Here is a 72,089-nt window from a genome sequence, read left to right as displayed (position 1 = left end):
ACTTGTGAGTTAATTTATGGAGGCTCCCAAGAAGTTACACTTAGATGTGTCTAGATAGATTCTTAGGTACACAAAATCCATAGTTAATTATGGACTTTTCTATGAGGTTGACACAAAGATACAACTACATGGGTACATAGATGCTAATTAGGTTGATAGTCTCGCGCAAATAGGAGATCTACCAGTAGCTTTATGTTTTCTTTTGGGAATGCTGTTGTGAGTTGGAGCAATAAGAAACAATCAACAATTACCTTATCGACATGTATAGAGGTAGAGTACATGAGTGCTCCTATGGTGACTTGTAAGGTAGCATGCTTTCAAAAGCTACTTGGCGATATGGGTAAGCTCGTGGATGGGACCGTTGTCATTTATTGTGACAACATGAGTAGCATGTAAGTAACCTAGTATACCAAGCTATGATGAAGCACATGAAGGGATTTTATCACTTTGTGAGGGAGAAGGTTCTAGCATGTGGTGTAGATTTGGTATATGTTAACATAAATGAACAAGTGGCTGATATCTTCATGAAGGAACTTGGTACAGATAAGTTCCCACTAGTTTAGGAGCTTACTTGAAGTGCAGTGTGTGGTGTTGAGCTTGAGGGGGAGTGTTGCGATATCGATCTCAACTAGTGTTATAGACATTAACCCGCCTGGGTGATAGCTTCTGCACTTATGCCATTAGCATGGGTGGTGAGATTATGGTTAATATGGATGACAAGCTGTGATAGCCATATTTGGATTACTCGTAGCATCCCATTAGCCACCTTGACAATGATGTCTGAGACTTCTAGATGTGGCTTGGCCATCTTCTCCCAACATTTCTTGGTGATTATATTGACTCCCACACCACCATCTAAGACTCCCATTACTGTGATGCCCTTGGCCGTAATTGGTAGTGTGGTGTTAGACTCATCACCTTCAAAATATTGTCCCAATTTGTCAAGTGGAATTTTAACCATATATTTGATATTTTCTTCTTCCACCACCGGGACTATTGATTCGAGTACAACCTGAGGTCTCTCCATTGTATATTAGGGATGTGCCTTATGCATGTCAGCAAATGGTGGTAATCCAACATTGAGTTCTCCATTAAGGAAAGCTCTCATCGCTTCAAACAATTCAGGATCTCCAATCAATCGAGCGGTTATAGTTGTACTGGTTTGTGAGGCCATAAAGTCTAACAATTTGGGGATATTTAGTGGTGCGTTCATGAACTCCTTTCCATAATTAGGTGCCAGTGAGATTGAAAAATCCATTTTCGAGATGGGCTCAGGGTTTTCATATCGCCCCTATCAAGGGATCAAAGTATGTGAGAGGTGGAGGCCTCAGTCTCTTCCATGATGACACTCGGCACATCCAGAGGTTTGCGAATCTCAATAGATGTTAAGGTACTAGGGTGAGACTCTCACTTGCTTGGGTTTTAGTTCAAGCTCCTCTTGGGTTTTCGTAACTAAATCACTAAATTCTTGGAATTGCTCAATCTCCTTTTGAGGGTCAAGATAAGAGCCAAGTTTTATCATGTGTGATCTAATTTAAGGAATCGAATGTTCCCATGGGGTCTTCTTCCCCATGATCTTGGTTTTGGAGGGTATTTCCCTACCCCTGTTCAGAATCAACCCTTGTGTCCAAGGAATCCAAGTCCTTATCTAGGTCCCTAATGAAGACTGGATCTTAAGGCTTCCCAGGATTTGTCTTTTTGGTGAAGACTCTACATCACAAAAGGGTATAAAACCATTATTGGCTATCCAAGCCCCAACCCCATTGGTCTCCCTAGAGTGTCCCATTATGCAAGTGTCAACTCCATTACTCATCTATAAGGGTGAACCCATAAGCTCCATTTGGTCTTATGAGAACCCTTTGCTGCCATTAAAGCTGGAGGTTGACCTGCCACAACAAGGAACAAAGAGTGGTCCTAGCCAGCAAACATTGACGGAGCAAAGTTGGAAGGGATGGTTACAAAAAACTTACAATACCTTCTGCCGCGAGGTCAAGGTATGATAGAAAGCAAGAAGGAGGGCTTATGCTAATATCATTACTTTTACCCTCCATGTTTTACTCCCCGACAAAGTTCATGTCCATATCAAGAGGGAGCCTGTTGGAAAAAATCTAACCCATGATAATATAGCTTGAACGGACAATGTACAGCAATATAGCAACTATACACATACTAAAAATCCGAGTAACCATACAATTTTCTTTTTTAAAAAGAGAAAAAGATTATGAGAAGGAGCACATATCAAATAGAAGAATGAAGTACAACTCTGCTGTGACTACAGGCCGTGAACATGGACTTTTTGTGGACCAACATGAGTGACCTTATCCTGGACCCATATTGCTAGGAATGGTATTATCGAGGGCATCTAATTATTCCTCATTTCTAGACCCACTCATGCTACTTTTATGCACCACTAGGGGAGAGATGTTGTGGAACCACCTTTGTGGACCTGTTCCATCCCCTTGCACCATGCCTTACGTGTAGGCATCACATGATGTAAGCAACATCCTACTTATGTTAGTAGTGTAGAAATTATTTTAGGCACTATGGGATAGGAGTATCGCAGTCCATGGTAAGAGAGACACCACAACATGTACGCTACCCAGTGAGAGAACCCTATCAAAATAGAACTGCATAGGAACAGCTTGTAGATCAGTGGAGGAGAACAAGAACTTATGGACAAACACCTTCATTTTTTAGAATAATATGTTTGACTCATTGTCCCTTTTGGAGCATGGTGGGTGATTTTCGAGATAGCTTAGCTCACGATAGCTACTTAGCTCACTTACTTATAGCACCCATGCCATTTCATCACAGTGAGGATGCACTTAGACCCTGGCCTGGTATACCAGAGGACACATATATATAAAGAGCACACCCCCAAGTGAGAAGGAAAATCAACCTAGTGAGGACGAAGAATCAGAGAATGCTTACACACTATGGTTATCTAACGATGAGCTTGCTAGATGAGTATTGAATTACAGGTTATTGAGGTGCTGTCGTGTAGACCATATTTAGAATTACAACATGCGGTGGACGTTCAACCTCGATATGGACATGATTTTCCTCATTGCCCAGGTGTATTCTAACCCATCCTCACCTTTTGCAATTGTTTAAATCTTTTTTTATGATTCTCCATTTAGTGTTTGTTTGAGTGCTTGCTTGCATTGTTATGATTCTCCATTTAGTGTTTGTTTGAGTGCTTGCTTGCATTGTTAGATAACTAGTCTATCAATTTTCTAATTATTACTTGGATAAACATTTAGGCTTTGGTCCTAGTTCAATCTTCCTTTCGACCTTAAAGTATGCCAAAGGAGTATGCCAAGTACTCCACAATCTAATCTATTATAACAAGTTGTGGCTAGCCTTAAGACCAACATGTTTGACGAACTTAGTTATCTCTAAACACCCAGATTCTAGTTGTGTAGGGGAAAAAAGGAAGGGGAATGGACAGAGACATATCCCTTTTGCTTTGTTGAAGAAAAGAAAGGGTGAGTTGCAGGTAAAAAATAATATGATTTTTCTACTACTATGATCTTCTTTGCAATGTTATTATCTCAGGTGCATTCCTTCTGTTGTGTATTCTCTTCGCCTTAATTTCCTTTCCTCTTGGTAGGGGTATGGCTAAGCCTTTATGTCCTCCTACTTGATGCCCTCTTAGTAGCCAAAGTAGAGGAAGAGGGAATAGCTCATTTTGGGAGTGAGCAAGTAGACGTTGTTGCCCCAGGATGGTGAAGGAGGTAATAATTTAGCTATTGTTACATGTGAAGTTTGTGCTAAGCTCCATAAAGTTGGAGTTAAAGTAGAGGAAGAGGGCATAGCCAAATTATGGGCTATTACACACCACCCCTCAAGGTCATCACTCATGTTACCAAAGAGACCTATAGCCTTACAGCCCTTTTACTTGACCTATTGCCACCAAAGAGACCTATAGCCTTGTAGCCCATTTACTTGACCTATTGCCAAAGATACCTATGCCGAGTGCAACCCACTCCACAACTCCTACTATTATCGTCCACAACTCATGTTGCCCTTTTTGGTTTTGCTTATCTAATACCCAACAAGACATCATTGTGGTTATCCAATACCCGATGATGCGCCCAACATAAAAAGAAGAGTTGGATCATCCAGCCAAGAGTGGGATTGCTTGAGACCATTCACCTAGAGTCGGATCATCTAGCCAAGAGTGGGATTGCTTGAGACCATTCACCTAGAGTCAGATCATCCAACCAAGAGTGGGATTGCTTGAGACGATTCACCTAGAGTCGGATCGTCTAGCGCCAAGATTCAACTCATCTATCCTTGGATTGAATTGAATCATCGATCAAAAAGAAGAATCGCCTTACATGAGATGAATCACTGGGCCAGAGTCTGATTGTCTAGCCAAGAGTCGAATCGTCTATTCTCGGATCGAATTGTCTAGCTTGTGATTGGATTGCCATGGCACAAAAAGAAGGATCGCCATGAGATGAGATAAATTCCCCACCATAGTTGGATCTTCTAGCCAAGAGTCAAATCGCAAGTCCTTGGATTAAATCATCTAACTTGTGATCAAATTGTCAGGCACAAAAAGAAGAATCACTACGACCAGACACCTAAGATGAATCTCCTAGAGTCTGATCGTCTAAATAAGAGTCAAATTATATGTCCCCAAGAGTTGAATCCTCTATCCTTGGATTGATTTGTCTATCCTTCAATCAAATCATCTATCCATGGATTGAATAGTCTAATTGTGATCGGATTGCTTAGCACAAAAAGAAGAATCACCTAAGGCCAATCACTTGATACTTGAGATGACTCGCGTTGAGTTAGATTAAGCCAAGAGTCTAATCGTCTATGCTTTGTCTATGTATGGCAACTCCTTACTTGTATGCGTGATATGGCTATGGCTCTATGGCGACCTATTTCCCTCTCATTGTGGATATGCTAAAGAGACCTATGTCGAGCTCAACCCTTGATGTGGCTATAGCTCTATGGCAAGACCTCTTGCCCTCATGTTATGGTTTTGTCTAAGACACCTACACCAAGAACATGCTTGAGACAACCCTTTATATGGCTTATGGCAACCTATTGCCATATTTATGGTATAGCCTAATAGATGTATACTACTGGGGCATATGCCCATGAGGGCAAGGTGCAAACCAACCTATGGAAGAATCGGATTGATATTGGAACCAATCACCTAGAGTCGGATCGTCTAACAACGTGAACATCTAAGCTAGGGAGGGGATTACAAGGAGTGTATGGAAAAAGGAGTAACGACACCCTGCCTAGTCTAGCTTTTGTCCTTGGCAGCGCTATTGTACAACAACGAGTGACGTGAGCAAGAAGTTACGAATAACATCATGTCAAACAAGATGGAGCTGCATCTGCTAAAGGAGTATTTGAAATCTAGATGGTGGCAATAAAATACATACCACATAGAACACGAGAGGGCTACCACATACCGCAAAAAGAGTTTTTTTCACAAGAGCACAATGGAAAACCAACCACTAGTGTGGAGGCTTATATGGGCTGCCAGAGGTCCCCAATACAAAAACACTTACACACAAGGCACCAACTCAGCACATTAGCGAATAGATTCACAATACATGCTAATTAACAAGATCCATTTGTGGGGGACTTACTTCGAGCGTAGCAAGCCACAACCCCATTTTTGATCAACTTTCCAAAGCTTCCCTCTCCCACTACTAGGTGTAGCAGTGGGATGCTTGAAATCATGAGCATGTTGATGGGTGAACACATAGATTCTGAGGATCTACACATCCAAGCCACACATTCAATTTGTCTCGAAGGTTTCAATGAAGTAAAGAGTATATTGGGGTGACACATATATCATGAAAGCGAAGTGCATAAATTAGCCTTCGATTTTGCCATATTGGCTTGAATCTAATATATATTTATGGATATTATGAGCGAGTTAGATACCTTCTATCCATCATTAAAGGACATTCAGAGAATGCTTCATGATCATATTTTTTCAATGTGGCATGTCGAAGATGTTTCAACCATTTTCTATCAACCCTCTACTTTCACATGACAACATCCACAACTTCTCGTTCACACACAAAAGCTAGATTAGGAAATGGGGGGTTGCTACTCCTTTGTCCATACACTCCTTGTAATCCCCGCCCTAGCTTAGATGTTCACATTGTATAAAGGCCCGTCGTTGGTATAATGAAAATGAAAGATGGCCATACAATGGTTTGATCCACTGTAGACAATGAAAGTTTTTTTGGGGATTTTTAAACCTTTTTAGGGTTTTGTGTGAACTTAGCTCGTGTCACATCTGGTGGCTTATGTCATGTCATCTTGATAGACTCACACTTGTTGGTTTCACATTTGTGTTTGGGTCATGTATGAGTGGTCTCACGGCTAGTGGCCTCACATATCACATTTAGATAATCTCACGCCTAGTGGCACACATCTCATGCCTAGTGGCTCATATCACGATGTCTGATGGTCTCATTCCTAGTGGCTTATATCACAACGTTTGATGGCTCATGTCATGTCTAATGGCTCATGCATGGTGTCTCATGTGTGATTGGTTCATGCCATTTTTGGTGGTGGACTTACACTTGGTCACTCACATCTCACTCATGCCTGGTTCATGTCATTTTTGGTGGTGGAATTACACTTGGTGACTCATATCTTGCTCGTGCCTGATGGGCTCATGTGTGGTGACATGCACTTTTTTGGATGAAATGGGCTCACATCTCACACATGGTGGCTCACATTTAGTGGCTCATGTAGCATGGGAGCTCAATTCTAGTGGCTACATGTGTTTTTTGATAAAATGGGCCCACATCTCATGTCTGGTAACTCATGTCTGGTGGCTTTCACATTTGGTGGCTCATTTTGGATAAAATTGGTGGCTCACATCTGGTGGGTCATCACATATGGGAGCTCATGGTTGGTGGGCCATGGCTCACTGGCGGCTAGTTGGGCTCATATATGTTTTAGATTTAATGGGCTCACATCTCATGCCTAATGGCTCTCACATATGAAAGCTGGCTCCCATCTCATGTTTGGTGGCTCACATGTTTTTTGGATGAAATGGGCTCACATTGTTTTTATGAAGTGGGGCCTAACGAGCCACGTGTGGTGAGAAGTAGGGCATAGTGCCTATGATAAGGTTGGTGGGAAATTATGAAGAAATAATTGATCTTTACCTTTATGCTACAATAATTGAAGAGAACAAGAATAAGCGGGCATAGTGCATATGATAGGGTTGGTGGGAAAGTATGAAGAAATAATTGATCTTTACCTTTATGCTGCAATAATTGAAGAGAATAAGAATAAGCGGACATATATTTTATCATAGGAAAATCTTTTGAGGACATGGATAGTATGACCTTACAAGTCTTTAAGAGGTGGTTCTGGTATAATATTAGGTGCAACTACCGCTAGGATCATGTCACATCTTGGACCACTCTCACGTTACGTGACTGATTTTCCTCACGTCACATGTGATTTTTCTCACATCACATTTATTTTTCTTACATCACATTGATTTTGCTCATGCCATGTCTGTTTTAGCTCACGCATCACATTTGATTTAGATCACGTCATCATATATGATGTATGCATGATTGTGTTCTCACATCTCTAACCCAAAAGCTGTTTAGGGTTGGGTCCTCTAGTTTTTATGGTTTCTTGGACTTTGGAGGTATTTACTATTCCTAATATTTAATAAGGGTGTTTATGCAAGTGAGTGTTCCTTGATTGTTTTTTGTTGCTTTTTGGTGCTTTAATGCTACCACAATTGAAAGCAATGTGTGAACAATAAAATAAACTAACTTCCACACCATAATCCACACAAATTGGAGCCTAAGAAACCTATATGATGTATATAGTCTTTTCGTATGTATAGTATGCCAATGATGTATAATGTCCATACATGCCATGTGGCATGCTAACTTGGACACCACACTGCCACATTAGCAACCCTTGGAACAAAAGCTTTAAAAAAAAGCCCACGGTCATATGCTTGCTAAAAAATAACCCTTACATATTAACATCTTTGTAAGAAGGATATTTTTTGGTATGGTGGATCAAAATTTTAAAAACTTTAACTTGTTTTTATTTTCAATAGATATGTCTTTCTTTAACACTTAACATATTTAAATATAGATTAGTTTTTTTGAAGTAGATGTTAAATTTTAAAAAAAGGTGCACATTTAAGACTTGCATAGTAGAATTACTTTTCTTTTCTTTTTTACTTTACCTAACATACTAGTATTTTTATTCTCATGTGACCATTTTAATAACCCTACTATTGAAAGTTGCTTCAATATATGGACGACCACAACTTTACTCTCTTGAACTCTATGGAAGCACTTTTAGTATTCGTCTTAAGACGTGCAATAATCAAAAACTCATTTATTACATTTTTTGCATCCATTTAGGTAATATATGGATATTATCTTTATTAATAGCAAAAAAAAGCTCAATGCCATGCTAAAATCAAAATGTTAAATGAATTTTTTGAGGCTATCTTCTTTTTGGGATACCTCGCCAAAGTGATCAACTCATGTTTCAAGAGTGTTTAGCTTTTGCTTCTTCCAAACCCTACAACCAAAGCATAAAGCTTAACAACAATAACAAGAGCATGTGTGTATAAGAAGATCTCATGCAATTTTACATGTTTTACCTTACTATTACTTACTCTTCTCTAAGTTGTTGATTCTCCTTTTAAGTCTTTAAGCTCTCCAACCATTGATCCATTAGTTATTGAATTTGTGAGAGAGACCTCTCTTAAGTTTTGGCATTAAAGTCTCCCAAACATTGAAAAACATTATAGAGATTCTCCTTGAGCTAATGGATTACCCTATTTTGTAAATTCCTTGCATTTAGTGAAAGCTAGCTTGGGACTTGAAGATATATGTTCTATGGAGTTGTGTGAAAGAGTAGCATAAATCGTAGATAGAAACTAGTAGGAGGATGTGTTAGTTTGAAGACTAGAGAAACTTCTTGCAACCCATGAGGAGAAGAATGGGAGTGCAACGAGAGAGGAACTCCAAAAGAATGGAAGACTTTTAGGAGTAAACTACCCACCTTGATAGTAAAAAAAATTAATGTTGGTGTTAATAACCCATACCACCATGAACTTAACCACATAGGGTATAACTTCCCATTTAAGAGAGGGTTTGAAGGTTGCAAAAAAGATGAATACTCATAAAGGAAGCATTAGTTTGCTAGTACCATGCTCATGGGGCCTATTTAACCTCATAGAGTGCCTTTTGTAACCTACATAACTTTCTTTTAAAATTGGGAACCACAAATATCAGTGGTTATAACACATATTCCTCCTCCTCAAGGCCATTCAGAAAAGCATATTTAACACCCATGTAACACACCTTCATTATTTATTAAAGCTATAGGGTGGTGGGAAAATAGGAGCAAAAGTCTCTTGGAAAGTTAAATCCTACAACTTGTGCAAAATCTTTGGCAGTGAAGCATGTCTTGTACTTATCCAAAGCACCATTAGATTTGTAATTTACCTTATTAGTGCCAATTACCTTGTGATTTAGAGGACGATCCACAAGATCGAAAGTGTGATTTTCCTTGTGCTCCAGTAAGGAGGTAGGCTTATGAATCTTGAATACATGTGATATAAATGCATAATTCATAAGATTCTCATGTTCTACTCCTCTATCCTTCTAGATTTGCAAACATCTTAAGTGACGAGTGGTAAAGTTTCTTTAAAAAACATATTTTTGAGATGTTTCACTAAATATGAACTTTTTTCAAAACCTTCGAGTACCTTTGAAAAATGAAGGAAATGTTAATGTATATTTTCATTTCTTGTTTTCCCCTAAAAGATTAACAAGGAAAGCTTATTCACACTAATGTTTATGCTATTTATCTATGTTGTCTATTCACACTGATGTCTATGATGCTCATCTATGTTGTCTATTCACACTAATGTCTATGCTATCAATGAATTAATATTGTGCTTCACACTAGATTAATTAATAATGTCAGGTTTGAACTTATATATTAAAAGTTTCAAACCTAATAAAAATGCATTTTCTTAAAAACAACAATGGGTACCTCACACTTGCATGCCCCCCTCCCTTATCACTTTCTCCGCCTAATCCGCCCAACCTCACTTAGAAACAATGAGAGAGAGAGAGAGAGAGAGAGAGAGAGAGAGAGAGAGAGAGAGAGAGAGAGAGAGAGAGAGAGAGAGAGAGAGAGAGAGAGAGAGAGAGAGAGAGAGATCATCACCCCACCATTTTGCCTATGAGATAGAGATGAGAGAGAGAGATAGACAAAATAAGACCCCCTTCGGCCCAAGTGGTAAATTCGTTGAATTCGATAGTGTAGTGCGTGTGCGGTAAAGAACATCTAAGAGCATCACATACATGTGATTGCCTCTAACTTCCATGGCCTAGATGGCCATAGTCCCTCTAAGAAGTTGGCCATGAGGAGGATCCTTTGTGTAACTAGTTAACAAGCTAAGATCTCATTCGTTAACAAAATTAACTAGAAAAATCACTCCACCAACTAAGAATGGCCATGCACCACCACCCATAGAATCAAGAAAGAGATCTTAATCTGTCAACCTTATTATGTGTGGACATGGTAAGTTTCCTTGTGTTGAGTCAAATTACATGGCAGGCTCCACTCTTGGTGGTGCCCTTCCATCCACACACACACACACACACACACACACACACTTACTCCATGTGTGCTCATATGGCATGTGTAATGGCATAAATTGCATGATAGCCTACTTTACTAGGGTTCTTTACTTCTACAACTCTTTCACATTGGACCTACTTGTTGCCTATGGGTTGCTACGACTTTGTACACAAGTGTTCATCACAATCTTACGAGGGATGGTGGTGGGAAGTAACATTTTTTTGGCACTTGCTACTACGATGAAGATGGAAGACTCCTCTGCTCTGCCTTAGTGATCATGACCCATATATTAGGATGGAGGTGGGTTCTTTAACTCACTTAGCCTATCTGCCTTCTTATTGAGCATTACACAAGGTCTCTCACCCTTGCCGCTGCAAGGGGTCCTTCTGTATAGGTACACAAGTATTGAAGAAAAACACTATTTTTTCATACCTGAATAAGGTGGGATTTTGCAAGTAATTAAACTAATCTATGGAACTATATTCATGGGCATCATTATGTGTTTTAGCTCTGAATATTGCTTGGTCAAAGCTTTGTTTTAATTGTTCTACATGATAAGTATTTGAGAAAAATGCAAGAGTGTTACTTTAAACTATGAATACACATGGTTATGAACATGGGTTCATTCTAGCCATGATCATCACTTTGTTTAGACTACATCTGCTCATACTAAAGATACGCTATAGATGGTTATGATTTGCCTAGCCCAAGGCATACAACAGATTTATAACTATCCTCTGAATCTATGAATCTCTGCTGATATAGTCCGACACCTTACCCTCCTTAACTTGAATCAGCTGATCCTCGAAAATGTCTTCTTAGGTCAGATATGACTCTGAACAACCATGTTCTTCAACCTTATCTCCTCGGCTAACCTTCTCTGACAACCTGCTGACCTAAACTGATCCCAACTGACTCTCAGCTGACCACTACCTCACTGTAATCTGATTCAATTAACTGCTGCTGACCTCTATCAGATTCTTGTCCTCCTGACCCTCAGATTTTCCTCCAAATCCAACAATCTTCAATCCTCAAATCTCTAGCTCTAGGACCCCATTGACTATGTCAGCTGTTATCCTCTACTGACTCTTATTTGACTCATGTATGACTAGACTAATTATGCTGACTTAGTTGATTCAGATCTACTTACCTCTGTGTCCTCTACTTAGCTGATTCATATCTACTTACCTGTATGTCCTTTGACACTCACAGACCCTTTAAACACTTCAGATCCTACAAAGATTGAACACTACAGTCTCTTACCTCACTTTAGTTGATCTTCAGCTATGATAATTGCCTAAGTCCTATCTGGTTCAGTTGATTGATCTGACTTAGATCTTTCCACTTATGTATCCTATGAGGCTTAGAAACCTTCCAAAACCTTGAATCTCACAAAGATTCAGCCTAATAACCCCTAAACCAACATGAGCTATCTTCCAGCTGTGACGCTGTTAGATATCCTTTAGCCCACAAACTGTTTAACTAACTTAGATTGACTTTTGATTGTCAAACTAGACCCAAAATAGCTTCCTCTCAACCCAAAAAGATTGACTCCATTCCACCCTCAACTGATGGGTTTTGACACTCACTTGACCTTGTCGAACATTGCTGACTCTCAGCAGACAACTGATGCTCTTTAACTCAAACCTGACTCAACATACTTTAGATCTTCACTCACAAGTGGGAGTGTTACTTTAAATTATAAATACACATGGTTATGAACATGGGTTCATTCTAGCCATGATCATCACTCTATTTAGACTACATCTACTCATACTAAAGATAAATTACAGATGGTTATGAGTTGCCCAGCCCAGGGCACATAACAGATTTACAACTATCTTCTGAATCTTTGCTGATACAGTCCACACCTTACCCTCCTCATCTTGAATCAATTTACAACTATCTTCTGAATCTTTGCTGATACAGTCCACACCTTACCCTCCTCATCTTGAATCAATTGATCTTCTAAAATATCTTCTTAGGTTAGATATGCCTATGAACAACCCTATTCTTCAACCCTATCTCCTTAGCGGACAACTTGCTGACCTAAACTGACCCCAACTGACTCTCAACTCACCACTACCTGACTATAATCTAATTCAGTTAACTGCTGTTGACCTTGATTAGATTCTTGTCCTCTAGACCCTTAGGTTTTCCTTCAGAACCAGCAATCTTCAATCCTCAAATCTCTAGCTCTAAGACCCTACTGAATATGCCGTTGTCCTCTATTGACTCTTATTTGACTCAAGTTCGACTACATTGATTTTGCTACCTCAGTTGATTCGGATCTCCTCACCTCTGTGTCCTTTGACACTCACAGACCCTTCAAACACTTCAGATTCTACAAAGATTGAACACTACAGTCTCTTACCTCACTTTCGCTGACCTTCAGTTATGATGACTGCCTAAGTCTTATCTAGTTCAACTGATTGATCTGACTCAGATCTTTCCACTTTTGTATCCTCTAAGGTTTAAAAAACTTCCAAAACCTTGAATCTCACAAAGATTCAGCTTATAACCCCTAAACCGACATCAACTATCTTCCATCTAACTCTATTAGATATCCTTCATCTCACAAACTATTTGACTGACTTAGACTGATTTTTGACTGTCAAACTAGACCCAAAATTGCTTCCTCTCAACCCAAAAAGATCGACTCTATTCTTCCACACCCTCAGCTAATGGGTTCTGACACGCACTTGACCATGTCGAGACACTGATGACTCTAAGTTACTATCTGACTCAAACCGGACTCAACATACTTCAGATCTTCACTCGCTAGTGTTTTTTACATTCTTACTGAGATTATTACAATCTTACTGAGTTTTGAGAGTTTGTTTCAAATTGTAACATCTTATTAAAACCTATAGGGTTTAGCTCTAGGGGTGCTTCTCCTTAGAAATTGTATGCAGGTTTGCTAGTTATAGTAATGAATACTTTGCTATCTTAAGCTCACTTGGTCTACACTTACTGAGAGGAAGTACACTCCCCTTTCACCTATTTGATCTAGTTCTATTAAGGTCCTCCTTCTATGTCTATAGCAGGATTTCAAGATTGATAGAGACACAGAGTGGCTCATAAAAAATTCATAAGATTTGTAAGATATTGATGAACTTGCTAAATGGAGGTTCTTTTAACATAAATTCAATGGTGAATGTTGGATAAACACATAACAACTGGATGTGTCAGTACATGCGGTGTTAAGTGTACTTACATAATTTAGCTTGGTTAGGCTTTTTTGTTTTTAACTTGCAGAGATAGGGTGACATCTATAACATGTGGATAGGTCCACTCACACCTATAATACGCATTCAAGCTAACAAATTGTTTTGTATGTTTGTATAGATATAGGTAACAGGACCTACCTTCTCTTCTCTTGCGGTGGTTAATTTCAAAAAAGCTTCCCTTGCTATTTTAAATTTATTCCACTAGATGCAATTTGTCATCATTGATCCTAAAATGTACAGTTGAACTGGTTTCGTGTATAAATGTATAACATTTCTAAATCAAGACGGTATGGCTTCTTGAATAGTTTAGTCTATTCATTTGTGGATATTGTATATGTTTTAAACTAGCAACACACACACACACACACACACACACGATTTGTGGCATGATCTGTTAACATATATCCTTCATTTTTTCCTAAAAAATCAACAAAGGGAGCTTATTCACACTAAGATCCATGCTAATCATCTATGCTGTTGTCAACGCACACTAATATCTATGTTTGTCAATTAATTAATTGAGTGCTTCACACTGTTTAATTAATAATCTAAGATTTGAGTTTATATATTAAAAGCTTCAAACCTCGTACAAACACCTTTTCCTTTTAAAAAATGGCTTTCCCACACTTGCATGCACTTTCCCTTATCACTTCCTCTATCTAATCCACCCATCTTATCCCTCGTGGTATTGAACCACTCACAAATGATCCACACAGAGAGAGAGAGAGAGAGAGAGAGAGAGAGAGAGAGAGAGAGAGAGAGAGAGAGAGAGAGAGAGAGAGAGAGAGAGAGAGAGAGAGAGAGAGAGAGAGAGAGAGAGAGAGAGAGAGGAGGGGAGAATTTGCGATCGTGACCGCATGTAGATTTTTAGCGTGCACAGTGTTTGTGTTTGCCCTAATTTCTATGTGTGTGAGCCTAAAGCGGTTCCACTAGTTGTGCTACTTTTTTACCCCCCTTTCGGAGCCATTCATCCGGACATATTTTTCATCCCGGGAGTGGAGAATTCATGATCACAACCGCCCCCCGCAGATTTTCAGCTTGCACAGTGTTTGTGTTTGCCCTAATTTCTTTATGGGTGAGCCTGAAGGCGGTTCCACCAACTGTGCTAGGGTTTACCCCCCTTTCAGAGCTATTCGTGTAGACATATTTTCCATCCAGGCAGTGGATCTCTCCTCTCTGTTTGCAGGGTTGAAATGTAACTTTTCTCCTTCTTCTGGTGGAAGCATTAATTTTCGGTGTGTTGAGTAGTAGAAATGAGTCAAGGAACCATAGATATGGATTTTGTAGAGGCAGACATCTCAACAGAAGATGCATAGAAGTTTGAGGGTGGAGGGTTAGAGCCTGAAGATCAGGCTAAAAGGCATAGATTGATCGAAGATGAATATGGAGGGAAGGAGGCTGGTCGGATGCTTCAGGATACCTTGCTTCTTGATGCACCTCGAGAAGAGAACCATGAGGTGGCTTTTGACTTTCAAGTTGCACAAGCTAATCAGATTTTGCAGCCATATGTGATGGCAAATCATGTTAGGGCTACCAAGGTTCCAATAGAGGAAGTGGTAGATGCCCGAGTGGAAACACAATGGTTTGTGGCACAAGTGGAATCCTTTCATATAACAAGGCAGCATTATCTTTTTTACTAGCCGAATTCCATTCTGCAAAAACAGGATTCCAGATTGGTTACATGATTTATTTGATGGTAATTTTGTGGAGAAGATCTTTGACGGTCCCAAAGGATTCTATGAGGTCCTATTCTCATCCAAAGAAGTTCGAGATTTGGTTATGCAGAAAGTTTTGTTATTTCTAGATGGATAGTTGGTGCATGTTGTACCCTAGCGCCCTATGGCAGAGTATAGAGATATGTTATGCCAGGCAAGCCCTATTTGGGTTAAGGTTGTAGACTTTCCATCAACTATGTGGGAATTGTTATCTTTGGCCATGCGTACTATTGGGGAGGTGTTGGTGGAGCCTTGAATGTCATCCAATAACAAAAACAGGGTTTGCATGCTATGGGATATTGGGAAGCTGGACCTCGACAATTGAGGTTATGCGTGGATGGATTTGATCCTTTGTATTTCGAACTAACGTGAGGATCGTTTGCAGGCCATTGCTTCCGTTGTAGGGAGATGGGTCGTCACTTCATTTTAGAGTGTCCAGAGGAGGTGACTTCTCAGCCACAATTGAATGTGTCCCAGGGTTCGACTCATAAGGATACATTAGCTCCTATTTTGTCATCTGGTTTGAATATAGAGAAAGGCAAACAAGTAACAAAACAAAGTGAACAAGTGGTAGATAAAGGTAAATAAGTTTTAGCAGATAAAGGTAAACCAATTTTGGTAGATATAGAAAATAGACATTGGCTTGTGGTGGTGAAGAGAGGCACTCGCCAGACAACTACTTCTAGTGGTAATCAAAATGTGGGTACTGGTCATGGTGCCTCTTTATCATTTTGTCCTGGTGCCACAAGATGGACTCAAGAGAAAAATAACCAAGGCAGAGTATCACACTCGGTATAATACGAGACCTCGAGTTACAAAAGAAAATCAGGTAAATTTTCCTCTTCTATTTGATAAAAAAGGGGCTATGGTCTCAGCCTTGGACAAGAAGTATCCAGATATCAAGTGGAGACAAGATACATCACCTAGTGATGTATCCTAAAGTACGGGCATCATCTAGTGATTCTCGTACTTTAGGTGAGAAGGAACGGGTGGATGTTTTGCTATAAAGAGTATGGGAATAGATGGAGAGAGAAGGCATTTGAGGATCCTGTGCAATATTTTAAGGAAATAGAGGCCGATGGTGGTACCTCTCATTGATTGGCTTTCTATTTTGATGGATTATGAAGATTTCTCTTTGGAATGTAAAAGGTGTGTGTTCACTGTCTAAGAATTATCGCATGTGGTGTACAGTGTTTCTTCAAGGTCAATGGGATATGTTTTGTGTTGTGGAGCATAAACAACATTCCATGGCTGGACAAGTGTATGATTACAAGGACTTTCATGTGTTTTATAGTGGGCACCACACTACACAATCAAGGGTCATGATTGCAATGAAATCTCAGTTCAAGCCATCATTGGTCATGCAGGATGTCCGGGGGCGGTTCATTGTTGTGGAAGTGGAGTTTATGGATGAAACATTATGGCTTGTGGGGTTGAATGAAAGATTATGGCTTGTGGAGCTGTATGCGCCTAATGGTGTTGCATAACATCAGGACGATTTATTGTGTTTGTGCAACGCTAAGCCTGGCTTTGTGTTGGGTGATTTTAATGTATGTGAATTGCCGGAGCATGCTTCTACACCTCACTCTATTATGGATGGGCCAGAGAGGCTCTGTTTGCTGATCAAGTTTTGAAATAAGATATGTGGTCATGGCTACACCCGCATGAGAGAGGATTTACGTATGTCTCTCAACAGTACGTGGGTACAAGAGCTCGTCTGGACCAAATGTATATTTGCCAACTTGATTTGTTTCTGTGAGAGATATTGTCCATGCAGGTGGAATATAATCATATTTTGTCATATCATTTCTCTTTGGTATTGGAGATGCATAGCCATTCTGTGGATGTTTATAGACCATTATTGGGAAAGGCTCCTCTTAAGGTTAGCCAGACTTTCTTGGAGCATACTGTTTTCCATTAGTTTATGTTGTAGGTGCTACAAAACTTTCAAGGCCATGTAATCTATGTGGGGTGTCAGCTTGGGAGTGTTGTATGTTCAATATTCAAAAGCTTGCTCTCTAGTATGGGATTCATAATGCATCATAGAGAGAGAGAGAGAGAGAGAGAGAGAGATCTGAGCTATATATTGGATGAGGGTACTCTCGAGCTACACCTATGGTTTGGAGCAATTATTGAGGGTAAGCTAGTACATCACATGGCAACCATTTGGCCATTTGTAAAGTATTTTTTGGTAATATGTCTTCTATTACGAAAAAAGAAAGAAAGAGAGAGGGAGAGAGATCTCATTCTCCAGTATGTGCCTCACCCCAACATTTTGCCTATGAGAGAGAGAGAGAGAGAGAGAGAGAGAGAGAGAGAGAGAGAGCTCATTCTCCACTGTGTCTCATGCCTTAGAGAGAGAAAGAGAGAGCGAGAGAGAGAGAGAGTCCTCTGCCTCCCCCCCCCAAACACACATACTTTGTGGCACGAATTGCTTGGAGTTATGCTCTCACGTGCACATGGGTGTGTGTGTGTGTGTGTGAGAGAGAGAGAGAGAGAGAGAGAGGCGAGCTGGCAAACTAGGTCCAAAAAAGTGGGGGCCTATTTAAGTTAACCATAAACCCTGACTACCAATCTCTGGGTTTTCTTCTGTGTAAACGAAACCTAGAACCGTGTAGTTTTACACAGAAGAAAAGCTCTGGTCGATCGCCATGGGAGGCATCATAAGCACCGCCGCAGCACCGCCGCCTCCGCTCTCCCTTCCTCCGCCCTCTCCTCCAACTAGTGAAGCTGCTGCCCCAGCGTCTGTAGCAGAAGATGAAGAGAAAGGCGAGGAGAAAACGGACTGGCTTAAGCTCCCTTGCCCCGTCGCCTACGATGAAATCCAGCGTGAAGCTTATAGTGAGTAAAATCCATGGATTTTCCTATGCTTATTTTCGCAGCTCTGCTTACAGAAAGCGCTTAATTCTAGCCACCAATTTGTACTTTATCTACAGCAATGTTTTCTGAAAATCATCAAATTCTGGTAAATAGCTGGGAATCCCTAATGCTATAAGCAACAAAACATCGAGAAACTTTGCTGCCCTCAGTGGTGGTTTTTGAGGGGGCTTTTCAACTGTTTTTTTCACTACGTTTTTTTGTGGTTAAAATTTTTATAAATTAATCAAGTGGGTAGTGTGCACCTTTGGTGTGGACTGCTGCACTTAGCTAAACAAGTGTTTCAAAAGACAAACCACTATAATTAGAGAATCAAAGTATGGGTCTGTCCTCAATAATTATTGCCTAAGAACCACATGCTACATTCAAGCAAATATGCCTAGCAAGGCCTTGTGACTAGCAGGGCCTGTAGTCATGCTTTATATATGCAAAGGGCCTTGTTATCCTACTTAGTGGAACTGATTCTTTGTTACTGTGTTTTTCAGTTTAAGGAAGAGCTGGTTAGTGCCACACACTTGCGATTATGTAAACAAATGCTTGCCATGTGGCTTTGATGCATAGTTGTGTCATGTAAACAACTGCTTGCCTTGCGGCTTTGATGCATAGTTGTGTCAACTCTCCATATTGTCAATCACAATCGCGTACTTGTTTGCTAGAGGTGTATAGTGACAAATGTTATTTTATACATATTGAAATTTTAACTCCTAACCTTGGTGAAGAGTTAGGTTTGACACTTATGTAAAGGTGTGGCATCATAATGCTGTTCTGATGATGTAGCTTTATGACATTATTTTGATGGCGTGGCATTGTGCACTATTTTGTTGATGTGGCATTGTAACAAGAACTATATGACAAGGCATTGTGGTGTTTTGATGATCTAGCATCGTGATGTTTTGTTGGGGTGGGGATCGGTACTTATCTCTGTTGTTCTATGCATTCATAAGTTTGCAATGATCCCGCATGGAATACATTGTGTGTTAATAAATGTGCTTTATTGTTATGCAAATTTCATGTGAAAGAATCTTGATTAGATGGAAAATACTTATGCGGCTATTTGTCCTCTCTAGTGTCCTTGAAGCCAGAGCTCTTTGAAGGTTTACGCTTTGATTTTACCAGGCCCCTTACTCCAAAGTTCTCATTGAGTCACAGGCAAGTGTTTACTTCCTTTAAGATCCACTTGGTAGACTTGTTGCTATGTAAGCTCTTGGTTTGTGTTTGGTCACAAATATATTTCAAATATTTACTACCACACATGCTTTATCTATGCAGTCTTTCTATGGGTGTTCTAGAAGTGCCTTCACAAACGAACGAAGTGTTCAAAGTCTCAACTTCGCATTATGAATTTGGGGCCAATTTTCTAGATTCGAGGGTATGGTTGGGTCTGTAGCTTTTGCCTTAACTTTTTCCAACATGTAGTTCATATGCTCTTTTGATTGCCCTTATTCAGTGCATGCTTATTGGGCGTTTGTTAACGGATGGAAGGATGAGTGCAAGGCTGAAGTATGATCTCACGGATAGCTTTTCGGTCAAAATGAATGCTCAGGTACTTCTTTTTTTCAAGTTCTATTGATGCTCTTATTTTTGAAACCCAATGTCATTATGTGAAAAATTCAAAAAGTTTGAACTTTGGATTCATAAATCTTTTTTTCATTGCACTTGCATCTTTTGACCTTGGATTAATCATCAAAAGTAATTATTGAGATGGATGTTTTCCAAGCTTTCTCATATGCATTCAAGTAAGAGCTTAGTTTAATTGTACATTGGACATCCCATGAGGATTCCCTTTTGTGTTTGCTTTGTTGAGTTGTAACTATTTGGCCCTCCTAGCTTTTTCACATAATGGAACTTATACCTGGACACATGGAGAGATTGATGAAAGCATGGAAGCAGGGTTCATGAAGTTGGCACAGGAAAAGGCACCAGTTTTGGTCTAAATCAAGGAAAAGCAAAAAGTCAAACTGAGTTGACCACGAGCCAAGGGCACCATTGGAAAGAGGAAACAGAGCTGGATCAAAAAGCTAAAAGCCGCTTTTTCTAAAAGCAGCTCCAAGGCTAAAAAGCAAGGCCCTAAGGCTAGAAAAGCATAAATTAAGAACTTTGGCCATATTATATTAAAATATTTAAAAGAGAAAAGGCAAAAGCAAAGCATGGCAAAAAGCAGGGGTCCCCTTCAAGTATAAAAGAAGCATGTATTCCTTTTGATGATATAGATCAATTTGGTGGAGATGAAATCGGTGGAGATTAACACTATGAAGATCAACTTTGTGGAGAGTAAAAAGATGACCTCCATCATTCTCTTCAACTACACCGCCACCATCACAACACCGCCTTGTGCGGCTAGCTATGCCTATAGTGCCATTGGCTTGAAATGCCACCCTAGTGGTACAGTCGTTGCCTTGAAACACCACCATTGCCCTGAAACACCACCTCTGCCCTGTAGCGCCACTGCTGTCCTGTAGCACCTCCATCGTCTGTTGCCTCGAAGTGTTGTGCCGCCTTGGAGCGCTGCTGCCTATTGCTTTGAAGCACCGCCGCCTGTGCCACTTTGAGCAGTGCCGCCCACCAACCGTGCCGCTTGCCGGCTTTGAGCATATCTCCGTCGCCGGTTGCTTTGCCTGTGCCGCCTTGCCCCGCAACATCTCCATCTGTGCAATTGCTCGCTGCCTCTGTGTAATCATCCGCTACGCCCTATTCCAGCGGCTCCGCACTGCGCCTGTAGCGCCTCCTCCTCTTGTCTACTCGCCTACTATACCGTCTGCCAGCGCAGCCATCTACCATTTGCTTTGGCCTTGGAATACTTCATAAAATTTGTTGGTTGCACACATTCTTTGTGTGACTTTCTTTAGAGCTTGGAGATCTCCTTGGAACTTGGAACTTGGAACTGGGATTTGGATTTGGAACTTGGTGGGATTTGGACTTGGAACTTGGACTTAGGATTTGGACTAGGAACTTGGACTTGGGATTTGGACTTGGATCTTGAACGTGGAACTTGGAACTTGGACTTGGGATTTCGTGTCAGAATGCACACCGAAAATGAAGACAACTGCTGTAGAGAGCAATACACGGATGCAAGAGAGAGAGAAGCTAGTGTAACTCTGCTATATACACCAATGAAATCGCGAAATATACAATGAATAGTGTGGGGGGGCAAGGGGCCATTTTATATGGCCATAGGCAGTATACTGGTCGGCCAGCACAAACACAGCCGATAGTAGCCCATGACTTGTTCTAGCCCAATCGGCAAGTAAATGGGTAGTCGGCTAGCATATCTTTAGTCGGCCAAGGCAAAACACCAAGTCGGGTCAGAGACCATCAGTCGGCCAGCAAATGGAGGTAGCCGTCAGCCCTCCCACACCCAGAAAGAAATGGAAAAAATACATGGAAGTGAGGAAAAAATGGGGACACACCAAAACTGGGCGGGCACACCCACAACAGAGGCCTTGACATAGTGTATAGACAAGAGATGACTGCTAACACCCCCTTTTAGCTCTTGGACGTGCAACCAACCCCAGTGAGCTGGAGTGCCGGCGGAGCATAGCCCGGGGTAGAGACGTTGTGAAGGGGTCCACCGCATGTCCTCCGTCGAACAATAAAGAAGCAAGATGTCAGCAGCCAAGATCTCACGAACAAAGTGATATTGTATCTCTATGTGCTTGGTCCGGGCATGGAAGACCGGGTTTCGAGCAATAGCGATACAGTACTGGTTATCGCACTGGATGATCGTGGCCTCCTTCTGTGGAAACCCAATCTTGCCAAGTAACCTCCGCAGCCACACAACCTCGCAAGCAGCACCATAAGCAGCCCGGTACTTTGCCTCTGCAGACGATAAGGCAATAGTTGGCTACCTCTTGCTGCTCCATGAAACCGCTCCTGAGCCGAGGGAAATACTGTAGCGTGATGGATCTCCTCGTGGTTGGATCTCCTCCCCAATCTGAGTCACATCCCAAGAAGCTCAAGGAGTTCAAGGCAGGGTACAAGTCCGTGAAATTTGATGCCTTTCATGGAGAGTATGATGCCTCTAAGGTGCTTGCTTTTGTGGCTCAGTTTGATATTGCATTTAGTGAAGAGGACTTCACTGAGAAGTCCAAAATCCGTCATGAGCATGTTTTTGAAGGGGACAGCTGCCCATTGGTGGATCACTGAAAAGACCACCAAAGACTCCATTTGCACTTGGAAAGAGTTCAAGGACAATTTTATGCCCAATTTTTGCCTCCAAATGCAGAGCATACACTCACCCAAAAGTGGGATAGACTTGACCAAAAGGATAATGAGAGTGTGCAACAATATGTGAGCAAATTTTGGAAAGTTTTTGTCATGTGCATGAAAATTGCCATGGACATTCTTAGATGCTGGTCCAGAAGAGGCAGCCAGATAAAGAGTATGAGAACTAGATATAACCAGGATTATGGAGCACAGAGTGCAGATTAGCTAGTGTGGACTTGGAGAAGGACTAGGATGCACTGCCGGCTGCATGACAGAGCTATCGGCTGAACCAGATAAGAATCCAGGAGTTGTCGGTTGAGGTGGCTGCAGGCGCATCTGCATTTATGGATTTTATGATTAATGTGTCCAGTAGGCTGGCCGACTGCTGGTCGGCCAGCACTCCAAGAAGTCCAAGAGCCTATATAAAAGCGTGAGTGCTCATAGTTATAATCATTCAACTCTTTAGGAGTTGGATCCAAGCATAGGACAGATTTTGGGTGTTTACCACCTTTTTATGAAGGCAGCCTATGGCTGTAGATTAGGTATCTTTTTGTACCATATGAATATACTCAATTTCTAGCATATCTCTCTCTCTCTCTCTCTCTCTCTCTACTCTCTCTTCATGTCTGCTTTTTGCATCATCATGTTTCTAGTAGTGTTTAGGGCTGAAAGAAGATCCCCAGAGCTTCTGCGTGTTACATTGGTATCAGAGCATCAGGCTCAGCAAAGCTAAACACTAAATCAGTCCCATATGATGGTGTACAGGTCCAAGGTAGAGGAAAGTACACGGATACGAAGCCTTAGGCAAGGAGCATAGAATTGGGAAGAGCTCCCAAGAGGTTTGTTGGTGGTGTTTCACAAAGTCAGAGGGGATGGCAGTCCTGTGAGCCAGATAGGTTCTCTGGCAACGGTCCCAAGGGAGGATGGGTGATGTGAGAGTGCCAGACTCATTTCTCAGGAATAAAGGCCAAGACAGTGTTTAGAGTCGGGGCAAGAATGGATTGGGGACTAGATGGAACAAATGCATAGATCTTATTCTGAGACAGAGTGGTTTTGGAGACCGGGCCCGGTTTTCAAAGAAAAGGGTTTGCCAGGGATGGATGGATGACAGAGGAACTTTGGGAAAAGATTGGGATGATGACAGTCATCCATGAAACAGGTTGGAACCTCGTCATCAAGTTTAGCAGAGGGGGATGTCATGTGCATGAAAAATGCCATGGACATTCTCAGATGCTGGTCTAGAAGAGGCAGCCAGATAAAGAGTATGAGAACTAGATAGAACTAGGATTATGGAGCACAGAGTGCAGATTAGCTAGTGTGGACTTGGAGAAGGACTAGGATGCACTGTCGGCTGCATGACAGAGCTATCGGTTGAACCAGATAAGAATCCAGGAGCTGTCGATTGAGGCGGTTGCAGGCGCATCTGCATTTATGGATTTTATGATTAATGTGTCCAGTAGGCTGGCCGACTGCTGGTCGGCCAGCACTCCAAGAAGTCCAAGAGCCTATATAAAAGCGTGAGTGCTCATAGTTGTAATCATTCAACTCTTTAGGAGTTGGGTCCAGGCATGGGACAGATTTTGGGTGTTTACCACCTTTTTATGAAGGCAACCTATGGCTGTAGATTAGATATCTTTTTGTACCCTACGAATATACTGAATTTCTAGCATATCTCTCTCTCTCTACTCTCTCTTCATGTCTGCGTTTTGCATCAGCATGTTTCCAGTAGTGTTTAGGGCTGAAAGAAGACCCCCCAGAGCTTCCGTGTCTTACAGTTTTACTTGAGGTTACTCCTTTCATGCAACTCTCCGAAGATGTAAAGAAAAGAAAGTTTCGTTTCGGGTTGCAACCAGCCTACCGTTCGGCATCGAATTGCACCCGAAACACACTTTATAGCAGCTTATAGCATCTACTCTTGCTACGGAGCAATTGGTGCTTAAAATCAAGCAAGATCAGGGTGGTTCCAAGGGCAAAGAGAGGGCTATCCCAAACCTGCAAAAAGGTGGACATCTACCTAAAAAGAGCTTTCGGGAGGCCCATAAGGGAGGTAAAGTTGAAAATACCTCATCCAAAGATAATGGGCCAAAGAAGAACAAATTTGGCTTGACTCTCGAGCAAAGGGAGCAATATGCAAAAGAGGGAATACATGCGCCTGTATATGCCTCAATGTCTTTACGCATGCTTGGCCAAAAGAAATATCTTTCGATCATGCGTGTCGTAGGTAAAATACCTCTATGACCAGCATAAGGTGGAGCGTGACATTCTCCTATAACCTTTGGACGCATATCCTTCACCACACATAAGCAGTTATCCTTCATAAGATAACCCTCTTTGATCACATAAGAGGCATGTGAGTGACCAGCCATCAAATCAGACCATATATAGCAAAAATCAATTCCCACATGCATCACATTCCACCGTGAATGGCTTTTGCAGGTCAGATACGGATCCACATATGATAGCATTCTTGAGTTGCAAAAAGGCATCTTGCTCCTTTGAGGTCCATTTATTAAAAGTAGCTTTCTTCTTCGTGAGATCATGTAAAGGCGTGGCAATCATAGCAAAATGCCTTATAGAGCGCCTGTAATATGAACATAACCCCAAAAAGCTACGTACCTCATGTACATTTTTGCAACTCTGGCCAATTCTGAATGGTTTCAATCTTGGCAGGATCCATTCTTACACCATCCTTGGATACAAGGCCCAAATAGTATATCTCTGAAAGAAAGAACTCACTTTTCTTGGCATTAATGAAGAGTTTATGCTTCCGCAACTCTTCAAACACTGTAGCCAAATGAGTCATATGCTCTTGCTCATTCTTGGAGAAAACCAAGATGTCATCAAAGAATACACTTGTGAATTTTCGATGGGGTCGGAATATCCTATCCATCATACGATTGAATGTGGTTGGGGCATTGGTGAGACCAAAAGGCATCACCAAAAACTCATACAATCCAAAAGCTGTCTTGAATGCAGTTTTGTGGACATACTCTGAAACCACTTGTATCTAGTGATAACCACTCTTCAAATCGATACGGCTAAAACAAGTCAAGCCATCAAGCTTATCCAAGATGTCATCAATGCGTAGGATTGGAAATCGGTTCTTGGTGGTGAGCTTATTTAGAGCTCTATAATCCACACATGCGGAATGACCCATCTTTCTTTTGTACAAGAAGCACGGGAGAACAAAAAGGTGACAAGCTTGGCTGAACCAAACCTTTTTCCAAAACCTCATTAACCTGCTTCATAATATCTTCTTCTTGTGCGACACACACGATATGCGGGTTTGCTAGGTGGAGAACTACCTGGCACAAGATTTATGCGATGATCCTCCAGCCTTTGAGGAGGTAGTTCACCTGGCAATGCATCAGCAAAACAATTTTTGTATGCATTAAGAAAATTCAGTCTATCCTGAGTCAAAACATCCACATTTTCATGACTTTGTTCAATGTTTTCATCACGAACAAAAACCAAATACGCGAAAAAGACTCTTTTTCGTTGCTTTATTAATCTGGATGTGAGGTACAACTGGAATAGAATCCCCTTCCTTGCCAGCATCAATAACATGCATGCGGCCTTTATGCATAAAGAAAATTCTCTGTCTTGTACTCTTTGCTGAGCTCAAGCCTATGATGCCATGGCTTGCCAAGCAATACATCACATCCATTAAGAGGTGCAACCAATAAATGCTCATGATCAAGATAACCCTGAATATGTATGCGCAACTCCCCAATAAGTGGGATAACCGGCACCTCTTTACCAACAAAGGTAGCTTCTGCTTCAATTTGAGGCCCCTTGTCCTCAACCTCAATGCCCAAGGTGACTGCCATCTGGGTAGAGATGAAGTTATGTGTTGCACAATCATCAAACATAAATAAAGCGGGCTGATCCTTGATTTGGTCCCATGCTTTGCATACCATCCTCTCTTTACCATCATGCTTCGTGTTTCCCTACACATCGCATGCACATTTGCCTTGGGTTGCTTGTCCTCATGCTTTTGTTTGCGGTTGGGACATTGCCTAAACATATGCTCTTTACTTCCACAAGAAAAGCATTTCACTTGCCAAAAGGTGAAATTTGATAGGCAAAAGCCTCTAGGTTTGCTTCAGCCATTGCCTATTCCCTTGCAGCCATGGGAAAGCATTACTCTGGACTTCATTATGGGTTTGCCTAGATCCCAGCATGGGAATGATGCTATTTGGACCGTTGTGGACAGGTTTAGCAAGCAAGCTTACTTCTTGCCTGTCAAGAAAACCATTAAAGTTGATCATATGGTGAAGCTTTTTCTTGCTCACATATTCAAGCATCATGGTATGCCTAAGTCCATCATTGGGGATAGAGATCCTAGGACTACAAGCCTCTTTTGGAGGGCTTTATTTGATAACATGGGCACAAAGCTTGAGTTTTCATCAGCTTATCACCCCCAAACGGATGGCCAAAGTGAAATTGCAAATTCAGCCGTGTTGGACTTGTTGAAGTGTTATGTGGCAGATCAAAAGAGTTTGTGGGAGAAGTATCTTCCACTTGTAGAGTTTGCCTACAACAACACAGTTCATGCCTCCACGGGAAAGGCCCCGTTTGAGATTATTTATGGCAGAGTGGTCTTGCCACCCATCCTTCGTACAAAGGATGAGATTTTTGGAGCTGATGAGTATATGCGTGACTTGGATGTAGCCTTTGCTCAGGTGCGGACAGCCATTGCAAGGTCACAAGACAAGCATAAGAGGGCTGCCAACAAGCATAGAAGGGACATGCAAGTCAAGGAAGGTGATTGGGTATTGCTGAAATTTGAGAAAGCTAGGCTTCGGAAGAGGCTAGGACACGAGAGATCATATCCAAAGCTTTCTACCCGATACTATGGACCCTTCAAAGTGGTTGACAAGATCAATGAAGTGTCCTTCAGGCTTGCTTTACCCAGCCATTGGAAGATTCACAATGCTTTTCATGTGTGTCTTTTGCAGAAGTATGTGGGGCCAGATCCAAAGGAGCCTGTCATAGAAGATCCGCCAGAAGTTGATGAGCTTGAGGAGATCCTTCAGCCAGAGCAGATTGTATTTCACAAGGAGAGAAAGTTGCTACATAGGAAGCTTTCCAGGAGATACCTTGTGAAATTTAAAAATTATTTGCCAATTGATGCAAAGTGGGTAGACGAGGATTATTTTGCTGACTACCCTCAGCTTTTGCAGGCATATCTTGAGGCTTTTAAGTTGAGGACAACTGGGTCCATCTCCATTTCTTTAGCCACTTCTATGGGACTGTTGAAAGAGTGCACAGAGCGGAAGCAAAGGGGCACTAGAATGTGCTGAACAGAGAGTGCAAGAGAGAGAGAGAGAGAGATATGGAGCAAACTATGTTGAATATACTGAAGCAAAACAATCCCAAGCAAGAGACACTACAAGTCTCATACGCAAATCTCCAGCAAGAACCCGTTCACGAACATAGTGATAGTGAATCTCAATGTGTTTTGTATGAGCATGAAACACAGGGTTTTTGGCGATGGCGATGCAACTCTGATTGTCACACCAAAGAAGAGTAGATCCGACGGGAGGACAACCAAGTTCCTCCAATAATCTCCGCAACCATATCGCCTCACATGCAGCATAACAAACTGCACGGTACTCCGCCTCGGTAGAGGAAAGCACCACAGTAGGTTGCTTTTTACTGCTCCAAGAAATGGCTCCAGACCCAAGTGTAAAAACACAACCAGTGGTCGAACGCCGAGTATCTGGATCTCCAGCCCAGTCTGAATCAGACCATCCAACAAGAGTGCATCCTTGGCCATAGAAGATGCCAAAGTCCAGAGTGCCACGCAAGTACCGAAGAACTCTGAGAGCACACCGCTAATGCTTAAAATATGGAAAAAATACCAGATAAATCCTAGTAAATTCCCTAAGGCGTTTGGGATGTTCTAAATGATGCACAAGCATATGAATGCATATTATGCAAGATGCAGAGTTCTTTCTGATGCAAACCTTAAGGCTTCTACTGACTCTACATGCATGAATGATTCTCTCCAAGTGGGTTAAGGGACTTGACTGACAGACTGACCTACTAAGGCTGAGGAATGACATACGTAGCTTGTGCCTGACTTATCATGGACTGAGGATGTACAATGGGGTCACGACATACGACAAATATCATCCTACTGGGTTCTAATAATGTACAAATGTTGCACTGTTGATGATGAGCCAGTTTGTCACCATGCACTGAGTGCAGAGTGCATGTGACATCTCCATTGTGTCTTGATTCCACTTTCTTCATTTCTCATACCTACTATGGATGTTAATGAATTAAGTGTGTTTGAAAGCAAAGAATTAAAGAAGATACTGTATTTGTTTCAAGATGTATTTCCTAAGGAACTGCCATCAGGCTTACCACCTGAAAGGGCAGTAGATTCATATTGACCTAGTCCCTGGTGCTCACCCTGTTAGTATTCCACCTTACAGGATGAGCCAAGCTGAGGAAGATGAGTTGGCCAAACAACTCGAAGATTATTTGAGGATGGGCCAGATCCGCCCAAGTAAATCACCTTGGGGTGCACCTGTGTTACTCAGAAGAAAGAAGGACAACACCTGGAGAATGTGTATAGATTACAGGAGATTGAACAAGCTGACAATTAAGAACCGTTATCCTCTCCCTAGATCAGATGACCTGATTGATCGGTTAGCCGGAGCGAAGTATTTCACGAAGATAGATTTACATACTGGCTATCACGAGATACATATTCATGAAAGGCATGTCGAAAGAACCACCTTTCGGACTAGGTATGGCCATTACGAGTTTCTCGTATTACCTTTTGGGTTAACCAATGCTCCAGCCACTTTCCAACAAATGATGAGTGATCTTTTTCGTGAACATTTGGGCAAATTTGTGGTTGTGTTTCTGGATGATATTTTGATATATAGTCGTACTCTTGAGGATCATGTTAGTCACCTCACGATTGTCTTAACTATTTTAAGACAGAATCGACTATACGCTAATTAAGTAAATGTGAGTTTTTCATGACAGACATCATTTACTTGGGACACAAGATCACTAGAGATGGATTGAGCATTGACTATGACCGAGTTCAGAAGGTTCTGGCCTGGCCTATACCGTAGACAGTGAAACTACTTCATTCTTTTCTCGGTTTTGTTGTTTTTCTTCGGAAATCTGTGCGGGAGTACTCTCAGCTCACACTACTGATGACCGACTTGTTGAAAGGTCGTGGACGTAAGTCGAATCAGCCTATCACTTGGAATAACGATCTGGATATGGTCTTTAGACTTTTGAAAGATAAAGTCAAGGAAGCACCTAGGTATCTTAGCATTACCCGATCCTAGTCGGCCTTATGTTCTTGAAACTGATGCCAGTGACTATGCAATCCGGGCTGCTCTATTTCAAGATGGTAGACCTGTTGCTTTCGAGAGTAAAAAGCTAGATGACACTCAATTTCGTTGGCCAACTCTTGAGAAGGAGCTTTATGTTGTGATTCACGCTCTCAAGGTTTGGAGACATTATTTATATGGCTCTAAGTTTGTGGTATTGACTGATGATCAGTCAATCAAGTATGTGTGATGTTGTGGTAGATCGCTTGACAAAAATGGCTAGATTTTTACCGACACGGAAGACCATTACGGCTACGCAATTAGCACGGCAGTTTATTGAGCAATTGTTTAGACTGTACGGGTTACCGCAGGACATAGTCAGTGATAGGGACTTTAAGTTTACCAGTGATTTTTGGAGACTTGTTTTTGAGAAGTTGGAAATAACTTTGAATCCGAGTTCCTCAAATCATCCTCAGTCTGAGGGCCAGACTGAAAGAGTGAATTAAATTTTGGAGGATATGCTTCGAGCATATGTATCCAAAAGATAGAGTTCATGGGAGGATTATCTTCCTATGTTAGAATTCGTATATAATAGTACTAAGCATACGAGTACAGGTTTTAGTCCTTTCATGCTTATATATGGTTTTCAACCTAGATTACCTGTTACAGTGGGATTCTCAGGACTTCAGCATGATGCAACACGTAATTTTTTGTAAGATATGCAAGAAATGTTACAAGTTGCGAAAGAATCTATTAGAAGTACTCAAGACAGAGACAGATCTTATTCTAATAGACATCGTTCACCCAGAAAGTTCTTTGAAGGAACAATGGTGTATTTGCGAGTTCCGAAAGATTCCGAGACTTTACGGACAGGTCGATCTCCGAAATTATCTCCTAAATACTGTGGACCATGTCATATTACACGACGGATTGATTCAGTCGCATATGAATTGGATTTGCCTTCTCGTGTGAAAGTTCATCGTGTATTTCATGTCAGTAGACTTAAGGAAGTACTGAGTGGAACAGACCAGTTAGTTACTTCTCAAGAAATTATAGATGTCCAGGACATGACATTTATTCCACACGAACCAGAAAAGATTCTTGGATTTCGTGAAAGAAGATTGCGTAATACACTTATCACGGAATACAGGATCAAGTGGAAGGATCGTGTTGAGGAGGACGCTACATGGGAGACATTGACTACCCTTCAGAGAGATTACCTTGGCTTTTTAGTGAGCTCTTAGAGGAAGGGGTGTATGTCATGTGCACAGTGTGTATCTACCGTGTGCTACACGCACACAAGACTAGTTTTGAGGTTTGGGGAAGCTTGGAGCTAGGCAGGCTGATTGGCGAGCTGAGATAGGGATAGACTAACAGGCGGGCACCCAAGTATGGACGGGCAGGTGCCCAAGTGTGGACGCCCGATGACCGGCCAAGAGTCTATAAAAGGGTGGCCAAGGTTAGTCATTAGCATATAGAGTCTCGCGTGTCTTTGTGAGAGCTCTATGGTCAGGAGTCTGGATTTAGTGCAGACGTGCACCTGCTTCATGCAGCCAAGGCCGACAGCAGTCTCGAGGCCCGCGAGGGTAGCTTCGTGGCGGTATGGGACGTCATGAGGTAGAGATTGTTCGGTACGTCCATCTAGTTAGCTCAGCTCGTGGCTCGGTGGGGACAACCAAGACTTGTGGGCTTGCCCACGACTGTCAAGGTTGGGAGGTGAGTCAGGCTTGCACCCCCTTCACGTTTGTTTGGTTTGTTTGCAGGTTTAGAGTCTTGTACCAGGAGCGTTCTACGAGGTGATCCTATGGGGATTTGACACTGCTTCAGACCATATAAAGGCTTCTTCAGCCGGTATACATGATCGTGTTTACGTGGAACAACAAATTCCGGCAGTTGATCAACATAAACCTCCTTTGTAAGCTCTCCATTCAGGAAAGTCGACTTGACTTCCATCTGGAAAATGGGCCATCTATGATGTCCTGCAAGTGCAAGAACGGTGCAAATGGTAGTCATCTGGGCCGTCGGAGCGAAGGTCTCATTGAAGTGGACTCTAGGGCGCTGAGCATAACCCTTGGCAACCAACCTCGCCTTGTGCTTGTCCAAGCTACCATCAGCTCGGAACTTCGATTTGAAGATTCAACGCACACCAATCACCTTATGCTGCAGTGGCCGAGGCACCAAAATCCAAGTGCCATTCCGTTCGATAGCATCCAGCTCTGCCTGCATAGCACGACGCCAAGGCTCTGTTGGAAGGTTGGCGATTTTGAGCTTGTGATCTATGGCTAGAAGGTGCCTTGGATTATCCCATAAGTGGAAGCATGGGAAGTTGAAGAGCCATATATAGGCTAGAGTGGCACCTTGTCATAATCATCTCCTCCGGCCGGTGTTTTGGGAGGCAGCTCACCGGGAGATGGGAGCCCGGTGGAGGGATGCTGCAGTGCCCATTGGGGGTGTTTGTGGAGCTCGATGGTGATGCGTCTCCTACGTGCGTTAGTCTTCCTCTGCGCATTCTCACATGGTATCAGAGCCCGGGCGCGTGTGGTCCTGGGCGACCCCCTCGCGCCTCGGTGGCTTGCGGAGCTCGAATCGAGGGAGGGTGTTGGAAGGTTGGCAATTTCGAGCGTGTGATCTATGGCTAGAAGGTGCCTTGGATTATCCCATAAGTGGAAGCATGGGAAGTTGAAGAGCCATATATAGGCTAGAGTGGCACCTTGTCATAATCATCTCCTCCGGCCAGTGTTTTGGGAGGCAGCTCACCGGGAGATGGGAGCCCGGTGGAGGATGCTGCAGTGCCCGTTGGGGGTGTTCGTGGTGCTCGATGGTGATGCGTCTCCTACGTGCGTTAGTCTTCCGCTGCGCATACTGACATGGTATCAGAGCTCAGGCGCGTGTGGTCCTGGGCGACCCCCTCGCGCCTCGATGGCTTGCGGAGCTCGAATCGAGGGAGGGTGTTGGAAGGTTGGCGATTTCGAGGTTGTGATCTATGGCTAGAAGGTGCCTTGGATTATCCCATAAGTGGAAGCATGGGAAGTCGAAGGCCATATATAGGCACCTTGTCATAATCATCTCCTCCGGCCAGTGTTTTGGGAGGCAGCTCACCGAGAGATGGGAGCCCGGTGGAGGGATGCTGCAGTGCCCGTTGGGGGTGTTCGTGGAGCTCGATGGTGATGCGTCTCCTACGTGCGTTAGTCTTCCGTTGCGCATTCTGGCAGGCTCATGTGAAAGAGCCTTGTCCACAGAAGTGGGATCAGAAGGACCATTAATGATGGTAGACATAAGAGCATAATGAACAAACATGTTGCTCTCATGAACTTGTTTCCCTGTGTAACTCTTTAAGAGCGCCGGAGAGAACCAGGCGGAGGAGCAGAAGGAAGCTCACGTAACCCAGAATCACGAACTGTCTGATAATACCATCCAGGCACAGATCCGCTCGAACTCGCCGCAGGAGGAGCAGGGTCATCATCATCTGACTGAGAATCCTCAGCTGGAGGTGTAACAAAAGCAGCGGGAGGAGGAGGAGGAGGCGGCGGCGGAGAAATGTAGGAGTCTCGTCGAACACCACATCACGACTCACAACAACTTTGCCGGCTAGAGGATCATAAAGACGATATGTCTTGGACACAATGTTGTATCCGAGAAAAGTCATGCGCTGAGACTTCGAGTCCAACTTGGAGCGATGCTCCTTAGGCACATGAACATACGCCGAACACCCAAATATCCGGAAATGAACAACGGAGGGCTTCTCACCATGGAAAGCCTCATATGGAGTTTTATCTGGAAGAGCAGCAGTAGGAGACGTGTTCTGAATGTAGACAGCAATGGAAGCCGCCTCAGCCCAGAAACGTCGAGGTAATGAAGAATGCTCAAGCATAGCACGGGCCATCTCCATAATGGTTCTATTCTTCCTCTCTGCAACTCCATTCTCTGATGGAGTATATGATGTAGTAAGCTGTCTCTGAATGCCATGGGTCTTGCAATATTGCTTAAACTCCTGGGATGTGAACTCACCCCCTCCGTCGGTCCTGAGAGCCTTAATCGAGTGACCGGTCTCTTTTTCCACCTCAGCTCTCCAATCACAGAAGTGCTGAAAAGTCTCATCCTTGGTCTTCAGAAAGAAAACCCAAGTATATCTGGTAAAATCATCCACCATCACGAGCATGTACAACGCCTTACTGAAAGACGCGGTACTCATAGGACCACGTAAGTCTGCATGAATGAGAGCAAGTGATGTCGAAGATCTGTGTGTCGCCTCCTTCGGAAAGGCGGCTCGGTGTTGCTTCCCCTGTAAACAAGAGGAACAAGCAGAAGACAGAGCCTTGATGGTCGGTAATCCCTCAACCAACCCATCCTTCGAAGCTCGCTGCAGAAGCTGATAACTCCAATGGCCAAACCGAGCATGCCAAAGAGCAGAAGAAGCACTAGAAGAAAGCAGAGTGGTCAACTTGTAGAGACCACTATCTTGGACTCCTTGAGCCAAGATGCTACCAGTCGTCTTATCACGAATGGTAATCTCATCACGAGAAAAGATCACCTCCGCACCCTGAGCTGTAAGAGCACTCGCCGACAAAAGGTTAAAAGCCAAATCTGGAATATACAGAACGTCAGAGAAGTACCTCTTGTCCTCAGAAGAGCGGAAGATGGGTATAGTGCCATGTCCATGCACGGGGCACGGAAGAAGGATCACCCAGAGTGATCTCGCCAGACCAGGCAGTGAAGTCCTCGAACCAATCTCGATGGGGTGTCATATGAGCAGTAGCACCGCTATCAACAATCCAAGACCATGACTGAGAAGTCACAAGAGCAAGTATACGTCGAGTACTTGCTAAGAGAAGGATGCCATCATCCTTCTTGGGTTGAGACACCGCCGTAGAGGAAGAGTTCTTTGTTGCTTCATCACGCTTCTTCTTGTGACATTGGGGTGACTTATGACCCTTCTTGCCACAATAATGACATTCAATGTCCTTATTCTTTGAAGATTTGTTGTCTTTATCCTTGTCGGAATCCTTGGAGTTCTTGTCAGAATCCCCTTTCCCTTTCTTTTGCTAATTCTTCCCTTTATCTCGCGCTGCCAAAACTCCATCAGGGCCACCAGAGGTGCTAGTCCGCTCCTCAAAGCGAGACTCAATCTGCATAACGGAGGGGAGAACTTCCTCCCAAGTAACTGGAACAGGACCAGGAGAAGAAACAAGAGGTTGAAAGTATGCATCAAACCTCTTTGGAAGTTTGGAGAGCAGCCGAATAGCCATGTCCTCTGTGGAGATGTCTTTGCTACAAACAGCAAGCTCGTCCCGGAGATCTTTCATCTTCGAGATGAAAGCAGATAAAGATGGAAAGGCAGAAACTGATAAGTTCATAAGTTGCTTTTCCAATGCCAAAATCCGACTTGGAGACTTAATCTCGTAGAGATATGCAAAAGCCTTCCAAACTTCATGTGCAGCGTCTGTTGTACGCACATGAGAGAGAACAGAATCCTGATAGTTCAACATCAGAAAGGAGAAAACGCGTCGATCATTCGACTGCCAAAGATCAATCTGTGCTTGAGTCGCACCATCGGAAGCAAGGGTGGGAGGGGTGGCATTGGCCGGTGTAACAAGCCAATCCCAAAGAGCCATGCCACGCAAGGCCGATTTCACCTTCACCTTCACCTTCCATAGGGTGTAGTTGGAACCATCCAACTTTGCAGACTCAGAGAACATATGAAGAGAAGTCGGTGCAGCCATCACAAAAGCTTGGGCTCAATCTCAAGAAATATGCACAAACTCTGAAGTAGAAGTGTCCTCCACAGGTACCAAGAGTGCCAGCCTGCAACACCAAAGACCCCCTCTGCAAAGGAGAAAGCCCATTGGAGAGGAAAACGCAGCAAACAAAAGGCTGCTGTCCTGAAAAAACAGGCTGCCTATGTCCCAAACTCCAGTTGGAAAAGAAAACGCTGGTCAAAGAGTACCTGATGGCTGTGTTGATGAAGCCAATATGAAGGAAAAGCGACCAGCAGGGTGCTGTCCAGAAAACGCAGCAGCAAAGGGCTGCAAATCTGTGAGAAAACGCAGAGGAGAGGGTGCTGAAAATAGGGCTGAATCTGGGGCAGCAAAGAGGTTGCTAAACCGGGAGTGATGATACCATGAAAGAGTGCACAGAGTGGAAGCAAAGGGGCACTAGAATGTGCTGAACAGAGAGTGCAAGAGAGAGAGAGAGATATGGAGCAAACTATGCTGAATATACTGAAGCAAAACAGTCCCAAGCAAGAGACACTACAAGTCTCATAAGTGAGGGAGCAAATAGGTACAAGACTGAATGAACAATGAGAGGCCAACACCTCCTATTTATAGTTGAGGTGAGCTGGCCGACTGGAGCTGCAAAACTGACCGACTGGAGCTGCAAAACTGGCCGAATGAGAAAATGCCAAAAAGGCTGGGAAAAATCCCATAAAAATACATAAAAAAGGGGTGGCCAGCCCACAAGCAATTGCCATGCAAAAGGGACCAAATGGACACCATAAATGAGCAGAAACTGGGGATGAATGTGCTAACAATTGTCACTCCATAGAGCGGCCAGATTTGTGTCATGTTCACATGGGGCCAGGCCAGTGTCCCATGTGAAAGGGCCAGTCTTTTGGTGTCACATGGACGGGAGCCAAATTAGTGCCACCCATAGTTGTTGGGTACAAAAAGTTCGACTCGGTACGGTACGTTCAAATACAGTCTCGGAACGCACCGCTAAATTTTAAAAATAAAAATACGGTGGAGGTACGGTCCATTAAAAAATACTTAAAAATATAAATATAGATGCAAAACTTAGAGAAGTTACAACTTACAACTTACCCAAAACATAAAAATTTAGAGGGAGAGGCTTGAGTCTTGAGGGGGAGGCTTGAGCCTTGGCCCTTGAGGAAGAGGGAGAGAGCCTAGAGGGGACTCAGGGGAGAGGATAGACTCGAGCACTTGTGAGGGGAGGGTTGAGCAATGAGAACTTGTGAGGATGGGGTTGGGGGAGGGCCTATTATATAGATAATAGGGAGAGCCTAGAGCCTCAAGCCTCAAGCAAAGACAAGTTGGCAACCAAAGGGCCAAGGCAAGCAAGCAAGAGGCCCAAAAAACGGCGATCAAACGGCTAGAAAATGTAAAAAAAAAACGGCTAAAAAAACGGTAACCTCTGAACCGAACTGAAGAACCGGATCAAACCGAACTGTATCGAATCGAACTGAAATGAACCGAACTGTTCGAATCAAACTTCTGCGGTGGTTCGCGAACCGAGTGCAACTATGGTGTCACCCGTGTGTGACTAGTACTACGTCACACGGACAGGAACCAGTTTCGTGCCACCCGTGTGTGATCTGCTTTGTGCTATATGGATGGGAGCCTGTTGGTGCCACCTGTGTATGGCCAGGATGGCGTCTTACCTATGGGGCTGTCTCTCCATAGGAAGACCAGGACATATATTTATATTTATGTCGCTCCAGTTTTGTGCTCGACAGGAACTTTTTGTACAAGTTTCATGAAAGAGAGATTTCGTCCATTACATGTGCACATGCATTTATGACTTCATGCATAAACTTGTTTTTATATGACTTGTTTACGTGTGTTTGCTTGTTATGTTGTGCCAGTACACTGGACGGGGACGTTGGAGTACTGTTTGTTGACTCGTCGTTGTGGCGTGTGAATAGGTGGTAAGTATTACCATTTTTCTTTTTTTAAAATGTAAAATTTATAAGTTATGGCCAACTTTAATATTTATAAGCCAATGTGTTCACACACATTTAAATTAGGTGCTGGACATTACCTTTGTAGGATGCCCATGAGCATTTTAAATAACCCTTAATATTGTGTAACCTTTAAAAACCTTTGGATAAGCTTTTGCATGAGATAATTTAGTAATTTTCCCACGTGGGAGGTGGCTGGTTGTATTGTCTCCATCGCCTGCTTCTCCATGGGCTGAATTCTGTATTTTTATCCATCGCCTGGCCTTGATTTTGCTATTGTTGAATGTGTGAATCTATTGAACTGTACCTGCTCTCAGGCTGTAACCGCCTCCTGTATTGCTGCTTGTGTGTTGAATCTGTTGGGCTGCACCTGCTGTACCTCTTCACACGTGTGCTGAATCTGTTGGACTGTACCTGTTGTACCCCTTCACACGTGTGTTGAAACTGTTGAATTGTATCTGCTGTACTTGCCTTGTATTCGAATTGTATCGACTGTACTTGTTGTACCAGAGTGTATCGGTTGTATCAGATCGTACTTGATTGTACTAGGTGTTCTCATGTTTCTTATTTGTGTAAATCTAAAATTTGTTAAATTAAATTTAGAGAATTCTTTAAGTTTTGTGCAAAGCAGGAACAAAGCATGTTTATACTGACCATGCTTAGGAAGTTTTCTTGGTGTGGTTAGTATTTCCCTGTGTGATGGTGTTAACCGTGCTCTCAGAGCTTCTGAGAGCGATTGAAGGTTAGACACACTAGGGAATTTGGGAGCAAAGCTTATTTGGGAGAACCAAGCCATGTTCTCTTCGTGGTGTACCCCTTGGCTTCTTGTGTTAGTATGGGCGTGCCTGTTGGTGCACGGTCTTGGAAGACCAGTGAAAGGCAGGTGTGCACCGAGTGAAGCTGGGAATGTGCATGTGATTTGAGACTTCTCTGACCAACACAACTTTATCGACTTGAACTAATTTGTTTGAGTTGTATTCACTCCTTATGTGGAGAAATCTGGCCTATTAGGCCCGTGACACTCCTACATATAAATACTCCAAGAAATTCAAATGTATTGAGAGGGGGGTCGGTCCTTTCCGGTCCCAGTGTTGGTGTCGTGTATTTTGGTATTTTCAGTATTTATGTTGCTAATGTTGTTTCCATTGTTAACTTTAGTTAAGTGTTCTAAATATGTGTACATTGTCTTCCGATCTGTAACCGCTCCCTACTGGAGGCCTACAAATCGGAAGACAAAATACACATTTTTAGAACACTTAACTTACGTCAACAATGGACATTATTAGCAACATGAAAACTGAAAATGACCAAAAACACTTGACACCAGCATTGGGACTGAAAGGGCCGGTCCCTCCTTAATACATTTGTATTTCTTGGAGTATTTATATGTACAAGTTTCACGGACCAATAGGCAAGATTTCTCCTCACATGGAGTGAATACAACTCAAACAAATTGGGTTCTTGTCAATGAAGTTTGGACAATCGAAGAAGTTCCAAATCACAAGCACACTCCCTCCTTGACTGAGTGTACACCTGTCTTTCACCGGTCTTCCGGGACCATGCACCAACAGGTACGCCCGTATACCAGCACAGACAAAGGGGTACACCGTGGAGGGAACATTGCCTAGTTCTCCCAGATAAGCTTTGCTCCTAAATTTCGTAGTGTGTCTAACCTTCACTGGCTCTCAGAAGTTCTTCACTGGCTCTCAGAAGTTCTGAGGGCACGGTTAGCACCACCACACAGGGAAAAACTAACCACACTAAGAAAGCTTCCTGAGCATGGTCAGCATAAACATGCTTTGTTCTTGCCTTGCACAAAACTTAAAGAAATCTCTGAACTTAATTTAATAAATTTTAGATTTACACAAATAAGAAACATGAGACACCTGGTATAGCAAGTACAATCTGGTACAGTAGATACACTCTGGTACATCAGATACAATTCAGGTACTGTAGGTACAATTCAGGTATAGCAGGTACACTTCAGGTACTGTAGGTACAATTCAGGTACTGTAGGTACTATTCAATAAGTATAGGGTACAGTCCAACAGATTCAGTGCATAGCAGGTTGAGGTTCACACGTGAATTTAGCAGCCAATTCAGGGCCAAGCGATGGAGAAATTGTAGAAATCAGTTCATGGAGAAGCAAGCGATGGAAAGAATGTAGCCAGCTTCTCCCACGTGGAAAAATTACTAAGTTATCACATCTAAAAGTTATCGAAAAGTTTTAAGGGTTACACAATATTAAAGATTATTTAAAATGCTCATGGGCACCCTACAAAGATAATGTCCAGTCCCTAATTTAAATGCGTGTGAACACATTGACTTATAAATATTAAAGTTGGCCATAACTTATAAATTTTACATTTTAAAAAGGAAAAAATGGTAATACTTACCACCTGTTTACACGCCACACCGACGAGTCAGCAAACAGCACTCCACGGTACACTAGGGGTGTTCCCGTCCAATGTACTGGCACGGCATAACAGGCAAACACATGCAAACAAGTTATGCAAAAAAATAAATTTATGTATGCAGACATAAATGCATGTGCACATGTAATGGAGGAAATCTCTCTTATGAAACTTACACAAAAAGTTTCTGTCAGGCACAAAATTGGCGCCACAGAAATATAAATATATGTCCTGGTCTTCCTATGGAGTGACAGTCCCATAGGTAAGACGCCATCTTGGCCACATACACGGGTGGCACCAACAGGCTCCCGTCCATACAGCACGAAACAGGTCACACACGAGGGGCACGAAAATGGTTCCCATCCATGTGACGCAGTACTGGTCACACACGGGTGGCACTAATCTGCTCCCGTCCATGTGACACCAAAAGACTGGCTCTTTCACATGGGACACTGGCCTGGTCCCATGTGAACATGGCACAAATCTGGTCACTGTATGGAGTGACAATCCCATAGAAGTGGCTCCAAAAATGGAGATGGACCAAATGGTGACATTCCCCCGAGCTTCTAAACAGTTGTCCTCAACTGAAAAGCCTTAAGATATGCCTGCAAAAGCTGAGGGTAGTCAGCAAAATAATCCTCGTCTATCCACTTTGCATCATCAATTGGCAGATAATTTTTAAATTTTACAAAGTATCTCTTGGAAAGGCTCCCATGTGGTAACTTTCTCTCCTTGTGAAATACAATCTGCTCAAGATGGAGAATCTCCTCTAGCTCATCAACCTCTGGTGGATCTTCTGTGACAGGCTCCTTTGGATCTGGCCCCACATACTTCCACAAAAGACTCACATGAAAAGCATTGTGAATCTTCCAATGGTCGGGTAAAGCAAGCCTGAAGGACACTTCATTAATCTTGTCAACCACTTTGAAGGGTCCATAATATCGAGTAGAAAGCTTTGGATATGATCCCTCTTGTCCTGGCCTCTTTCGAAGCCTAGCTTTCTCAAATTTCAGCAATACCTAATCACCTTTCTTGACTTGCATGTACCTTCTATGCTTGTCTTAGGAGCCCTCTTATGCTTGTCTTGTGACCTTGCAATGGCTGTCCGCACCTGAGCAAAGGCTACATCCAAGTCACACACATACTCATCAGCTGCAGAAATCTACTCTGCTCTAACAAGTAGGATGCATGCTTGTGTAGGCTAAGTAAACACATTAGTGAGTTGGAAGAGGTGTTACAGCCAGAGCAGATTATGTTTCACAAGGAGTGTAAGCTTGCAAGTGGCAAACTTCAAAGATGCTACCTTGTGAAGTTCGATTGGGTCGGAGGTTGGGCCCACGAATACCTACTAAAAACCCTTCTTTACTCTAGCCTTAATGGGGCCAGCTTAAAAGGGGGCGGTTCCTTACTCTCTAAGGTGAAAGAGGCGTGCGGAAGCCTGCTCGGATACGAGCTGGAGGCCTACATGCAGAGGGTTCTATGCCACCCTATCCTCCAAGAACTTGCGTCTTTCCAGCTCTCCCTGGGACGGAGGGATTATTCACCCATGGATGCTAAATGGATGGATGAGGTATACTTCCAGGAGTATCCGCTAACTTGCAGGTGGTAAACTTCAAGACGCTACCTTGTGAAGTACCTTGTGAAGTTCAAAATTATTGACCCATGGATGCTAAATATATGGATGAGGTATACTTCCAGGAGTATCTGCAATTTCTAGAAGCATACTTGGAAGCTTTTCAGTTACGGGCAACTATTTAGAAGTCGGGAGGGATGTCCCTAGTTGGGCATTCTCTACGCTTCCGGACCTATGGACGGGCTCCATAGTGTGGACATGACACCTCGTGGTAGGGGACTTACATCTACGCCAAGGTAATGTGGACTGGCAGCTCATGGTAAGGGACTAATGTCTACACTAGTGATTCACATAAATGGATTCTTTGATGCAACAATTCTCTTTGTGAGAATGTGTATCGGTAAATTAGAATTCTCCAAGCATGTTTGTTATGCAACTTTATGAAAGTTTTGAGAGCCAAGAACTCTATGAAGTGAGATTTTTTGTGGAAACTTGGTATTCTTGTGTCCAAGCAGTTGGTCAATGGTAGGCCTAATAGTGATGAGATGTGATAGTCAAGATGGCTAGGTCGTCACTCGTGGATGTATGGTGAGCAAGTAGCTTAGTTTTGACAAGAATTTGAGACCAATTGTTATTGGATAGCTATGTGTCAAGTGGAAAAGATAATCAATTGTAGCCATCCTCTTTACTATTTTGAGTTTTAGAATTTTGCCAAGGATCAAGTTAATCATAGCTAAGTTACGGTACAAGAAGCAAAGTAGTTTAAGGAAGTAAAAGTCTATGTGTTTCTAGTTCTTATACGTTGAAGATCAAGCAGATTTAGTGTGTGCACATGGACAAGGCTGATCTCCAGGCTAATCGCTGATTTGTACAGTAGATAAACATTAGGTTAGTGTCGTGTGCACAGTGTGTATCTACCGTGTGCTACACCACACAAGACTAGCTTCGAGGTTTGGGGAAGCTTGGAGCTAGGCAGGCTAATTGGCGAGCTGAGTTAGGGATAGACTAACAGGCGGGCACCCAAGTATGGATGGGCGGGCACCCAAGTGTGGACGCCCGATGACCAACCAAGAGCCTATAAAAGGGTGGCCAAGGTTAGTCATTAGTCATATAGAGTCTCACGTGACTTTGTGAGAGCTCTATGGTCAGGAGCCTGGATCTAGTGCAGACGTGCACCTGCTTCATGCAGTCGAGGCCGGCAGCAGTCTCCAGGCCCGCGAGGGTAGCTTCGTGGCGGTATGGGACGTCATGAGGTAGAGATTGGTTAGTACGTCCATCTAGTTAGCTCAGCTCGTGGCTCGGTGGAGACAGCCAAGTCTTGTGGGCTTGCCCACGGTTGTCGAGGTTGGGAGGTGAGTCAGGCCTGCACCCCCTTTACGTTTGTTCGTTTGTTTGCAGGTTTCGAGTCTTGTACCAGGAGCGTTCCACGAGGTGATCCTATGGGGATTTGACAGTGGTATCAGAGCAAGCCTCGTGAAGTAAATGTAAGTTTTTCATGACATACATCATTTACTTGGGACACAAGATCACTAGAGATGGATTGAGCATTGACTATGACCGAGTTCAGAAGGTTCTGGCCTCAACTTCGTTCTTTTCTCGGTTTTGTTCTTTTTCTTCGGAAATCTGTGCGGGAGTACTCTTAGCTCACACTACCGATGACCGACTTGTTGAAAGTCGTGGACGTAAGTCAAATCAGCCTATCACTTGGAATAACGAATTGGATATGGCCTTCAGACTTTTGAAAGATAAAGTCAAGGAAGCACCTATCTTAGCATTACCCGATCCTAGTCGGCCTTATGTTCTTGAAACTGATGCCAGTGACTGTGCCATCGGGGCTGCTCTATTTCAAGATGATAGACCTGTTGCTTTCGAAAGTAAAAAGCTAGACGATACTCAATCTCGTTGGCGCCAACCATTGAGAAGGAGCTTTATGTTGTGATTCACGCTCTCAAGATTTGGAGATATTATTTATATGACTCCAAGTTTGTGGTATTGACTGATCATTAGTCAATCAAGTATGTGTGTGATGCGGACGATTTGAGAGGAAGAAAAGCTCGATGGGTTGAATTAATGCAAGATTTTGATTTTGAGATTCGTTATAGAAAAGGGTCCATGAATAGTGTTGCAGATGTGCTTAGTCGAATAAAGCTAAACGCTTTAGACAGGCTGGGTTGTTGCATCCTTTGCAAATCCCAGGTAATAAATGGAAAAGTATTTCCACGGATTTTATTACTGGATTGCCAAGAACACATCAAGGCCACGATTCTATTTGGGTTGTGGTTGATTCCTTGACAAAGATGGCTAGGTTTTTACCGACCTGGAAGATCATTACAGCTACGCAATTAGCAAGACAGTTTATCGAGCAAGTGTTAACACTGTACGGGTTACCGCAGGACATAGTTAGTGATAGGGACTCTAAGTTTACGAGTGATTTTTGGAAACTTGTTTTTGAGAAGTTGGAAATAACTTTGAATTTGAGTTCCTCAGATCATCCTTAATCTGATGGCCAGACTGAAAGAGTGAATCAGATTTTGGAAGATATGCTTCGGGCATATGTATTCAAAAGACAGAGTTCATGGGAGGATTATCTTCCTATGTTAGAATTTGCATATAACAGTACTAAGCATATGAGTACAGGTTTTAGTCCTTTCATGCTTATGTATGGTTTTCAACCTAGATCACCTGTTACAGTGGGATTCTCAGGACTTCAGTATGATGCAGCACGTAATTTTTTGCAAGATATGCAAGAAATGTTACAAGTTGCGAAGGAATCTATTAGAAGTGCTCAAGACCGAGACAGATTTTATTCTAATAGACATCGTTCACCCAGAGAGTTCTCTGAAGGAACGATGGTGTATTTGCGAGTTCCGAAAGATTCCGAGACTTTACGGACAAGTCGATCTCCGAAATTATCCCCTAGATACCGTGGACCATTTCGTATTACAGGACGGATTGGTTCAGTCGCATATGAATTGGATTTGCCTTCTCATGTGAAAGTTCATCGTGTATTTCATGTCAGTAGACTTAAGGAAGTACTGGGTGGAACAGACCAGTTAGTTACTCCTTAAGAAATCTTAGATGTCGAGGACATGACATTTGTTCCACACTAACCTGAAAAGATTCTTGGATTTCGTGAAAGAAGATTGCGTAATACGCTGATCACGGAATACAAGATCAAGTGGAAGGATCATGTTGAGGAGGACGTTACATGGGAGACATTGACTACTCTTCAGAGAGATTACCTTGGCTTTTTAGTGAGCTCTGAAGGCAATGAAGTGTTAGGGTTAGGGTTTACAGAAGCTTCAAGCAGGCGTGGAAACCAACAGAGAGAGAGAACACGACTTCAGTCTATTGCTTGATGAAAAAGTGAAGTACAATAGCCACATGATAGTAGTGTTCACATGTCCGGCCATAAATGTGCCGGGTGGACCAAAACACCTATAAACTGCATATAAGTGAAACTGAGCTAAACTGGGGGAAAAAACCTCCACTAACTGAAGTAAAAAGTGCCCCAGTAATCTACTGATGATCACTAGCACTCCTCTGGGTGCATACACAGCATAAAACCCAACAAACCCCCCTGGAGTGATATGTGATCACTGTACATCATCCACCAAAAGGAAACAAATTCAAAGCACTGCGGAATGCTTCAAATTTCGGACGTGGTAATGCCTTGGTGAAGATGTCTGCCACATTCTGATCTGTAGGACAGTAGATCAGACTGATATCTCCTGCCTGGAGTCTCTCCCGAACAAAATGATAGTGAATCTCAATGTGTTTCGTGCGAGCATGAAACACAAGATTCCTGGCCACAGCAATGGCACTCTGACTATCAGTATAGATAGGTGTAGGCTCCTCCACTGAAATATCCATATCAGTCATGAGACGACGCAGCCAAACACACTCAACAGTAGTAGTGTAGGCTGCTCTGTACTCTGCCTCACAAGATGAAGTGGCCACTGTGGTCTGTTTCTTGCTTAGCCAAGAAATGCATGAAGAGCCAAGAAAGAAACAATTTCCACTAGTGGAATGTCTGGTATCAAAATCACCAGCCCAATCTGAATCACTGTAAGCGTATAACTGCATGTCACCCCCCTCAGGATAAAGCAATCCAAGAGACAAGGTACCCTGCAAATAACGGAATACACGCTTCACAGCTTGCCAATGTGACAACCGCGGGCTGTGCATAAATCTGCTCAACTGAGAGACTGCATACTGAATATCTGGTCTTGTATTACACAAGTAAATGAGGCACCCAACAGCCTGAGCATATGTAGTGGTATCAAAGGAAACACTGTCATCTTGTAGAGACAGTTTCATCCCAGGCTCCATAGGAGTACTAATAGGCTTGCAATCCTGAAATTTAAACTTCTCCAGAAGTTTAGCAACATAACGTGATTGCAACAACCCAATGCCTCTGTTATCCTGCACAAACTGTATGCCCAAATAGTAATGTACAAGCCCCAAGTTAGACATGTCAAATGTCTGTTGCAGTATCTCCTTAAAAGCTGCAATTTTGTCATCATTTGATCCCATGAGCAAGAGATCATCCACATAAAGACTGATGACCAGCAGATCTGCTTCTTCTTTCTTTACATACAGAGTGGCTTCTGATGGACTGTTCACAAATCCCTGAGTGAGTAGAAAAGCATCTATTTTTGCATACCAAGCTCGTGGAGCTTGTTTCAAACCATGCAAGGCCTTTTTCAGCCTGCATACTTTCCCCTCATGACCATGTTCTGCAAATCCCATGGGCTGAAATACATAAACTTCCTCCTCGAGGTCCCCATGTAGGAATGCAGTCTTTATGTCCAACTGGTGAACAACCCAACCACGATGTGCAGCCAATGCAATGACACACCTAAGTGTCGACATACGGGATGTAGGAGCAAATGTCTCCTCATAATCAATGCCCTTCTTTTGTGCATAGCCCTTTGCAACTAGACGGTTTTTGTACCTGTCAATGGATCCATCTGCATGTCTTTTCAACTTATAGACCCATTTGCCTTTGGGCAGATCAACCAAATCCCATGTTTGATTTCTTTTAATAGAATCAAGCTCATCCTGCATGGCTTTGTTCCAATGCACATTATCTTGTGCATCCACAAATGAATCAGGCTCATCATCATCCTGTAAACTGGCTGCCATAACCAGATTCAAATCCATGATGTGTGCATGCTCATTGGTCCTTGTCTCCCTACGAGTACGACCAGCAAGAGGACCCTCTAAATGGCTGTCCTGTAATGTCCTCAAATACCATCTAGGTATGTGTCTGACTTGTGGTGCCTGCTGCCCCATATTTGGTTCAGCTTCTGGCTCATTTTGCTGCTGAATTTCTGCACCACCTACATCATTTGCTGGCTGTCCTGTACCCTCATGAGTTGGATCACCAACTGTGGAATGAAACTCCATGGGTAGTAGACCTTCAAACACATCATTTTCAGCCTGATTTGCCTCATAACCAGCCATGGATATTTCTGATTTTTCATCAAAAATCACATCCCGACTAGTGAATATCTTCCTGGATAGTGGGTCATATAACCTGTAGCCCTTGCTCTCACGTCTATACCCAACAAAAATGCATTTTGTGGCTTTATCATCCAGCTTCCTCCTCAACTCTTTGGGTATGTGTGCATATGCAAGACACCCAAAGATACGAAAATGCGATACAGAAGGCTTGCGGCCATGCCAAGCCTCAAAAGGAGTAATAGAAACCAATGCCTTTGTGGGACATCGATTCAAAATATGACAAGCACACCTTACTGCTTCCACCCAAAAGATATGTGGTAGCCTTTTTGCCTTAAGCAAACATCTGGCCATCTCCATGAGTGACCGATTCTTCCTTTCTGCAACCCCATTTTGCTGTGGAGTGTAAGGAGTAGTATACTGATGTTTTATACCTCTACTCCCAAGAAAGGAATTCAGCATATGTGACATATATTCCCCCCCTCGGTCAGAACGGAGAGTCTTGACCTTGCATCCTGACTCTGTCTCAGCAAGTGCTACAAAGGCCAAAAATGCATCATATACCTGTGATTTCTGTGTCAAAGGATAGACCCAGCATATACGAGAGAAGTCATCAATAAATGTTGCAAAATAGAAGCAACCACCTAATGACTTCGTCTGCATGGGACCACAAAGATCACTGTGTATAAGTTGCAACTTTGTAGTTGCTCTTAGAGCCTGATCACGTGGGAAGGAAAACCTGTGCATTTTTCCCAAAATACATCCTTCACAAATGTGATCTGGAGACTTCTCCATGAGAGGTAGATCTGTAAACATGTTATGTCGCTGCATAAGCATAAGACTACCAAAATTTACATGCCCCATGCGAGCATGCCATAACTCCGCATCAACCATAGCTGGAGTAAGAGTGAATGCATGATAAGCAGACTGATCCACTGGCTGAAATGCATCCAACTGATAAAGTCCATGACATAATGTACCAGTAAGCATCAAGGTCAAGGCGTTAGCTTTGTCTCTGACCATGCATTTATCATCATCAAAGTGGACTTGCATACCACAATGTGCTAAAGAAGAAATGGACAACAAATTCTTCTTTATCCCTAGTACATATAAGGCATCTGTAAGGCGGAGAATGGAGCCATCAATGGCTGTGAGCTGAATCTCCCCAATGCCACGAACTGTATATGAAGCATTGTTGGCACACTGAACAGTTTTGCCAACAGGGGCAGGGCCAACATGACTAAACAAATCCCTGCGAGATGTGATATGCTTTGAGGCACCACTATCAAAATACCAAGTACATGCATGCTCTGTCAAACTGAGTGCCTGTGAAGACCAAGAGGCATCATAGCTGCATGTATAAAAACAGTAATCCTTGTCCTCAACAAAAGAAGCAGTCTCTGGAGGAGCTTTAGAAGCATCATTAACAGACATCCCAGCTTCCTTTGCCTTCTCTTTGGCAATCCTCTTCCTACATTCCGTGATGTAGTGACCTGGCTTCTTACAGTAATGACATTTGCCCTTCTTCTTGGGCTGTCCATCACCTTTCTTGGTATCCTGTGAAGAACCACCATCACCTGAATTTTGATTTGAACTCTTTGGCTGAGTTTTTCCTTTCCCCTTTTGACCTGTAGTAAATGCTTGTTCAGCATTTGTGTTCATATTCATATTCTTCCTCATTTGCTCCTCTTGTAGTAAGAGAGCAACAAGTTCCTGATACTTGAGGGGTTCAACAGCATTCCTCATGCTGAGGTTCAAAGAGGTATGAAAAGCCAAGTAAGATCTTGGCAAAGAGTGCAAGATGGTGGACACAAGCTGTGTCTCAGGAATAATCTCATCCACATTGATGAGTTGCTCTCTCAAATCCTGCAGCTTGTTTAAGTGGCTAGACATATCATCTCCTTCATTCATTTTCTGATTTTCCAGCTCTCTTTTCAAAAATGAGATTCTAGCCTCATTACGAGCAGCATACATCTGCTCCAAAGTCACCCATGCATTCTGTGAAGAGCCAGCTGAACGAATATGAGGTATAATGGACCTCTGTACTGACAATGCAATGAGTGACAAAGCTTGTGCATCCCTGGCATCCCATGTCTTTTGAGCATTTGTTCTTTGAACAGGCAATGGCTGTCCTGGAGCCTGTACCTGTTGTCCTCGTCCACGAGCACCCCCTTGGGGAGGAGTCTTTGGAGCCAATGGACCTGGACGTGGTTCATCACCACTAACAAAATCCCAAAGACCTTTTGCCACAAGCACATTTTTCAGCATAAAACTCCACAAGGAGTAGTTCGTGCCATCCAATTTGTCTTCCTTAGACAAATATGTGAATACATCACTTTGCTGTTGATTTGCCATTATGCTTACGCACAATGTTGTACCTGTTTATCAAAAAACCCAATAGCAGAAACCCTGAAAATAACTGTACTCCACTGAATACAGTTCACCCAAGTATGCCTGCACTCTCAATCCTCTGAATGTGCAGCTCAAAGCACCAATGACTGAGTAGAGCAGCAAATGGCGTACACTATGCCAAATTGCCCCAAAAAATGCCCAAATTTGCTGCACACAAAACTGTGCAAAAAACCTGTAGACTTCTTTGCTAGAAAGTCTGCCTGTTGTGCCTGTATATGTTCACAGAGAAAATAATATTGCCCAAAAACTGAATTTTTAATGCTTACCACAGATTGTCTGAGTAGCTTGTGGTACTTTTGCAGGTGCAGTTTTTGTGCAGGTACAGTCGACTTGTACTACACAGTACTGATGGCGACTGCAGACATGTTCTGTGCAGGTACTGTGCAGGTACTGTGGTCGACTCTGATAGGTACGGAAGCTGCACAGTGCAGAGCTGCACAGAGTTGAGCAAGGCGACCAGGTATTGAAGGTGGCGCTGTCTATATACGGGCAGGTACAGTACTTGAAGGCGGCGCTTACTGTACAGGCAGGTACAGTACTTGAAGGCGGCCAGGTACTGTATACGGGCTGCAGCAGTCGACTGAGTACAGTCGACAGCAACCAGCGTTGACAAGAGCAAGACGTCCAGCGTTGAGGGGACCACGTACAAATGCTGACAGCTGCGAACAGTTACGGCAGGCTGCAGGCGACGATTTGCAGGCGGCGCACAGGTGTACGGGCTGCAACAAAAACGTACGGAGTTGTACGGTCAGCAGCAATAGAAGCCTGGCAATGTACGGGCAGGGACAGTCAAGCCTTCAAGGCTCTGATACCAAATGAAGGCAATGAAGTGTTAGGGTTAGGGTTTACAGAAGCTTCAAGCAGGCGTGGAAACCAACAGAGAGAGAGAACACGACTTCAGTCTATTGCTTGATGAAAAAGTGAAGTACAATAGCCACATAATAGTGACCCTAAAGATAAGTGTTCACATGTCCGGCCATAAATGTGCCGGGTGGACCAAAACATCTATAAACTGCATATAAGTGAAACTGAGCTAAACTGGGGGAAAAAACCTCCACTAACTGAAGTAAAAAGTGCCCCAGTAATCTACTGATGATCACTAGCACTCCTCTGGGTGCATACACAGCATAAAACCCAACAAGCTCTTAGAAGAAGGGGAGTATGTCATGTGCACAGTGTGTATCTACCGTGTGCTACACGCACACAAGACTAGCTTTGAGGTTTGGGGAAGCTTGGAGCCAGGCAGGCTCATTGGCGAGCTGAGCTAGGGATAGACTAACGGGCGGGCACCCAAGTATGGACGGGCAGGCGCCCAAGTGTGGACGCCCGATGACCGGCCAAGAGCCTATAAAAGGGTGGCCAAGGTTAGTCATTAGTCATATAGAGTCTCGCGTGATTTTGTGAGAGCTTTATGGTCAGGAGCCTGGATCTAGTGCAGACGTGCACCTGCTTCATGCAGCCGAGGCCGGTAGCAGTCTCGAGGCCCGCGAGGGTAGCTTCGTGGCGGTATGGGACGTCACGAGGTTGAGATTGGTCGGTACGTCCATCTAGTTAGCTCAGCTCGTGGCTCGGTGGGGACAGCCAAGTCTTGTGGGCTTGCCCACGGCTATCGAGGTTGGGAGGTGAGCACCCCCTTCACGTTTGTTTGTTTGTTTGCAGGTTTCAAGTCTTCTACCAGGAGCGTTCTATGAGGAGATCCTATGGGGATTTAACAGTTAGGGTACTAGCAAGGCCCAAGATTTACACAGAAGAAGCCCTATTTGGTCAGGACAGCAGTTGGCAGGGTAAACAAGACTAGGCAGATGAAGTTGGGACGATCATATTTCTGGTTTTGTCTTTCTTGCTGGCCAACAGCGATCGGCCAGTTCATGGGCATGTGAAGAGCCTATATAAGGCTAGGCCAGCATTCAGTCCTTTCATCTGGCCCCCTTGGGGCAAGTCTAGAGTCAAGCATTAGAAGATCTAGAGTCAAGCTAAGGTGTTCAGGAAGGTGCATAGGTCACAGCTAGGGTAGAAATCCCATGGGGCTGGTCGGTGTTAGCAAAACCCAAGGGAATGGCAGCCTTGAGGGTCGGATGCCATTTGGGGCATACCAAAGAAGGCTCCTGGGAAAATGGTTCCAAGCAGGGTTGTTTCCGTACGGCGTATGATGGCTTATTGTAGGAATACCGTACGGTATGATACTGTACGGATTTAAAAAAAAAAAAAACTTTCAAGATTTTGTTTTTCAAAAATATTTTTTTCCCGAAAATAAAGTAATTTTTTTGCTTATCTATGGCTATTTGAGCTTCCTTTGTACTATGATGCTTCCCTCCTTTCTAAAATACTCCATATCTAGACTGGAAAATACCTAAGTTTATAAGTATTTTTTTAAAACACTGTATTTTATCGTACGATAAGAAAAAAATTTATATCGTTCCGTATTTTCCCCGTACGGTATCGTATCGTACGAACTGTACGGTATCGTACTTGTTAACTATGGTTCCAAGGGGGTGGAGCAAGGATGCCATGATCAACCTCGTGAAGGAGACCATTGTAGTGTTCAGGGACAGAGCATGAAGGCAAGGGGAAAGTGGAACAGATGCGTAGATCTCAACACGAGATTGGGATTGGAATCAAAGACATGGCAAGGTTTTCAGTGAACAAGCTGCTAGGAAGCAAGGACGACAAGTATGAAGAGACAAGGGTGATGACAGTCAGCCGAGGTTGAAGGATGGAATCCCATCATCAAGTTTAGCAGGAGAGGATGTCATGTGTACACATGGACATGGCTGATCTCTAGGCTAATCCTTGATTTGGGCAGCAGATAAACATTAGGTTAGGGTATTAGCAAGGCCTAGGATTTACATAGAAGAAGCACTATTTGGCCAGGACAGCAGTCGGCAGGATAAACAAGACCTAGCAAATGAAGTTGGATGATCATATTTTTGGTGGTTGTCTTTGCTGCTGGCTGACAGCAGGTTGGCGAGTTCATGGGCATGTGAAGAGCCTATATAAGGCTAGGCCAGCATTCAATAATCCTTTCATTTGACCCCTTTGGGGCAGGTCTAGAGTCAAGCATTAGAAGGTCTTTAGATTCCCCTTTTGGAAGGCCAAAGGCCACATTATTTGTACATGCATATTGACACTTTTTGTACTATATAATATACTGAAAATAAAGGTCTCTCTCTCTCTCTCTCTCTCTCTCTCTCTCTCTCTCTCTCTTGGCCACAGAGGATATTGAGGAGATCCGCCAGTGTCCGATGCGGCACATATTATGAGATGGAGGTACCTCCATAGTGTACCTTCCAGTTCCAGTTTCATTTTCTAGGTGCCTGTAGTATCATCTTTATTTTTCATTTTCTGGGTTTTTTTTTTAAATCCAGACATTGTATCAGATCCACCATGATGTAACTTTTGGTCTCATAGGTCATTATGGCCTTTTGAAGACGTTAATATAACATTTCATTTCATTTCATTTCTCTCTGTTGGTGACTTGTATCAAGGTTCCTATTCAGCTACTTAGGGCTGAAAAAAGACACAGAGAGCTTCCACACATGCGATATTTAGTAGGTTAAACATGATGCAAGGAGGAGTTGGTGGTTCAGAAAATCTAGGTATGGTTCGAGGGACAAGTTTTCTAAGGAACATAGCTATAGTTCTAAGGGCAGGTAAGCTAAGAAATTAAGGTGTGTGCTAGCATTACTTTTATTGATTAAAAGGGTGAGGAATCAACTCTGTCTTGATATGTCATCTAGATTAGTGAAAGGAAATGTTGATGGCATGTTTCTAAAGCTCAAGGGAGCTAGGGTTTTTCAATTATGTCCGGACAGTCCATGTAATGGACCGAGAAGGTCACGATGACCTAAAAAGTGCACGTGTGAGTCTAGAAGGCTTTAGTAGGTCAACTAGACCTCATGTAACATTAAGAAGGTCAAGAAGATCTATGTAAGCTTTGAAGTTCTAAGCCTAGTGTAGGTGTATCAACAAAGGAAGGATGTAGAGAGGTCACAATGGTAGTGGAAGTATTGCTAGGCCAAGATGGATCTTACTTCGTTTGTGGAGAAGTGGGTAAGCTCTTTGGCATATTAACACAGAGTTGCAAGCAGCCGCATGGTTACATTTGGGAGGATACTCACATTGGAATGTTTCTTTGACAGAGATCAAACTACACTTCATTACTCTTGTGGAGAAAGGGTGACATAGACATGTATTAGCAATGGTAAGCTATCTTGATTGGATGTATAAATGTTTGTTTTGATAAGATTGCCAAGCAGGCATCAAAGGTAAACTCCACACGTCATTTATGTACAGGAGAAGTACAGGAGTAGCTAGATGCAACATAATTATGGAAGATGGATTTTGTAAAAGTCTATTATGCACTTCTATAGAGTGAGCATGCATTATGAGTAGGCTTCAATGAGTTACGTGTCTATCTAAGTATGCTATTAGGGCAAAATCACCAAGAAGGTGTAGACTGTAGTATGGGATGCGTACGGCGCTTGTTCCAAGTGTTCAACAGAAATGAAAAGTGAAGAAGCTTAAGTAAACTCAGGAAATATGGAAGTAGCATGTGTAAGTATAAGAATTGAGTTTTGTTGCTAGATGAAACTTGGGAAGCTGTATCTTTAGCTTGGTCTTAGAGTTTGTCATCGAGGAGGAGTCAGGACGAACTATAAAGCGGGGGGCTCGAGTTCGATTCCCACCAACTGCAAAGCCAATGGACATCTGGTCCTTCATCACCTTTGGGTGTGCGCGTCCTCTCCTAGCTCCCAGCAGGGTTGAGCACGGTGAGGAGCTCTATCGCCTACTGATCAGCAGGATCTCCACTTGGAAAAAACATGATTAATGCTTTGGGCAGGATCAGCAGATTGAGGAAAGCAATACTGTGTGAGGACGAGGAGGTTGAAGGAAAGTATCACACATGGTGGCGTGAGGATACACACCCTCACGTGCAAACGACAGTCTGAGCCTCTGAGGTGAGTTGCCAAAGGGAGGCTTGGTTCGTGGGTTAAGTCAAGGAGGCTAGAGAGCCCAATGGTTGTATGCATGGGGGAACTAATGTCCGGCAACAAAGACCGGACAAGCAGGTTCAGGTCACCTGAGGTATTAGGTTATATAGGAGGGGTGGATCATTCTCCTTATGCCATTCTAGGGTGTCCAGTATTGAAGCTTTGCTTATCGTCTTTGGGGTTTGGCTGTAAGGTCCTGACTGTGGCCAACATAAATAAGTACTGAAAGTTACAGAAATTGCCTGGCTTGATAAAGGGCCAACTGTGCTATAGATCTGGACAGGCAACAGGTGTGTTCCTGGTTGAATGTTTGGCTGGTCCAAACCAATCAAGCACACCAGTCTGCTGGCCAGCCTCCTTGGCAGCAATAAAAGGGGTCCTCCCCTCTTGGCATCGCATCAGTGACCTTTTCCAGCCGGTCCAGCTTTCCTCTCCTGCTAAGCATGCTCTGCTCCTTTACACTTCTGCAGTAGTGAGATGGACACTTGTAGAGCAGACTGCTCATTTATTTAATATCAGGGTTTCTTTTCAAAAGACAACTCCTCGTTCTTTTGTGGTGTACAGGTTACAATGCCTCTAATTAAATTTTTTGATTATTTGAATTTGGGATTTGCAGTTAACCAACGAGCCACACTTCTCACAAGGGATGTTCAATTTCGATTATAAGGTATCATTTGTTTTTAATTGCAAGTAATTTTGGCAAGGATGCACTATGATTTATAGTTGAAGTTCTCCATCCTATGACTTTTTTGTAGGGACGAGATTTTCGGACTCAATTACAGTTGGGAAATAATGCTTTTTATGGAGCCAACTATATTCAGGTCTCTCTGTCTCTCTATCTCTCTCTGTGTCTCTGTGTCTCTCTCCCCTCCCATATATATATATATAATATGTAGACCTTCATCCTGGCCATGTACTTTCTCAACAACTTGTCTTCTACGTAACTTCATGTGAAAGCATCAGATCATGTCTGTTGTGCTCCAAAGTGTAGAGACAAAATTGTAGGCTGTGAACAAAGAGCTGGATTTTGTAGTGCCGAGTTGTCATTTACGTTTGCTTCCCGATAAATTGCTTGATACACGCGGGTTTTACATTTTGCCTTCATGCTTCTGCAGAATGTTTCTCCTCGTGTTGCCTTGGGAGGAGAAGTCTTTTGGCTGGGCCATCAGAGAAAGTCTGGCCTTGGCTTGGCTGCAAGATATTATTCAGAAAAGATGGTCTGACTGCATGCACCCTGCTATATGTATAATGTGTTTGGTGTTTGTTCTGCTATAAGGAAACTTTGTGTGTTAAAAACCTCTATTGTTGGACTGGCAGATTGCCACTTGTCAGCTTGCAAGCACTGGTATGGTCTCCATGAATTACTTACAAAGGGTGTCAGAAAAGGTAGGGTGTTTCTTGGCTGCATGAGTGTTGTATTGATGGGCCCTACATGTTTATGTATGCTGCAGGGGGGCTTACTGCTCTTTGTATTGGGTGCAGGTTGCATTAGCTACTGATTTTCTATATAACTCCTCAACTAGAGAGGCGGTTTGCAGTCTGGGATATGATTACCTGCTTCGCCATGTAAGTCAGCTTAGTTTATGCATCATTATTTGTTGATTAGAGCTCTTTAATTACTAATAAACCAAACAGCCATGGACTAGAAGGTAGTTTCTTCATTTTTGGTCTAGAAGTTACCTGGGTTGATCAGAAAGTGATCTACAGTGCCGTTTGAGGGGCCGGATTGACAGCAATGGATGTGTGGCAACGTTTCTGGAGGAGAGGCTGAATTTGGGAGTAAATTTCATCCTGTCTGCCGAGGTTCGTGGCATTAACCAGTCGGTTCTTTAATAAAAATAAAACTTGTATTTATTTATTCATATTTGGAAAATGGGGAATTTTTTTATTGACAGATTGATCATTGGAAGAAAGATTACAAGTTTGGCTTTGGAATGACTGTTGGAGAGCTTTAATATCCATCCGGAGGGGGCTTACACGCACACATCATGCTGCCAGTTAAAGGCATTTTTTGCCTTGAGCTGCATTAGTAGTATGCAGTGAAATTTTTGGTTCTGTTGTTGCTAGGTAACAGTGTGTTGAGCCCCTTGCAGAAGTTTTTAGACCTTGGAGATTTTGGAGCTGGAGAAAAGCCTTTCCTTCATGGGATAAGGGTCCTCGTATCCTTGCAGGTGAATGTATGAGTATTTTTTCTGCCTTGACCAGGTAGACCGGGTATGATCTCTGCGATTTTCAGCATAAGTATGAGTTTGTGCTGGGCTTTCGAACATGATTTGTGTACAGCCTTGCCAAATTCAGATCTCTAGATGTGCTGTTCTCAACCCTAAACTGTTTTTTTCAATTAGAGCAGCACGTTTTGGGCAAGGTCATGAGCAGTCAGTGCGCAATTTTTGTTCAGCAAACCTATTTTAGAAGAAAGGCCATTTTTGGTCTCCCTTCAATCGAGCCTTCAAAAAAATGCTTAATTATGTATGGCTTGAGCTATCTTTGAGAAAATATAAGCTCATAAGCTGGCGTGATTAATCAATGTGAAGCTGTTCAAGTTCTATGCGCCTTTAGATGGCCTTCTATCTTGTCTACTTTGCATTAGTGTGCTATTATGAGTCTCCTTAAGTATTAGTGTGCTTTCTTGTCTACTTTGCATTAGTGTGCTATTAAGTATATACTAATCATGTGATTAGATTAGGCTTAGTAAAATTTCTCAAGTTCTTAACAATTGTCTTGTTATTAGGGAGTTTGGGAAATCCCAATTCCCATTTTGCAAGATTAAAAAGATGGGGGCATGGTGAATCCTTTTATACTTTTGTTAAAACTAACTCATCTGACATCATTGAAAATCTTTTGAAGAGTAAGTTCTAAATCCACATTCTCCGAAAACTAGATTAGGTCTACTATAGATTAGGGTTTAACAATAGATTGTTAGAGTTTAAAATAGATTAGGATTGAGAGAAACGGGTTTTTGTTGGGGTGTGAGCATGGGCCAATAGTTCTTCTTAGGGATTTCTTTGGCAAACAAATGGTTTGAAGGCATAGTAATTGTAGTTCTGTATTTGCATTTTGCTTTGTCTTGGTCGTATCTCCTAAACTATTTGCCTTATCAAATGGCATGTTGTGAGCTTGAATTAAATGCTCTGAAATCACCATCCGAAAAGGTCGATGATGTCCATGGTAGTCTCATTTCTAATACACCTTTTCTAAACTTATATACCTCTTAGAATGTTCTACATTCTTGTGCAATTGGGATGCATCATTTTTTCAATTAATACATTAGAATCTCTTCACAACTTGATATCTTTACCATGATAATAAACACACCCATGCATCTAATTGAGACAAGGGTTTAAAGGTGTTCTTGAAAGGATTGGTGGTCAAGCTAGCCACATCAAGTATCAAAGATCGATTAACCAGTGTCAAGAATTTATTGGGGTATATTCATGCGCTTAAGACGTTTAAGCCGAACCCTATAAGAGAGTACTTTGTATGCAAAGGGAGGATGTTTGGTTAGGTCAAGTAGCTCCTTTTACATGAAGAAAAGGAAGAGTTAATACAAGTATGAATTCGATTAGCTTTGGAAGAGGTGCTCTGTTTTTCGAATTTGTTATTCTAGAAGTTCAAAGACGAGGAGGAGCATGACCAGGAAAGTAAAGCAGCGGATTACATAGCTTCGGAACCTCCACTTAATTCCTATTATCCTACAAATTAGACTCAAAATTAAAGAATAATCCTTATGTCTTTTTGCAAAGGATGGAATTTTTCTAGGTCTATCAATTACTTGCTTATCAATAATCCTTGTTTTTCAAGCCTTGCAATGACTTTTGGGACTTTTCAACTGTTTCATGGTATGAATGGGTTTATGTTCGAAAGGATAGATACAGATAGGCCTTTTTTAAATGTTTGTTTGTAAAGAAGAACAAAATCCTTCTTTTGATCTTTTTTCTTATAAGCCTTTTGTCTAGTTTGTAGTATAACAAGATTCTTGTCCAAAAGGTTAGACTTTTGTTGGTTCTTTCTTCAAATTACTATTCTTGAAAAAAAAAACTGATGTTTTTTTGTCCTTTCATATGGAATGTAAGAGTTATGTATTCTTATACATTTTACTTTGATTTTCACAATTTCTCGTCAATACAAACATTGAAAAAAGATGAATTGATTTCAAATCACTATTTTTTTAACCAAAACATTACTCTTGGCAAATCTCAAATCAAGGATCAAAGCATCATGAGAGTGAATGAATACATAACTCACAAAAAGAAATCTCCTCCATGGTTGCACAACTAGGTCTTGATGATTAAATCAAACTACAAAAGTTTGCGTTACGTAGATTTACTTAACAATAGAATATGCATATGCTATGTGCTCTCATGCATGAATAAGGGGACTTCATTAATAAACACTTGTAATTTGAGCACAACTAGTAAATCAAACTACAAAAGTTTGCGTTACGTAGATTTACTTAACAATAGAATATGCATATGCTATGTGCTCTCATGCATGAATAAGGTGACTTCTTTAATAAACACTTGTAATTTGAGAACAACTAGTAAACATCTCTTCAATAGCTTCAAGTTAAGCAACATTGTCTAATGTAATTGTCCTTTCACAAAAGAAAAGTGACTTCAAAAAAATCTAGAGTATAATGATGAAGCTTCTTTTAGAGCTAATAAGTATGAAGATAAACATAAGTAAAAATAAATCAATGCGAAACTCTTTATTGTAGGGGAGATATTTAGGTCCATATAAAGTTGTATCATTCGTAGAAAGGAAAGATCTAGCAAAAACCTTGAATATGTACATATATTACAAAGTTGAAGGAGCATGAATAAGAGTAGTAAAAACTATCTCATAACTTCAAACCTTGGAGCACATGGTATCATAAACTTGATAACAACAAACATACTATTAAACTCATCCTCCACTATTAGATGCCTAGAAAAGATAAGGCATTACAAGACTCTCCTAAGCTGTCCGTTGACATGAGGCCAAAACCAAAGATGAGCATTCCCATATGCAATGTTGAAAATATTCAAAAAGCATGACATTGGCTCTATATCCTTGAAGCGATACCTTTATCTGTCACTTGAGTCCTCAATAAAAATTTTCACAATAAACACTTCATTTTTCATTTAAACAATAATAAGATACAAATAAACTTGCACACTGAACCAATTAAATCAGAGTGAATACAAATTAACTTGCACATTGAACCAATTAAATCAAAGTGAATACAAATTAACTTGCACATCTTTATCTGTCACTTGAGTCCTCAATAAAACTTATCAAAACAATAAAAACTTCATTTTTCATTTAAACAATAATAAGATACAAATTAACTTTCACATTGAACCAATCAAATTAGAGTGAATACAAATTAACTTGCACATTGAACCAATGAAATCAGAGTGAATATTCACATTTTATTATACCACTGAACCAATCAAAATCAAAGTGAATGTTCACATTTTATTATGTCACTAAACCAATCAAATAAGAGTGAATGCCACTAAACCAATTTATTATGCCATTGAACCAATCAAATCAGAGTGAACAATCACATTTTATTATGCCACTGAACCAATCAAATCAGAGTGAATAATCACATTTTATTATGCCACTGAACCAATCAAATCAGAGTCAATGTTCACATTTTATTATGCCATGCAACACAATCACTTTCTATCATAAGCGTAGCTTTAAGTGAAACATTAACATAATTGGTTGATGGAATGCCATTGAGCCAAGCCTAGTTCTTCCTCTAATCATTGAGTTGTGCCAAGGGAGATTTGCCTTATATATATGTCACATAGCATGTACAAGAAAGAGCATACTATTAAATCCTCTGTAGCATCTTAGTAATATTACTAAAACCCCTAATGCTTAAACCTTATTTTTATGTACACATTCTATTGATATGTACTTTTCATACCCTTCATTGAGCATATTAATTACTTACATCTTCATGCGTAACCTTCATGTTACAAGTATGCTCATCAATATCACCAACCAATTCACATAGGCAAGTAATCAAGTTCTACACAAGGACGAGTCCTAATTATCCTTCTCCACTGGGGATTATGAAGCTAAATCCAGCATCTGATGGTGGGATGTTGGTGGGAGAGCTTCTATTGCTTCCTATCCCCGTTTTGATTTTCTTCTATTTTTTTTTCTTCATTATGTGCGAGATACTACTCTGCAAGCCACTTCATGTAGTTGCAGCTCCTCGCCACATTTTCACTCCCTTAAGCCTGCCTCTTGCTCACCCCTCCCATCCGCTTCTACCTGCCCCACCATTGGTTTGTGCTAGGCATCTGTTGTTCGACATCTATCCATCATTACTCGTCCTGATCTTAGCAGCTGCTCGTCACGTCACAGTGTGCATGTTGCCCACACATGCTGTCCTTATTTGGGCGGACACCCATCGAACCCACTTTTCCACCTTCGCACAATTTTATTCGCTTCTTCCCATCATCCACCACCACTTGTCTCTTCTGGTCATTGCCATTTACCATCCCCTCTTCTACCATGAGTTGGTGTTGAACTGCTCTCAATCTGCCTACTCGTTGTTGTTGTATGGGAGGCCATGATTCACAAATTTGTTGTTTATAGAGTCTAAATTAAGGGCTTGGTGGGGAGACTATCATTGCTCCTTGTTCGTGGTGCTAAAGTCTTTATGGTGGTGCTAAAGGTCTCTACAAATCTTACAAAGGAATTCTCAGCTACAATGGAACCTGGATTGCTGATATGCGACCAAATAAAGGGCCGACACACCATCTCCTTCTCTCCATTTTAGGTCTCTTCTATTTCACTGCATAATCTCTCTCTCTCTCTCTCTCTCTCTCTCTCTCTCTCTCTCTAAGATTCTGTGGTGAATCTCCCTCCCTCTCTCTCAATCTCTCATACTGTGGTGAATCTTTGCTCTCTCTCTCTCTCTCTCTCTTAGATTCTGTGGTAAATCTCTCAATCCATCTCTCTTTGTTATGGACTATCGCACCTCCCAAGAGAGAACTCAACCCATTCACAATCAAAAGAAGCAATAGTCAACAACCATCATTGGGTACTTACCAATGCTTTGAGCTCATGTCCCTTGAGGATCCCTAAGCTTGCTTTTGGAAGCTCCACTCCTTCAATCTCCACCTCCACATTGTCATTTCTCGGCAGAGTCGCTCTCACCACAATGCAAGGCAATCTATCTCTCACTCTTCCACATACACATGCATAGAAAAGAAACATGCACTAGAGTACACACACACACTCTCTCTCACACATAAGATAAAGCAAGAGCTCTCATAGTACAAAGGGGGATTGTGTCTTTTCATTATGAGAATTTTCCTTTTATACAGTTGGTTCTTATTCACACTTGGGCGCCCAAAACTTACTAACTAAGGCCTAGGGTGGCTAATATTTCAAAATGTACAACTTTTATAGTGCCTTTACATGACACTTATTAATGTCTTCAATTGGAGGAGCATCTTTGTTAATCCAAAATGGGATTAACATCCCCCCCACCTAATGTAGGTTTTGTCCTCATCAGAACCTTTACCTAGGTCAAAAGACTTGGTCGCCAAACTCGTGTGTATAGAAGTTGCAGCGGGATTGAAGCTTTTTAAGGGTTTTTTGGAATGCTGAGTGAGATGCCCAGAACTTGGTGTTGTCGACCATGTCTTCGAACGTGACATGCATGTATCCTGGAAGACACCTTAGGTGTTGATAGTAAAGCATCATGCCTCTTTCAATTGGGCCTCTCTTCATGTCAAGGCAGAGCTGCTCCGCATCAAATCTATCATGTCTTTCTTTTGGTTGATCAATGAGGACTACGATCAATTTCATAAATCTCACAATAGCTACTATATCTGGATTCAAAATTCCACGCCATGCTCGTATCCATGTGAGCAATTGCTATCTTTGACTTGTTATATCCTGGAATGTGGATGGCGATAAATGCGAGAAGTTGTAGTAGACATGAGAATCTCGTTTCTTTGCCTCTTGGAATTGTAGTAGGGTTAGGTGCCTTTTGAGTGGCATAAATAAAGGATCCACTCTTTGTGTTGGCGGCGGCGAGCAGTGGTACTGATAAACTGTATTCTGGAACTGTTAGATACTCCTTTTTCCATTCTGGTTGTATGCAAAAATCCGTGAGGCGAGGGTTGGTATCATCTATTTGGATAGCCGTTTAACCTCCCTGTATGCACTGGGTGTTGTTTGCGACAACTGTGGAAACAATAGCTAATCATGAATGTGACTATTTTGATCTCTAGTAAATTAGCCAAGTGCGGATTGGCCAGCTTGGTGTGACGAGCCACATTCTCCCACAATGTCCCTTCTCCTCCCATCGGTAATAGCTCTTCTAAATCTGGCATTGGGGCTCAGAGAGGGTATGGAACATAAGGCTGCCTCCTTGACTCCATGGTTGAGTATGCATCTAGTGGGATTCTTTTGGTAGGCTCAAATGGTGTGATTTGCATCAACACGTTGAACATGAGTTTCGGTTTCAAGAGTGGGTTGCCTGCGCGCAGATGAAGCTCTCATGTTTTGCAGTTGTCAAACACTCAAGAATATTTTCATCAGAAAAAGCTTGGATGTCATCGTGAGGGTGATGGTCGCGTACCTCGTTGATCGGCCTTGGTGGAGATAGAGTTGGTGCCGGCATCTCCCTGAGGGCGAGCGTGTTAGTGTGAAAATCAACGAGGAGAGAAGAGAAGTGAGAGAAGATGCAATCTGCCTCAGTTTTTTTAGTTGGATATACATTAGGAAAGGGGTTTAATAACTTACTGGAAATGGAAGAGAATATAGGATAAGTAGAAGATGCAATCTGCCCTCAGTTTTGTTAGTTGGAGATACATTAGGAAAGGAGTTTAATAACTTATTGGCAATGGAAGAGAATACAGGATAAGTAAAAGATGAGGAGGTTCCTTGTGTTTCTTCTTGACCCTCTCCAAAACTTGGGGGCAGAGGCAAGGCTTGTTAGTTTTCATAAATTCTTAGAGGTCACTTATATCATCGGTGGTTATATTAGGATATTCTATATGCTCTTTATCAAAATTAAAAATCACAGTAGTAAGCATAGCCTCCAAATGTATATGGATATTTTGATAAAGTTTTATAATACCAAAAGGATGATATAATGTAGATTCGAAGAGGTTTAGATGCTGATGGGTATTATATACTTCAGTCCATCCATGGCTGATAACCCATTGTTAATTTGTGCAACCACCTTGGCCGGTGTAATTGGGATATCATCTGGGAGAAACAAGTTGAGTTTATTGACACTATCATCAGGATGTCTGACTGTTGTAGCACTCGACACCAAATACAAAGGTTTAGCACTATGGGATGTATGGGGAAAAAGAAAATATCAGAGCTAGGTCAGTTTAGAACTATATCCCCCCATAGGATTCCCATTATGATAGTTGGGTCAGCATCCCTTTTTGTATTTTGGTGAATGAGGGTTAGGTCTCCTAGACTGAGGTCTTCAGTTAAGTTAATTTCAATTGAAGAAGAGAGAGGGAGGGTTAGTGTAGATAAAAACAATGCTAGAGTTTGAGGAGGGGCCCGAGGAGTTATTGGCAATGAACCTATCTCCAAGGCGCATTCAATGAGTTGGCGTAATTCATATGGTTGGTCAACTCATTGGGATCTTTATTGGAGGGCGAGCTGACATTCCAGATCCTATACTCTTAAGTCTTTGGTGGTGAGGAGTGTGGAGATAGTGGCTCATTAGGGGAATTTTGGACTCAACTTTGGGCCCTCTATAAGAAGTGCCAACTAAGCTTAGAGAGAGATAATACAAAAAGCCTAAAAAATAAGGTGAAATTGATTTTGGCGTATTTTCTCTTGGCATTTTCTTGAGATATAGAAGATATATTTCTATTCTTAAATGTACATAAAAATGATAGAATGTTGCCAGTTCTCGAAGTCTTCAATCTGTTCATGTACTATATGTACTACGTGAACAATGAATTGGTCAATTCTCCAAGTTTAATGGCTTATATCTCAAATGCTCTACGTACACGCCGAAATAGAATATTTCTTGAAATTTGAACCAAGGATCATCCAAAAATAGTTCAAGTTCCCTCTCTGCAAGAAATTTCACCTCAAATTTCAAAGGTTTTCGACTTCCCTCCCTGCGAGAAACTTTACCTCAAATCTCCAAGTTATTACATATCAAAGTTTGTAGGTATTGGTACCTTTAAAATCAAGGTTTTTCTTGCAAATTAGTTGGACTCTTTACTTCTTTTTACTATTTTGGCACCTTTTTCTTTCCATTTAGAATTTTCTACTAATCAAGAGCAAGGAGGAACACAGAGAGAATCAAGAGGATGGCAGAGGGATCAAGAGCAAGGAGGAATACAGAGAAAAGAGACATTTACACCCTGCACATCGAGCTTGAACATGAATATGAACCTCTAAGTAAGAGAAATAAACCTAATACTTTGTGTATTGCTTCTAAAGAAATGTTAAGGATGCAAGGGAAGAAAAACATAGATTTATGGATTGATGGGAGGTTATATCCAAAAGACACTTTTACAAACTCCACACCCCCATTTAGGAATACGACATCTCTGCTTAACTTTGTTGGAGATGGCTATAATGGGCTCCTAGGATATACACATCATTTGGAAGCAACAAGCAATGTTCTTAAATTAGAAAGAGATTTATTTGAGAAGGAGAACATTCATTTGAAGAAAACCATAGAGCATTGTGTGCAGAAGTTATTAAGCAATAAGGAAACCAGTTCAGGGCTTGAAAAACAAATGTCTGAATTAAGACATAAGCAGACCTCATTAGGTCTCCATAGACGACAAAAAAAACTAAGGGATATTGAGCAAATGAAGCTAGGAGGTGGTGGCATCAAGAAGAGAATACATGCAATCAAGTAAGCTCCTTTCTATTAACTGGTTTATTGTTTCTATTGTGATATTTTATGAATAGCAATCATTATTGCATATGTTCATGTATATCAATTTTTGCATTTCAATATGATATCAGATCATTATTACTCCGTGATAAAGAATCAACGACGACAGAACCTTTTGGCGCACATTTAAGTCTTCTTTTAGATCGCCAGTATGTAGAAGCACTGATGAACGAGAAGAAATATAAGAAGGTCTCAGAAAAGCAAATAGATGACTTTTTCAAAGATAATCAACTCAATCCACAGGACATCCAGGCAATAGTTGATGAGGCTGGTATATCACAGAGAGGGTACTCAGCCATTTATAAGACTTTATAGGAAAAGATAAAGGATTCTAGTATGAAAGGATCATTATTGCCAAATCCTTCTTTGGTTAAAAAAATGCGTAAACGAGTAAACGAAGAGGTACTGCAAGCACTAGGAACCCTATTTCATATTGAAGACACCTATGTTGCACCAATAAGAGATGTGGTCTACAATAGATGTAATAATATTTTCTACGACTTGGAGACCTTACAATCATATGCTGTTCAGTTGTTTGAAGTTACTCCTGAAGAATGTGATGGTGTCCTCAAATTTGTGCTAAAGCTTGATGAGTGTCAAATTGTGAAGGAGAGAAAGTTAGAAAGGGTTACCATGACACTGATGAACAGGGCACTTGATACATCTATTCTAAAAGATGATCCTAGATGGTTTAGTGTTCAATCTGAAAACAATATATTGTCGTTGGGATCGTTTGAGGTAAAATTTATTAGACTCAGATATGTTTGTGAAAAAATAATTACATATAAAAAACACTAATGGGTGTTGCATTCCTATGTTTCTTATGTATTGCAGGTAGAATCAGAGAATTTTGATGTTCTGCATTGGGTCTTTCATAAGACATCGATACCCGAGATCATCAGCGCGAGCAGAGAAATTGCAAAATCTTGGATGTGGAAGGCATGGGACAATATAAGGTGGAGTGGCATATGGCGGGTGATCTTAAAACTCTAAAATGTATGCACAATGTGTCAAAGGGTGCCGATTCAAAAAGTCCCTGCTTATATTGCATGTGCAGTACAAAGGTGTTTGATAAGAGGTATTGGAAGAAGGCACCGGATAGGCACTTGAAAGACCCAAACTTCAAGCCAATTCTCGATATTCCATTGTCAACTGTCCACATTTGTACAATGCATGCTCTTTGCAGAATCATTGAAAAACTCTTGTTTTTATACATATGTTTTGCATGGACTCTACAGCCATCCATCAAAGCACTAGAGAAAGTTCTATTAGACATTGGTTTGCATGGTGGTGGACATGCAAAAATTGAACAAGATGAAAAAAGGTCTAAGGATGAGGCTGTAAAAGAGAAGATGTAAATGTGAAAGAACCTGTGAAAAGGTGAGAAGAATCTACTGGAAGAGAATAAAGGGTAGCATGAGAAGATTTAGGAAGTGTGGAGATATTCTGGGAAAAGTGAAGAGGTGGAGAGAATCAGGGAAAAGAGGTGGAGTGAATCATGGAGAAATCAGTGGGATTAGATGCTTGATGTAAACTCTATAAATTGAGGCATAGCCCTAATGAGAATTTGCTGGTTTTTGAGTATCCATGCCTACATTAATCTATTTGCTAATTATCCACTAATTACATCTTAATTATTTACTAATCACTTTATTAATGATGTTGATTCTAGTGTTTGATCCACCATAGCTCATCACAATGCTCAAATTTCAACATGGCATCAGAGCCATGCCTAGAATCCATCAGATTTATGAGCCCATTATCTAATTAATTAGGATTAGTAGATAATTAGAAAATAATCAAAATTTTAGTTATTTTTCACTTCACCCCTTCACCCCTAGCCAGTGGAGGATCTCATTCACCTTGCACACATAGAATTAGGGCAAAACCTTCTAGCATATGGTAGCCAACACACTTGGCTTCAAGCCCATCAAAACGGCGCAGCAAACCGCCAAGGCGTTTAGGAGAAATCGCGAAATTCGTCGGCGCCTCTTTTTCTGAGTGAAATTGACATTGCAGCTTGTAGATATCAAAGGTCTCTAATTCCTCTTAGCCCAAGGTGTTTTCAAGCATGCTCTACAAGCTGGTAAGACAGAATTCAGTTTCATCAAGTCTACAGTGAGATCCAAGCTCTTCATAAAATTTTTAGGTGACTTTGGTAAAACAGAGATTAAGCTTTCAATATTTGGTCAAATCTTGTGTTTATTGGCTTAATCCTCTACTAGACTCATTGCTATTGATGCCTTTGAAAGCATTTGAGCTCATTTGAAGTCTAAGGCACCAGATCTGGACTCCCCGCATACTCTATTTTTTGCACACAAAATAATAGATTAATTTGCTAATCAGTGATTAATCAATGCTAATCACTGTATTTTGGTGCAATTGAGGGTTCAAATTAACCATTAGGTATCTGATACAGATCCCTATAACTTCAGATTGCAACTCGGAGTTGGTTTGATACTCCAACCATCCCGTACAAATTGGTTACCCTTGATTTAATGTAATTTCTGGTAAAATTGTGCTGATAAAATTGTGATAATCATCATTTTGCATTTAACCCTTGGTTAATGCCTGTAAATCTCACTCAAATTCAAGATTATTCACAGTCAGAGTTGCATTTGGAATGTGCATGAGAATGAATGCTATACTGTTGGAATTAGGGTTGCAAGAAAGCACACAAAGCTTGGAGAAGAAGAAGCAAGAATGCACACAACACAAAGTGTATTAGATTGTGTCAATGTAAAAAAGATAAGTTAGCCCTAGAAGGATGGGCGTATATACAAGCTGGGGGAAAAAACCTCCTAAAGAGGGAAAAAGTGCCCCGGCGGTCCTAAGTGTATTCACACACATCACTGCCTATATATATATGGCAACAAATCCCCCCTGGGAGTGATGGTGTGAACGAGAGCTGGCACTCATGTATAGGGGAGTGCCATGCCCGAAGTAGATCAGTCCACAAAGGGAAGCAAGCCCAAAGCTTTGCGGAAAGCTTCGAACTTCTCACGACGAGGAAGCGCCTTTGTGAAAAGATCGGCGAGGTTGTCCTGTGTTGGCACATAGGCCAAGCTGATCTCTCCTGCTGAGAGTCTCTCCCTGACATAGTGATAATGCACCTCAATGTGCTTTGTGCGAGCATGAAAAACTGGGTTTCTCACAACTGCCAATGCGCTCTGATTGTCAGTGAAGATAGAGGTGGCAGACTCCTGTCCAACACCCAAGTCAGCCATAAGCCGTCTGAGCCACACACACTCAACCGTATGTTGGGGTAAAGGCATAATGCCCACCCTTATAGTGTGTACAAGCCCATAAGTTATAGTACATAGTACACTTAGTACTTTTAATGTACTAAGTGCACTATGTGTACTAGTGCAATATACATGTGTGATAGGGGAGTCACACACTCATCTTGATGAGTTGACTTATCCCCACAACTCTCTCTCTCTCTCTTGCTTCTTTGTGTGTATGTCTCCCACATGAACTCTAACCCTAAATCTCTCCCATTCAACTGGTATCAGAGCACAGGCAAAGGCAAGAGCAATTTAGGACTAAATTTCAGTCGCATCTGTTGGGTAGAGTCGCTGCAAAACCATACAGGCGCTGATTTCTCTCCTGGCTTAGGTAGCAAAGCAAAGGCGTGTCAGCGCTGAACAGCAGGCGCACTTCAGCGCACCAACAACAGGCGCACCTCAGTCGACAGCATAGGATGGCTGGTAGCGCGAAGTCGAGCCAGGCGGACACGTAAGCCAAGGCGTAAGGCAGTGTGAGGTAGAGCAGCGAAGTGGTAGCGGGTCACAAGCGGTGAACATGTAGCGCTACACGGCGAAGGCAGCAAGGCGAAGTCGTCAACTGGGTGTGCATCCATTCGTGCGAAGTCGTCGACTGGCTTTTAGGCAAAGGTGGCGGCAACTTTGAAGCGGCGGCATACACATGAACATTCCCGTGTAAGGTTTGCCACCGACATCACTGGCGCTAGAGGGAGGGCATGAACTTTCGCCTTACCAGCGCAGGTCTATCCGCCTCACCAGCGCAGGAGCTCGCTCATAGAAATATGAAAACCCCAACTATTGAGCGATGTCACCCTAAGACGATGGCAGAGCCTCTATGGGGTCGCAGAAGGGGTAGACTGGCTTGCTAGAATTAGCGAGCCTTCGATCAAGGTTGACTTCGATCAAGGTTGAGACGACAGCCAGGCTCGCGCAGTGGAAGATCGACAGCTTTGTCTCCTTGCTCCTTCAGGCGCTCCGATGCATTGAAAGTGGGGCTTTGGAACTGAGCTCCTCAACTATTGCCCACCTGCACTGAACAGCAACAGCATCATCACCCCCTTTTCCTGCAACAACAACATTCAGCCTGCAAATTGTAGAAAATCAAAAAATTAAGAGGTATTTGCCTTCAATTTCGAAAATTTCTTATCATTTCAATCAATTGAGCAGGTACAGGTGCCTAATTGCTCAATTTCTGAGAAAAATTGGCAAAATTGGGTGACATTGGTCACAATCAGGATCAATTTGCAGGAAATTGGATGTCGAAATTTGGGGCTTTTGATGAAATTGTGCAATTAAGCACTCATACATGCTGTATGATGTGAGAAATCGCACATTTGGGCAAAATTGCAGCAAATTGCAGTGCAAATCAAGGGGCTTTTGTGTCGATTGTATTGATTTGCAAAATTTACAGCAAATTGCAGTGCAAATCAAGGGGCTTTTGTGCCGATTGGATTGATTTGCATGCAAGCAATCGCATTTGATGCTTTGGGCAATGTGTTGATGCCTGACAAGCACTCAATGTGCCTATAAATCAAGGGGCTTTCATGTATTGGATGTATATGTGGCCAGGGGGAAGCATCGCAAAGACTCTGGATGCCTTCATGTGCGTCAATGTACCATGTATGATCAGTAATTGATCTTAAAATCAAGGGACTTTTCAAGATTTTATGCTTGTTAAGCTTGGCAAAGCAGCAGGCAAGACTTTTATGCCTTAAATCCTCAGAAATCAGCTTGCAGTCAAGGGGCTTTTGCCCAATTTCTGTTCGGGACTGTTGTATACAGTGTTCGGGACTGTAAAAGTCTGATTTTCACTCATTTGGACAGCCAGGAGAGCATTTATTGCTACTGTACCTGCTGGTACAGATTTGGCACAACTTTATGCAAGTTTTGGCATGCTGTACACTGATTTGAGTGAGGAAAAGGTTCAATTTCAGCTGCTGTACTTGCCGGTATAGGTGTGGTACATCACAGGTGAGCACTTAGTACTGCTGTACAATACTTTGGAAGGGCAACAGAGCACATTTAAGGTGCTGTCCTAAATCTGCAGCAACCAGATTTTGGTGATTTCATCACATAAAGTGGGAGAAAAGTTGCATTTGTGCTTCCGCAGTGGGAGATAAAGCTTGGGAGAACAACTGTGAGCACTTTGCGTGCTTTTGGTGCAGTGTTTGCACACTTTGCAGGGAGTCAGGCATTGACAGGTTGCATATTGCTATGGCAACCACAGGTGAGAGCTCTTCATTGCTTCACATCAAGAAGCTTGAAGGCTCGCATAATTATGATATTTGGCAAACCCAGTGCTACAATGTGTTGCTCCAGAAAAAACAGCACAAGCCTATCAAAGAAAGGGGTGTAATGCCCGCTTCTCTTACTGCTGAAGAGTGGGAAGATATGGATGAGCTGGCAAGATCTACTATCATGTTGTCTGTGTCAGACTCATTACTTTTCAGCATTCGTGAAGAGAAAACAGCTTGGGGAATGTGGCAGAGATTGCAGGACTTGTATGCCTAGCAAAGTGCCTCAAGCAAAGTGTATTGGTTGAAGAAACTCATAGGTCTTCAGATGAAGGAAGGGGCGTCTATGGCAGCCCATCTCAATGAGTTTAATGGTATTGTCAGTCAAGTTATAAATCAAAAGTTGGCAATGGACGATGAGTTCAAAGCCACTTTTCTCTTATGCACTTTGCCAGAGAGTTGGGACAGGACAACCACTAGCAATTCGAATGCTATGCTGTCATATGCAGATGTTGAGGGTGCTCTTCTTCAAGAAGAGATGAACAGGAAGAACAATTCTGTTGGAAAGTCCAATGCAATGAATGCACGTGGGAGATCCTAGCAAAGGGGTAAAAGCCAAGAAGAACGGGGAAGGAGCAAGTCTCGCTCCAAAAAGGACTTGGAATGCCATTATTGTGGCAAGAAGGGACACATCAAAAAGCAATGCTACAAATGGAAAAATGATCAAAAGGAAAAGGGAAAAGGCAAAGACAAAGAGAAAGATGAAGCCAAAGATGTAAATCCAAAGGGCAAAAGTGGAGTCAAGATTGAAGAAATCAATGTGTCACATGCAGGTGACAGTGAGGATGAGGTCCTATTTATGTCTTCACTTGATGCCCATTCACTTCTTGCAAGAGATCATGGTATGCACTCATGGATCATTGATTCAGGTGCCTCCTTTCATGTCACAGGTTGCAGAGACTTGTTTGTCAGGTATACTGCTGGCAATGAAGGAGTGGTTTATTTGGGTGATAACCATGCATGCAAGATTCTTGGCAGAGGTGATGTGAGGCTTGTGTTTTCAGATGGCTCACAGCTTATGCTCCATGATGTCAGGCATGTGCCTGAGATCAAGAAGAACCTGCTTTCTACTGGACAACTTGATGA

General features: G+C 42.2%; 1 protein-coding gene across 2 annotated transcripts; it reads left to right on the top strand.

Annotated features, from left to right (window-relative positions):
* The first annotated feature begins 18,033 nt into the window (after positions 1–18,033).
* On the top strand, positions 18,034–57,076 carry LOC147631497 (mitochondrial import receptor subunit TOM40-1-like). 2 transcript variants are annotated; one of them, XR_015267595.1, is made up of 12 exons: positions 18,035–18,433; positions 19,537–19,618; positions 19,739–19,838; positions 19,917–20,012; positions 55,148–55,198; positions 55,287–55,352; positions 55,647–55,748; positions 55,849–55,917; positions 56,014–56,097; positions 56,239–56,334; positions 56,427–56,702; positions 56,882–57,076. XR_015267595.1 is itself a non-coding variant. In XM_086809888.1 (11 exons), exons 1-11 carry the CDS (start codon positions 18,244–18,246, stop codon positions 56,484–56,486), a joined length of 996 nt encoding a protein of 331 aa, XP_086666014.1. In that variant the 5' UTR covers positions 18,034–18,243; the 3' UTR covers positions 56,487–57,076. The 2 variants fall into 2 exon arrangements, 1 of the variants encoding a protein (XP_086666014.1); XM_086809888.1 differs by having other exon boundaries at positions 18,034–18,433; positions 56,427–57,076.
* Positions 57,077–72,089: the final 15,013 nt, after the last annotated feature.

Source organism: Cibotium barometz, chromosome 15 (assembly GCF_041138505.1).
Source record: "Cibotium barometz isolate CiBa-2024 chromosome 15, ASM4113850v1, whole genome shotgun sequence".
In the NCBI taxonomy this organism is placed as follows: Eukaryota; Viridiplantae; Streptophyta; class Polypodiopsida; order Cyatheales; family Cibotiaceae; genus Cibotium; species Cibotium barometz.
Note: the sequence above shows the minus strand (reverse complement) of the source record. Positions and strands in the feature narration are given on the sequence as shown.

Coding starts and splice junctions, on each gene's coding strand:
- LOC147631497 (XM_086809888.1), top strand. CDS start 18,244: ATGGGAGGCATCATAAGCACCGCCGCAGCACCGCCGCCTCCGCTCTCC. Junction 19,839..19,916: donor CCAATTTTCTAGATTCGAGG/GTATGGTTGGGT, acceptor GCCCTTATTCAG/TGCATGCTTATTGGGCGTTT. Junction 56,098..56,238: donor ATGATTACCTGCTTCGCCAT/GTAAGTCAGCTT, acceptor AGTGATCTACAG/TGCCGTTTGAGGGGCCGGAT.